Raw genomic sequence first — 72,089 nt, forward strand, 5'->3', positions numbered from 1 at the left:
TAATTGGAATAATCACTGTAAGAATCTCGTGTTGGTGGTGCACTGTAAACTGGAGCACTCCGAGTAATCTGATGTGCGGACTAAGCTAAACGACTGCTCAAGCCTCCGCTATAATGCGTTCTAGCTGAAGAGTAAAACCCACTGAATCCCCCAGACCTTCGAGACCTTTTGGCCTCCTTAGATTCTCTTTCCTCACCTAAAACACCCTCAATCTTCCTTGTAATCTCCACTACTTGTTGAAATGGAGCATCAGTTTGCAACTCTCGAGCCATGCATATTTTAATATCATAATCGAGCCCCTCAATGAATCTGCGGACCCGTTCTTTGATTGTAGGAACTAAGATAGGTGCATGACAGGCTAACTCACTGAACCTGATAGCATATTCTGACACTGTCATAGTGCCCTGACGCAACCGTTCAAACTCTGGGGAACAAACTCTTTCAAGAACATTTTCGAAAATGGAGCCCAAGTTAGTGGTGTGGCATCGGCTGGTCTACCTTTTTCATAGATTTTCCACCACCGATACGCTGCGCTTGACAGTTGAAATGTAGTAAAGGAAACTCTGCTAACTTCTACAATACCCATGGTGCGGAGAATACAGTGACAATTTTCTAGAAATCCTTGGGCATCCTCTGTAGCTGTGCCACTGAAAGTTTGTGGATCATATTTCTTACACCTTTCAAGTTTCTTTTGTTCTTCTTCTGATGCCTCGGGCCTGACCACAGGCCAAACCGGAATAATAGGTTGTACCGGTACTACACCCGAAACCTGTCCAACGTGAACTTGCTGCTCTGGAGTTATGGTAGGAGTCTGAGCTACACCCCCAATCTGCAGAATGTTTGGTGCAACAGAGATCAATCCCGCATGAGTTAATATAGCAAACATACTCAGGAACTATGCTAAAGTCTCCTGAAGTCCTGGGGTAACAACAGGTGCTTCTGGTACCTGTACCCCAACTGGAGCTACTTGTGGCTCCTCAACTGTTGTTATGATAGGTGCTCTAGTCGCAACACGTGCCCTTCCTCGACCTCAATCCTGGCCTCGGCCTCTTGCAGCCCTAGCAGTATGTGCGGATGCCTGCTCAGCTAACCTAGTAGCACATGTCCTCACCATATATGAGCTAATGGAGATACAAAGGTTCAAATTCCAAATTCAACAAATTTCGCACGACATGAATGAAAAAAATGGAAATTTCCTAACAGTTCTTGTAACGACCCGACCGGTCGTTTTGAGAATTTAAGCTCCGTTCGGCGGCATAAGGTCTTAAACAGCTTCATATTATGTGTATTGACTTTCGTACGTGGTTGAATTCAGTTACCAGATGATCCGGAGTGATTTGGGACACTTAATCCCTAAAACGGAAGTTTAAGTCTTAGGATTTTGACCGTAGTCAGAACTGTGTGAAGACGACTCCGGAATAGAGTTCCGTCTGTTTCTTTAGCTCCGTTGGGTGATGTTGGACTTAGGAGCATGTTTGACCATGAATTTGAGGTCTGTAGCTGATTTAGGCTTGAAATGGCAAAAGTTCAATTTTTGGAGATTTTGACCGGAAGTGAAATTTTTGATATCGGGGTCAGAATATAATTCCGAGAGTTGGAATAGCTCCGTTATGTTATTTAGGACTTGCCTGCAAAATTAGACGTCATTTCGGGTTGGTTAGATTGGTTTCGGCATGATTTTTCAAAGTTGGAAGTTTTGAAAGTTCATAAGTTCGATACGAGGTGCGATTTATATTTTCAGCATTGTCTGATGTGATTTGAGACCTCAAGCGAGTCCGTGTTAGATTATGGGACTTTTGGTATGTTTAGACGGGGTCCCGGGGGCCTCGGGTGAGTTTCAGATGGGCTACGGGTCATTTCCCTTATTTTGAACTGTTGTTATCTGTCTTCTGGATTCCTTCATCGCGTTCGCGTCCTAGCCTTCGCGTTCGCGTCCTTGCCTTTGAGTTCGCGTAGTGCGATTTTGGAGGGTGAAATATTTCCTCTTCGCGTTCGCAGTCACCCTCTCGTGTTCGCAAAGTTCTACCACCCCTTCTTCGCGTTCGCATTACCTATCTCGCGTTCGCGAAGTGCAAACCAGGCCCTGGGCACTGGTGATCATTTTCCTCTTCGCGTTTGCGTGTCGCATACGCGTTCGCCTAGCTATTCCATTACAATCTACGCGTTCACGTACTACTTCACGCATTCGCGAAGAGAAGTCGTTGGGCCATCACATTTTTCCTCTCCGCGTTCGTGAACGTGTTGCCGCATTCGTGAAGAACAACTGGGCAACACGTCCCTTTCTCCGCTTACGCGATGCACAAAACACCTGGGCATAATTTAAAGTCCTCTATTCCGAGGGTTTGCCATTTTCACCATTTTTGGAGTTCTAGAGCTCGGTTTTGAGCGATTCTTTGTGGATTTTCAAGCAAATCGATTGGGTAAGTGTTCTTCACCTAGAATTTATTATATTCCGTGATTTTATCTTTGTTTTTATCATTTAATTTGTGTTTTGAGTTGAGGAAAATGTTGGTTTTTGAATAAAATTTTCAAAATAAAAATTCATGATTTGAGGGACGAAATGGTATCGGAATTTGATAACTTTTGTATGATTGGACTCATATCGGAATGGGTGTTCGAGTTTTGTAAAATTTGTCGGGTTTCGAGGTGCGGGCCCATGGGTCGACTTTTGGACTGATTTTTAGATTTTGATAAAGATTGAGACTTTATAATCCGGAATAGTCTCTTATGAGTTTTATTTGTGCTTTGAAGTTATTTTGATTAGAATTGAGCCGCCCAGAGGTCATTTCACTCGAGAAGTTCATTTTTGAGTATCGATCTGTCTTCTTTGAGGTAAGTATCTTGCCTAACCTTGTGTGGAGGATTTCCCCTTAGGATTTGAGCTTCTATGTTGATTGTAGTCCATGTACGTGAGGTGACGAGTACGTGCTCGGACTTATTTGTGGAAAGTTGGCCTTTTAGGATTCTTAGGTCCTTACATTCACCGAGTATGAAGTTGTTCTTGATGTGATTAAGTCCTTATTTACTAGTTTCACCTCTACATACTTTAATTAGAATTAATTGCTTCAGGATTCACTCTTATTGCCTATTTGACTCTTATTTGACTTAACTGAAGATTTTACCTCCTATGTTGTCATGCAATCTTTTCATAACTGCTTATATTTATTTGGAATTAATTTTATTTCATCCTATAATTGTTCAGTCTTAATTGAGGTAATGATTATTTTTTCGCTGCTTATCCTTAATTGAATTGTTGAATATCCTTCGTAATTTTCTCAACCTTAAAAGAAGTTTAGATATCCTAAATCTCAGTCGACTTGTTTTATTTGGAATTATTTGACTCGTGTTAGCTTCCCTGTTGTTGAGGTGTATATTTTGGGATCGTTGCTACACATTAGTTATCCCTTGTTGAGCTGTTCTCTTTACGCCTAGCATTTCAGACTGTGGTTATTCCTTGTGAATTGGTTCCACATTTGCTTGTGATTTAAAAGTTCTTGAGTTGATTTACTTGTCGTACTTTGTATTATTTCCATTGTTGTTGTTGTATTTGTTATGGTGATGCACGAGGTTTCTGCCGTGCGGTTGTTATTATTGTGATGCACGAGGTTTCTGCCGTACGATTGTTGTTATAGGGTTGCACGAGGTTTCTGCCGTGCTATTGTTACTATTAATATTTGCACATGCGGCGTGACAAGGTGGGATATATATATGTGTGGGTTGCGCATGTGGCAAGACAATGTGGGAACATTATTATGCACGTGTGGCGAGACAAGGAGGGCATTTATGTTACTATTGCACATGTGGCGAGACAAGATGGGCTGTGTTAGGGATTGATTTGTGATGATTTGTGGCCTGGGGGCATTCTTGTTGTTGATATTTGTGAAGTGGTATACATACCTGTGTGAGCTTTATCTTGTGAAAGCTGTGAGAAAATATTCTACGTGTTGTCCGTTCTTTTTCCTTATGCTTATTTGCTGATATGGACTATGGTAGGACACTTGCACAAGCATACACGTAGTTAAGCACTCTTATCGGATAAGAGATTTTCTCGATATTGTTAAGCACAAATGTTCACCCTTGTTTACTTGCCTTTTATGTGAGAATGACTCTATTGGCACGTGAGTCGTCAGTGCGGTTATGAGGTGTTATGAGGGCACAAGATGCCAAGTGTTAGGGTTCAGGTATTGAGACCCGTGAGTTGTGAATTGTCCGAGGTTCGGTACCTCGTGAAGTTTTTGGGTAAAACCTAATGTAAAAGCGGTTGTACTTGCTGCGTTATTACTTGTCCTTGCTGTATTTGTGATTTTGTATATAGGTTGGGTTCTATTCATTTTTCTGTGTCATTTTCATGATATTTCGCTAACACTGGTTGTTTCCATCCTTATTGCCATTACTGTACTGTGAGTCATATTGCATAGTCTTTATGTAGACATCATACTTCTGCTGCTCATATACTTGTACCTATTTAGTTTATTAGACCAGTGAGTGTCTTGATTGTTCCTCGTTACTACCCCACAGAGATTAGTCTTGATACTTACGGGACACCGCTGTAGTGTGCTCATGCTACTCTTCTGCACATTTGTTTGTGCAAATTCAGGTAATTGTTCATTAGCTAGCTGTGTGGACTGTTGCTGCGGAGACTCAAGGTAAACCTACTGCTTTTTTCGCAGGCTTCGGAGTCACCTTCAACTTTTTGTTTTGCACTGTTTATTCTTATTTCTGGACAGTTGTATTTAGAAGTTTTCTAGCAAACACTCTGTGGAGCTTATGACTTATACTACCGGTTTTGGGAATTGTAAGAGATTCTATTTAAATAATGTTGTTATTTTAAATTATTATTAGGCTTACCTAGTCCTTAAGACTAGGTGCCATCACGATACCCAAACAGAGGGGGAATTGGGTCGTGATAGAGTCTTGCGGATCGGTACGGAGATGTCTGTACTTATCTTCGAGAGGCTACATAACTATTAGGACAATCTCACTTCTTTCATTCCTATCGTACGAGTTTATTAATCTCGGAGTTTGAACTTTTATCATTCCATTCTCTTACAGATGGTGAGGACACGAGCTACGGCTATAGACGACGTTGCTCCTGGAGCAAGTATCGCTAGAGGCAGGGGCATAGGCCGACGAGGAGTTAGTGTTGCAGCCAGAGCACCTTCCGGAGCAGTAGTTGAGGAGCCGCCAGTAGTTCTAGTTAGGGAGCAGGTACCGGAGGCACCTGTTATTACCCCCGGACTTCAGGAGAACTTAGCACAGTTCCTGAGCATGTTTGGTACATTGGCTCAGGCGGGATTGATTCCGGTTGCACCAGCTACTTCACAGACCGGGGGGGAGGGGAACCCAGACTCCCGCCGCCCACACCCCAGAGCAGTAAGTTCATGTTAGCCAGGTTCCAGGTGTCATGGTGACACAGCCTGTGGTTCCAGTTTAGCTCGTGGTTAGGGCAGTAACATCTAAGGAAGAGCATCTTAGACTTGCAAGGTTCAATAAATATGACCCTCCTACATTCAGTGGTTTAGCTTCAGAGAGAGCACAGGGTTTTCTGGAAGAGTGTCACTGCATTCTCCGTACTATGGGTATTGTGGAGAAGAGCGGGGTTGCTTTTACTACGTTTCAGCTCAGGGGAGCGGCTTACCAGTGGTGGCGGCCATATGAGTTGGGTAGCCCAGCCGAGTTAGCTTCACTTACATGGGTTCAGTTTTCAGAGATATTCCTGAGAGAGTTTGTACCTTAGTCCCTTCGAGATGCATGGCGCGCGGAGTTTGAGCAGTTGCGCTAGGGCACTATGTCAGTGTTTGATTATGCCGTGAGATTTAGTGATTTGGCCAGGCATGCACCTGCTTTGGTCGCCACAGTTAGAGAGCATGTCCGTAGATTTATTGAGGGACTCAGGCATGATATTCGGTTCAGCATGGCTCGGGAGTTAGAGTCAGATATTTTGTTTTAGCAGGTGGTAGGGATCGCTCGCCGAGTAGAGGGCATGTGGGACTAGGAGAGAGAAGACATGGGAGTCCATGAGAGAGAGTACATGTGAGATCAGGAGAGAGGGGACAGGGAGGTGAGGAGGCCTTGTAGACCGGAGAGATCTACTGGTCCTTATTTTGGAGGTAGGGTACGACATGGTAGAGGTTTTGTTGGTCAGCCAGTTCAGTTAGCACTTCAGGCTTTGCACAGTGTTTCAAGTGCTCATGGGTCTCAGAGTACCCATACCGCACAGTTCTCCCAACCACGTCAGCAGAGAGGTTGCTTCGAGTGTGGAGATACCAGCCACATGGTGAGAGATTATCCTAGACTCCAGACAGGTGTGTCACAGCGGAGTATTCAGGAGAGTAGAGGGTGCCCAAGAGGGGAAGGCCCGACCCGTTGATGTGTTTCATATAGTAGGCTTGAGGCCACTGCGCCATATGATGTCATAAAAGTATGCTTTTGATTTGTTACTGAGGGGCACCATTCGTATTTTGATTTAGTTCTACTTATCGGGACGGGTTCCCCTATTTGTTGTCCCACTTATGGGTGAGTTCTTGACTTAGTATTATGTTTAGGTGTTTACCCCTATTGGGAGACTCTATGAGTGGTAGCCCGTGTCTATCATTTGTTTCTATTCATTTTTGAAAGTTACGAGACTAGAAGTGAATTCATGTTGTCCATTATGGTAGGTTTGATGTGATTCCTGAGTAAATTGGTTACGAATTTTAATTTGATACTCTACCGGGGTGAGGGTTTGGTAAGTGTTGTGATTTTATTGGCAGAATTGAATTAGTGGAAGATTTTCATTGGTATGATGTGTATTCGACTTGTGATTCAGAGTTGAGGGTGAGACCCTCGCGATTCCATGTGATTTGATATGTTTGAGCCCGACTGCGTGCCGCGGTAGAAGGTTATACCAGGATGAAATCCGTATGATTTGTTCATGTACTTTGATTTTTCCTTTTGAATTGACTCGTAGTATGATACTGTTAGAGAGTTGTGTCTGTCGGGCTTGTTTGATATTTTCCTTATGTTTTTCTCTTTACATATTCAGTCATTTTCATTCTGTGCTTCTCGAGTTTTAGCTTGCAGGGTGTGTGCCCGATGGTGTTAGTTGTGACTTGTTGATTCGGGTGTATAGTTAAGAGGGCTTCGTATTTCTTGCATCGTTACCAGTATTGTGGAGGTTTGAACAGGTTTCTAACGGATATGAGGCTAATTGCCGGTGATGGTTTTGATTACGGGCAGCTATTGGGATCAGAAATGTTATTATGGGCCTATGTATGGTGTGTCTTGTTGTGTGGTCGTACCTTGTGGATGTAGGCATGAGTTGTTACAGCTGGTTGAGACTAATACCGGTTATGGATTTAGAATCGGGTCTTTTGAAGATAAATGGAAGGTGAGAATTTTGACTCTAAGGCTTATCGGTGTTGGCAGGGATGAATTATAGTTGGGATGGTGTCGTCAGGCTTATGTGGATTGGGGTGACGTGGAGTCTCCCGCGGGTGTGTGTTGGATATGTACTTTCAGTGATTTGAAGACTTCGAGGCGATTCTTAGCACGTTCGAGGACGAACGTTTGTTTAAGAGGGGAAGGATGTAACGACCCGGCCGGTCGTTTTGAGAATTTAAGCTTCGTTCGGCGGCAAAAGGTCTTGAACAACTTCATATTATGTGTATTGACTTGCGTACGTGGTTGAATTCAGTTACCGGATGATCCATAGTGATTTGGGATACTTAGTCCCTAAAACGAAAGTTTAAGTCTTAGGATTTTGACCGTAGTCGGAACTGTGTGAAAACGACTCCGGAATGGAGTTCCGTCGGTTTTGTTAGCTCCGTTGGGTGATTTTGGACTTAGGAGCGTGTTCGGACCGTGAATTTGAGGTCTCTAGCTGATTTAGGCTTAAAATGGCAAAAGTTAATTTTTTAGAGATTTTGACCGGAAGTGGACTTTTTGATATCGGGGCCGGAATGCGATTCCGAGAGTTGGAACAGCTCCGTTATGTTATTTGGGACATGCCTGCAAAATTTGACGTCATTCTGGGTTGGTTAGATTGGTTTCGGCACGAGTTTTCAAAGTTGAAAGTTTTGGAATTTCATAAGTTCGATACGTGGTGCGATTTGTATTTTCGGCATTGTCTGATGTGATTTGAGACCTCGAGCGAGTCCGTGCTAGGTTATGGGACTTGTTGGTATGTTTAGACGGGGTCCCGGGAGCCTCGGGTGAGTTTCGGATGGGCTACGGGTCATTTCCCCTATTTTGAACTGTTGTTATCTGTCTTCTGGTTTCCTTCATCGCGTTCGCGTCCTTGCCTTCGCGTTCGCGTAGTGTTATTTTAGAGGGTGAAATATTTTCTCTTCGCGTTCGCAGTCACCCTCTCGCGTTCGTGAAGTTCTGCCCCCCCTTCTTCGTGTTCGCATTCCCTATCTCGCATTAATGAAGTGCAAACCAGGCCCTGGGCACTGGTGATCATTTTCCTCTTTGCGTTCGCTTAGCTATTCCATTACACTCTTCGCGTTCGCGTACTACTTCACGCGTTCGCGAAGAGCAGTCGTTGGGCCATCATATTTTTCCTCTCCGCATTCGCGAACGTGTTGTCGCATTCGCGAAGAACAACTGGGCAGCTTTTGTTTTTCTTATTCGCGAACGCGTCCCTTTCTCCGCGTTCGCGATGCACAAAACACTTGAGCATAATATAAAGTCCTCTATTCTGAGGGTTTGCCATTTTCACCATTTTTGGAGTTCTAGAGCTTAGTTTTGTGCGATTCTTTGTGGATGTTTCAAGCAAATCGATTGGGTAAGTGTTCTTCACCTAGAATTTATTATATTCCGTGATTTTATCTTTGTTTTTATCATTTAATTTGTGTTTTGAGTTGAGGAAAATGTTGGTTTTTGAATAAAATTTCCAAAATGAAAAATCATGATTTGAGGGACGAAATGGTATCGGAATTTGATAATTTTAATATAATTGGAATCATATCGGAATGAGTGTTCGGGTTTTGTAAAATTTGTCGGGTTCCGAGATGCGGTCCCAAGGGTCGACTTTTGGACTGATTTTTAGATTTTGATAAAGATTGAGACTTTATAATCCAGAATAGTCTCTTATGAGTTTTATTTGTGCTTTGAAGTTATTTTGATTAGAATTGAGCCGACCAGAGGTCATTTCACTCGAGAAGTTTATTTTTGATTATCGATCTGTCTTCTTTGAGGTAAGTATCTTGCCTAACCTTGTGTGGAGGATTTCCCCTTAGGATTTGAGCTTCTATGTTGATTGTAGTCCATGTACGTGAGGTGACGAGTACGTGCTCGGACTTATTTGTGGAAAGTTGGCCTTTTAGGATTCTTAGGTCCTTACATTCACCGAGTATGAAGTTGATCTTGATGTGATTAAGTCCCTATTTGCTAGTTTCACCTCTACATGCTTTAATTAGAATTAATTGCTTCAGGATTCACTCTTATTGCCTATTTGACTCTTATTTGACTTAACTGAAGATTTTACCTCCTATGTTATCATGCTATCTTTTCATAACTGCATATCTTTATTTGGAATTAATATTATTTCATCCTATAATTGTTCAGTGTTATTTGAGGTTATGATTATTTTTCCGCTGCTTATCCTTAATTGAATTGTTGAATATCCTTCGTAATTTTCTCAACCTTAAAAGAAGTTTAGATATCCTAAATCTCAGTCGACTTATTTTATTTGGAATTATTTGACTCGTGTTAGCTTCCCTGTTGTTGATGTGTATATTGTGGGATCGTTGCTACACATTAGTTTTTCCTTGTTGAGTTGTTCTCTTTACGGCTAGCATTTCAGACTGTGGTTATTCCTTGTGAATTGGTTCCATATTTTCTTGTGATTTAAAAGTTCTTGAGTTGATTTACTTGTCGTACTTTGTATTATCGCCATTGTTGTTGTTGTATTTGTTGTGATGATGTACGAGGTTTCTGCCGTGCGATTGTTGTTATTGGGTTGTACGAGGTTTCTGCCGTGCTATTGTTACTATTAATATTTGCACATGCGGCGTGACAAGGTGGGATATATATGTGTGTGGATTGCGCATGTGGCGAAACAAGGTGGGAATATTATTATGCACGTATGGTGAGATAAGACAGGCATTTATGTTACTATTGCACACTTGGCGAGACAAGGTGGGCTGTGTTAGGGATTGATTTGTGATGATTTGTGGCTTGGGGCATTCTTGTTGTTGATATTTGTGAAGTGGTATACATACCTGTGTGAGCTTTATCTTGTGAAAGCTATGAGGAAATATTCTACGTGTTGTCCGTTCTTTTTCCTTATGCTTATTTGCTGATATAGACTATGGTAGGAAACTTGCACAAGCATACACGTAGTTAAGTACTCTTATCGGATAAGAGGTTTTCTCGATATTGTTAAGCACAAATGCTCACCCTTGTTTACTTGTCTTCTATGTGAGAATGGCTCTATTGGCACGTGAGTTGTCAGTGCGGTTATGAGGTATTATGATGGCACAGGATGCCAAGTGTTAGGGTTCAGGTATTGAGACCCGTGAGTTGTGAATTGTCCGAGGTTCGGTACCTCATGAAGTTGTTGGGTAAAACCTGATGTAAAAGCGGTTGTAGTTGCTGCGTTATTACTTGTCCTTGCTGTATTTGTGATTTTGGATATAGGTTGGGTTCTATTCATTTTTCTGTGTCATTTTCATGATATTTCGCTGACACTGGTTATTTCCTTCCTTATTGCCATTACTGTACTGTGAGTCATATTGCATAGTCTTTATGTAGACATCATACTTCTGCTGCTCATATACTTGTACCTATTTAGTTTATTAGACCAGTGAGTGTCTTGACTGTTCCTCGCCACTACCCCTGTGTGGACTGTTGCTGCGGAGACTCAAGGTAAACCTGCCGCTGCGTTTGTAGGCTTCGGAGTCACCTTCAACTTTTCATTTTGCACTGCTTATTCTTATTTCTGGACAGTTGTATTTAGAAGTTTTCTAGCAAACACTCTGTAGAGCTTATGACTTGTACTACCAGTTTTTGAAATTGTAAGAGATTCTATTTAAATAATGTTGTTGTTTTAAATTATTATAAGGCTTACCTAGTCCTTAAGACTAGCTGCCATCACGATACCCAAAAGAAGTGAAATTTCCTAACAGTTCTGTAGCCTCTCGAAGATAAGTACAGACGTCTCCGTACCGATCCGCAAGACTCTACTAGACTTGTTCGTGACTCGTAGAACCTATGAACCTAGAGCTCTAATACTAACTTGTCACGACCCAAAATCCCACCAATGGCGTCGTGATGGCACCTAGTTTCTAAGACTAGGTAAGCCGATTTTAATTACATTTTGAAGCTATTTTTTTTATAAGTAATCAAAACTAACAGCGGAACAAATATAAATATACAACCTTCCCAAGACTGGTAGTACTGAGTCACGAACTCTTACTGAATACATGGAATGATCACGAGGACTGAATATACGATACTGTTTGATTAAAAATTAACAGTATAATGAAATGAAAAGACTCCAAGGGACTGCGATGACCAAGCAGCTCTACCTTAAATCCTTACGATTCCGCTTTAACTCTGCTTAAGCCCGATGTCTCCAATACCTGACTCTGTACAAAAATGTGCAGAAGTATAGTATGAGTACACCACGGTCGGTACCCAGTAAGTATCAAGACTAATCTCAATGGAGTAGAGACGAGGTACAGTCAAGACACTCACTAGTCTAATAACCTGTGCAATATAATATACAAAATAATAGGAAACAAATAGCATCAAGGAAACATAAAACAACCAATGATATGCACAGTAAGACAATAAAATCACCATTTAAATATCTCTCAATAATTAATAAATACAATTACATCCAGTTCAATTAAGTTCTTCAATTAAATATCTTTCAAATATAATTCTTACGAATAGAACTCTTTTTCAAATATAATTTCGTCGAATAAATATCTTTCAAAGACAACTCTTTTATATAATTCTTCTTGAATAAAAATCCTTTTAATTAAATATTTTGAATATAATTCTTTCGATTAAAGAATCACCATGTGACACCTCATTTCAAAATAATAAAAATACGGGTCTCAGCCCATTTTTATATTTTTCGTAAATACGAGTCTCAACCCATTTTTCATATTTTCATGGCACTTCCTGCCCATAATTAAATAATCATATTTCTCCGGCACCTCGTGCCCTCATTTCATATCACAACTGTACGGACAATTCACGTGCCAAATATCATTATCATTTAATCACATCACCTCGTTCCCACAATTCATATCACAACTGCACGGACAATTCACGTGCCAATATCCTCGTTATTTACTCATGGCACCTCGTGCCCACATTTTATTTTATAATCCGCCCGGCAATAGCCACAGACTCTCAATTTTAACATAAATCAGATTGTTATCAATTTACCAACAACAAGAAAAATTGCACAAGGTATAAAAATAAACATAAGAATATCACAACATCACATGAAAATCATCAACCCCACATCATCTCATATCGTCCCTGACAATAGCCACACTTATCGCTCCTATTGCCACCCTTATCATTCCTATAGTCACCCTTATCGCTCCGCCTAGACAATATCAATAGCCACCCATATCGCTCATATTGACAATATTCCAACAAACACAACCACAGTAAAATGCCACCCTTATACCCACATAATATCAACGGTGAAATGCCACACTTATATCTTCAAAATAATAATTAACACAACACAACAATTTACACGGAAAATTATCACGGCAACATAACAAAATCAATTCATATCACAATTTGCCCAATGGCTACAACCAAAATTTCAAAGATACAATCAAGTCAATTAATTTCACAACAAATAGCCGAAGGCTCCACACAATGTGTACAACACCCAAAAACAATCAACAGAGATAGAAATTACTCAACATAAAGCAAAGTATTCATTAACTCTAAATTTTTAATAATTATATAAAAATTTAATTAAGCTCATTTAATTAATTATTTGCAGAGGGGAAAATCCAAAATGAAATTAATTTCCAATAATTATCAAACCAGTAAATTCACGGAATTTCATAAATAATCAAATAACAATCATATCAAATTAACATATAACAACAGAGTCAACAACAAGGATTTAGGCACGACAAATAGATAATTAAATATATGCCAACAATTATCTAATTTACTACACAATATGCTCAAGACTTTAACTCAATAAAATTTGCACATATAAACCAAGTACGTACTCGTCACCTCGCGTACATGGTTTTCAATTACACAAATTGCACATAAGACTCAATGCCTAAGGGAAAATTTCTTCACTCGAGGTTAAGCAAGACACTTACCTTTTTGAAGTTAGGTCGATATTCCAAAATAACTTTCTCATGTGAATTGACCTCCGGACAGCTCCAATCTTTCTTGAGCCTTCCTTACATTACTACGAGATTCCAGAAATCCTAGCAACTTCAATCTATTTAGAAACATAACAAAAGTAAACCATAATTAGGAAGATTTTCATGGTTTCAGCTCATTTGAGCATTTTATCAATCACTAGGTGTACAAATTTGGTTACAAGGTTCTTCTACAACGGACCTATTCAAATTTCCAGAATCGGATTCCAACCTCGTTATAAAAAATTCAACCTTCGATCGAACTTTTCGAAAATCGTCTATTTTCCAACTTTCGCCAAAATGCGTAGAATTGTCCTACGAACTTCCAAATCCAAATCCGAACATGCGCCTAAGTCCAAAATCACCATAAGAAGCTATTGACATCATCAAAATTCTATTCCGAGGTCGTTTGCTCAAAGGTCAACTCTTTGATCAACTCTTTCCATTTAAGATTCAAAATGAGAATTTCTCTTTCAATTAAATTCTAAATCTACTGAAAATCAAACTCGACCACACCCGTGGGTCATAATACATATTATGAAGTTGCCCGGAACCTTAAGTCATTGAACGGAACGTTAATTCTTAAAACGACAAGTCGGGTCGTTACACCTTTCAAGATTACAAACTCTCTAGCCTAGAAAGCTAAACAATCTCTCCAGAACTTGATATCCTATGTTTACACTTCTCAAAAGCAAAATATGTTATAATTAAAGAACAATGACTCAACCTAATAACTAAAAAACTTAACAGCTTCGACTTCTAGAACATATTATTTAGTTGAGCAGCTTGTATTCTTAAAAACACATTTTTGTTGTAAATTGCTATTTGCCACGGGTAATTTGTTGTGATTGTGCAAAATAGCGTTGGAAGTGTTAAACTCAAATAACAGCAACATGATGCTTGATATAAGAGTGAGGTTGGCCGAATCTTTTTCTAAATTTAGCTCCAAAACCTATTAATTTATTACCTCATAAGGAAAATAAATCCTGAAAAGATTCTATTTTTTCCTTAAAATACTTCTTCACACGTTTTTTTTCATGCAAGTATTTTCATAATTAAAATTCTTTTTGGACATGAACTCCTTCAGTCGGTGCAACACTTGTGTCCACAAAATAATTCCTTCAAAAAAATCAACTGATGTTTGGCTATAATTATATATTTTTAGTACATTACTTACCTTACATTTTGGGGCTTTAATGCTAAACTATACTATATTTGTGCTTAATTAAGTTTATTTTATGTGTAGGTACATTGAAGACGAAATTGGGAGCAAAGTAGAGATTTTATGTGTAATTTATACACTGTAAGAATGAAGTTGTGATTATTTAATTAGGGGACAAAAGAAATCAAAGACAAAAGAAGAATTGAAAGAAGAAAGGCAAGAAACAAGGAAGAGAAAAGAAATTGAAAAGTGAGTTGAACAAATTGAAACAAAACAGAATTTTAAACGCAGCAGCATCAGACATCGCGAAGGATTCTGCTCGCGAGAGAGCAGGCGAGGCAAGCCTTGTGGCTCGCTACCGAGCTGGCGAAGCAAGGCCTGAGGCGAGGTGGAGCGTGCTATAGAGGTCGCGAGGCACGGTCTGTAGCAAGGATGTTCCCGATTGTTAAAGCCTATTTTGTCTCATATTTGGTTTGGACTTGGTTATTTCGTCTAGATCTTTTTCCTACACATATAAATAGTCATTAAACACTATTTTTAAAAGGAGACCGACTTTGCTGGGATTGGACCTAAGGAGGCAAGAACACAATAGGAGAAAGACGGGGAATTCTTCTACGAGCTTTTCACTTCCTTCTTCTTATTTCCATTATTGGTTATGAATACTTGCAACGACTGCGTAGTCCTTGCAACGACCTTGTCCTTGTAAATTCGACTCCGAACTTGTAAACCAGATTATATTTGTAACGACCGCTTAGTCCTTTTTATAAGGCATAGTTGGGCATGATCACCAACCATCAGCAGAAATCGATTTTTCCAACTTAATCCCACTTGTACTAAGAAACAACTTTCAACTTTCGATCAATAGATTACAAGGGACCTGGTTCTTTCAATAATGTTTGTTAGTTATCAAAATCAATATAAACTCAGCTCAACAAGCCTCTAGCAAAGTAGTTGTGCTATCATTGGAAAAAGAGAAACCTAATTGCAAATTGAAGTAGCATGGAGTAAGCAGAAGTTGGTCCAAACACCCCAATGTCCGAAGGAAAAAAATAACATCACTAACTCATTTGAAAACCTTTAATTAACACTACGAGCCAGGAAATCGCATAACTTCCATTTGGATCTGGTGCAGGTGAACCTCAAATATGCAAGTGAACCCCCTCAATCAAATCTCTATATTGAATTTTGAGGCACATCCTAGAGGAACCCTCAAAAGAAAAGAGCAAAAGAACATGACCAAATATTGAAAAAGAAGCATTTAAAGGTCAACCTAGCATATGGATTACTTCTTTGAAGAATGGTCCAACTTAATTATTTAAAAATAATACTGTCTATCCAAGCTTGCCGAAAATAGAATTTACTAATTAAGATTTGATTAAGCCATGTAACAGTAGAATTTATTCGGATTTAATTTATGCTAATTTAGAAGATAAAAATGAATATGTTGGAGGGATTTGAGAGGGAGAAGGGGGTAAGTTTTTACCGGTTTGTATAGACTTAGTTTGTAGAAAGAGCTGAGCGCCACTAATTTGGCCATAATAGAGGAATTTATTATTAGATCTTATGCAATCTGCTATTAAAAATTAAAATATGTAATCTATCTGTAGACATTGAGTCATTAGCAATTTTCTCAAGTCCGAACTTCACGTGATCAAGATCACTAAGCACCCAACTTTTGCCAAGTTTTTCGTACACTTTAAACATGATTGGATTAGAAATGAATATAAATATAAAAAGTATATATATTTTTATCAGATAACATATTGGAAATTATAAATGCATCTCTTCACCAAACAAAATGTATGATACTTTGGACATGTTAGCATTGATTAATTGTAATTAAGAAATCTTGAATTTGCTTTGATTTTCTTGAATAAATTTATGAACTTGTGACCATCCCCAATATTAGAAGGTTAAGTTGATTTGACTTAAAATTGTTTTACTACAGAATTGTACATTGAATGACACCTATGTACAGTAAACTGTGACACCTATGACACATTGAATTTGCTTTGCGCGTATACCTATGAGTATATAATTTTAAAAAATTATGTAAATATTATTAAATAATATATTTAAGTTATTGAATAAAAATTAAAAAAATAATGTATTTATTTTTGCATTCGGGATTTATGCCTTTACTATGATATAAAAAATAGAGATATTTTTTTAAATTCCTTCTAACTCGAATACCATCTTTTTCTCTTCGTAGATATTTTCGCATAATATTTAAAAATTACATTTAATTATTAGAAAAATAGTTAATTAAATACATACATCTTAATTTAATAGTAAGAATATATAGTATCCTCCCCTTAGAATTATAAGTTCAAACATATTTCATATAGAAATTGGCGTAAATAAATATAAGCAAAAGACAATGTAATATTGTTATCTCCCAAACAATATTTTGTTAAGACAATGTAATACTATTATTTCTCCCAAACAATATAAGTAAAAGATAATAGATCTGTGTGGTCCGGCCCTTACACGGACCCCGCACATATGGGGAGTTTAGTGCACCGAGCTTCCTTTAATATTTATATTAAAGTCCTAAATATTAGGACTTCCTACATAATTCAACAGAAGAAAGATTTTATAACCAAATTAGTTGATTTCAAAGTACTGTATATTGCGATAATAACTAAATTACGATCTTGCCTAATGTGAAGTTTAATTTTAAATGGTAAAAAAGACGAACGATATTTCATTAAGGGCCTTCGTGCTTTTAATATAGATAGATAGATAGATATGTAAGTTATTCTGTATTATAGAAATTAATCAATTTAGTAGTGTACTTGATTAATCTTTTCATTTTTAGCGTTTTAATTTGAAATCCTACAAATGATATAGAGATTAGACGTGGTAAAAAGCTAGTATTGTTTTCCTTTTGAAACACAAGTCTTTAGTGTATTAAAATCACGTCTTCCAATTGCAAATAAAATTGTAATACAATCTAATAAGGAAAGATTAACAAATAAAATTCTAGTTGATTTAAAGTTCTAACTTTAGAAAAATTAGCATAAATGGTAATTGAATGTTCATTCCTAAATATTAGGAAGGCAACTTAAATTACAATTTTATTTAGTGTAAAGTCGATTTTTAAGGGTAAAAAAGGCGAACGATATTTCGCTAAGAGTTTTCGTACTTTTAATATAGTATAGATTAGGTGAGAAGTTTAAAATATAAAATTTATAATTTAAATAAGTTATAAATACGTTACATAAATTAGGATAAAGAGAAAATAATTTTTTATTTATACAGAATGATTGCGAATGCTGTGCGGAGAACAATGATATTACCTCCTCATTTTTTTAGTTCCACGTAGATAGTACGAACTTTCATGTAATCGTCAGCTTTCTCCATTCCTCTTCTAGCTTGTAACAAAACTACTTAAGTTACAAATCTCTAGTTAAATAGTCAAATACTCAAATCATCCTAACAACATCAACAACTCAATAAAATCTCGAAGGTGAGAGGTCTGAGGAGGGTAGTATGTACGCAGACCTTACCCCTACCCCGATAGAGTAGAAAGGTTATTTCCGATAGACTCTCGGCTCAAGAAAACGAAAAAGACAAAAAGAGATAATATATCAGTACCATCAACAGAAATCATAGAAATAATAACAACATTAAAGAAACCGGTAAATAGTTGAAACACAATAACAATAACCAATAAATAAGGCCCGATGCTATGAAAAATGGAAGAATAGTGTGAACACAAAATTAACCACTAGCAGCCTAAGACAAACCCTATCAGACTAATCTCATGCCTTGAACGAAGTAGAAAAATAATCAACTACCTCCTAACCTACAACCCTAATGCTCGACCTCCACACCTTCCTATCAAGTGCCATGTCCTCGGAAATCTGAAGCCACTCCATGTCCTGCCTAATCACATCTCCCCAATACTTCTTAGGCCGCCCTCTACCTTTTCTCGTACCCGCCAAAGCCAACCGCCCACACCTTCTTACCGGGGCATCATGGCTTCTCCTCCGCACATGTCTGAACCATTTGAGCCTCGCTTCTCGCATCTTGTCATCTATAGGAGCCACATCCACCTTCTCCCGAATATCTTCATTCCTAATCTTATCCATCCTAGTGTACCCGCACATCCAACTCAACATCCTCTTTTCTGCTACTTTCATCTTTTGTATATGTGAGTTCTTAACCGGCCAACACTCTACCCCATACAACATGGCCGGTCTAACCACCGGTCTATAAAACTTACCTTTGAGTATCAATGTCATCTTGTCACATAGGACTCCAGATGCTAACCTCCATTTCATCCAACCCACCTTTATACGGTGAGTGACGTCCTCGTCGATCTCTCCGTCCTCCTGGATAACCGACCCAAGGTACTTGAAACTGCCTCTCTTGGGGATGACCTATGACCCAAGCCTCACGTCCATGTCCACTTCCCTCGACTCGGCGTTGAACTTGCACTCCAGGTATTCTGTCTTAGTCCTGTTCAACTTGAAACCCTTAGACTCAAGGGCTTGTTTCCAAACCTCCAGCCTCTTGTTAACAGCGTCTCACGTCTCATCAATCGGAATTATATCATCAGCAAATAACATACACCATGGCACCTCCCCTTGAATATGTTGTGTCAGTGCGTTCATCACCAGGACAAATAAGAACCGGCTGAGTGCAGATCCTTGATGTAACCCCATAACAACCAAGAAACGCTCCGAGTCGCCTCCCACTATTCTAACCCGAGTCTTAGCTCCGTCATACATATCCTTGATCGCTCTAATGTAAGCTACTGTCACACCTTTTGACTCGAGGCATCTTGAGAGAACCTCCCTAGAGACCTTGTCATATACTTTCTCTGGGTCAATAAACTCCATGTACAGATCCTTCTTGTTATTTCTGTATTGATCTACCAACCTCTTAATAAGGTGGATAGCTTCCGTGGTTGAACGACCCGTCATGAACCCGAACTGGTTGTCGGATATAGACACCGTCCTCCTCACCCTCATTTTCACCCCTCTCCCAAACTTTCATGGTATGACTTAGTAAACTCAAATCATCCCAATCATTATATAACTATTAGAATTTCAGCTCATAAAAATGACCTCTTTTCACTTAAACTATTTTCTCGAAGACAGAAAAACATAACTGAAGTGGGTATTTATGACATATTAGTTTAAAATCGACACCATCTTCAACATATTACCAGGGTGTTTAAATTTGATAAATATAAAAAGTGCTTATATAAGTTAAAATGGGACATAAATTAAAACTTGCTCTAATAATATTTATAGTTTGGTCACCAAAGTTGGTAAATAATCACCAAAAACTCCTAAATTTTCAGTTATAAGCACTTTTAATTTGACATAATTTTTTTATTATAGTATATCCTTCAATGTTTCATTGTAATTCTCGAAATATACTTTGTCCGACAACAAAGGATCTAACTCCTTCTCCATCTCAACATAAGCTTTCTAAATTCCTCCCCAAAATTTCAGCTTCAAATTTAAACGTGGAATCGAGTGGCGATAGTAGAATTCCATAAGCAATCCGCTATATACATAAGCACTGATAAGCAAATAACGGTGTAATAATTGGAATTAAAGCCAAGATCTCCAGAATATTACTCTATACTTTGACTATTCAGTCATCCTAACAGAGACTAGCCCTTATTCTCTCTTACTTACAATATAATCCTGATGATTTATCGGAAATAAGCTCTCTATTTTTGCAAGGTAAGAGTAAGGCTGCGTACACACTACCTTCCTCAAAATCCACTTGTGAGATTACACTGAGTTTATTGTTGTTGACGTACAATATAGTCACACACATTCCGTGATCAATTATAAGTATTTCATATTATAATATTGTGCATATCCGTTTAATAAAGAAGTACAATTTGGGCATAGCTGCTATTTTCATAGAGTTGGAACAAATCTAAGGCTGAATATTTTGTAAACCCAACATCAAACCGTAACGAGACTGATTCGAATTCGACTGCATGAAATGCTATATATTCTATTGAACCAATATGCTGACAAGGGTTTAAAAGGATTCAAGAAAAAAAAAAGTGCCATTTTTAGTTTAAAGTAATGAAATGAATCAAATCTGAAATTAACCTCTCAATTGCTTTATCTTTAGTTTTTTTTTCCAAGTGGCTCAACAGTTCTATCTAAGCGATGACGTAGAATCGGTACCCAATTTTTTATTCAATATCACTTTGCCTCATAAAATATTACTACTAGTTTACACCTGCACGTTTTATTCCGCGGAAGATGGTGTGTTCGATCTTACCCCTATCCTGGGATAGAGAAGTTATTTTCAATAGAAAATCGGTTCCCTCCCTTCAAGAATTTCCCACTTTGTTTTTGGGGTGACTCGAGCTCACAACCTCTCGGTTGAAAGTGGAGGGTGCTCACCACCGGAGCAACCAGGAGCGGATCCAGCCTATTACATGTGGGTTCCCGGGAACCCAGTAGCTTTTGTATATACCCTATATATATATTACAAAATTCACTAAATATCCATAAATATTTAATTGTGAACTCATTTACTTATTTTATATTTATTTAAGGTCGTTATAGGAACCCATAAACTTTAAATCCTGGATCCGCCTCTGAGAGCAGCCCACTCTTGTTCAACACTATGACCACAAGAATTTAATAATAAAAATCCAGAAACTCAAGGTAGTATAAATGAATACTTCGTCATCTTGAAAATCAATGGTCCTTGTTCAATGCTCACAGTACTCAACCTGTTGATGTTATTAAAAAAAAATTGTTCCTTATGTCTCAATTTATTACTTTTAATCAGTTTAAAAAAACTATATGTAAATATTATTCATTTAATTTTTTTTTTATATTTTTATTTTAATTTAGTTGAGAGACTTAAAGCCATAGAAATATTTATAATTTATTTTATACTACATATTTTTTATTTTTAAAAGATTATGTGCCCAATCAATATCACCATATAAATTATAATGGCAACACTTTTTATGGAATTTGGTCCATAGGAAGATGACTTTTCAATAGCAACGCTATATAAATTATTACTAGGCCAAATACATAGAAAACCCATTAAACTTGGCCCAATTTTTTATTTTGTCACTCTAACTCAATCTTGTTCCATTTTGGCCCTCCAACCCCATTTCTTATGTTTCACTTTAACACAAAAGTTGACTAGATTCAGAGTGTGAGTTACCTCTCACCCTGTAGGCGCGTGAGGGAGATTTTTTTGGGCAAATTTCATTCTCCAACGGTAATAACATAAAGGCCAAATACATATACAATCCATTGAACTTGGCTCCATTTTTTAATTTGGCACTCTATCTCAACCTTGTTCTATTTTGGCCCTCCAACTCTATTTGTTATGTTTTATTTTAACATGAAAGCTGACTAGTCACATGGTAGGAGTGTGAGGCAGATTGTTTATGGCAAAATTTCTTTTCCTACAGTAATAAAATAATTGTTGGCCTCATTTTTAATCCCCCAACTTTCTTCCCCTATTATTTTCTTCCCCATTTACTGTTTATATGAAAACTGACCGATTTCAGTCGATTTCTTAAAAAATAAATTTTGCGGGACACTAAAAGAATTTTCTGCATTTTTGCGCCAAAAAATAACCAAAGTTGGTCGGTTTCGTAATTTTTTTTTTAAAAATAAAATATTTTAAAATAAATTTTATATTTTATGAAACGTGTGTGCATGCATATCCTGAAATACCCATAAATTTCATAAACTTTCGAACCGCTAAAGTTTCGAAACCGCGAACTTTCGAACCCGTAAACTTTCAAACACATAAAGCTCCAAACTCATAATTTTGAAACTTTTAAAATTTCGAACCTGTAAATCGAAAGATGAAAAAACTAAAACTAAAAATATATAAAAAATATATATATTTTCCCCGGGGAAGGGGGTGCAGAAAAACGAAAAAAACAAAAATTTGAAATTAAAAAAAAAAGTAAAAAAATATTTGGGGGTGGTGGTGGTGGTGGTGGATGATTAAACCTAGATGACAATGATAAAAAAAACAAGTGTCCAAATCTAATTGGATGGTTGTTACACATTAGAAGCAAGTATGTATACGCGTTGCATTTTTACGTCGGATAAAAGTTTTTGCGTTAAAATGAAACATAAGAAATAGAGTTGGAGGATCAAAATGGAATAAGGTTGAGATATAGTACCAAAATAAAAAATGGAGAAGTTTAATGGGTTGTCTATGTATTTGGTCAAATAAGTATGTATATGCGCTGCATTTTTACGTCGGATAAAATTTTTTGTGTTAAAATGAAACATAAAAAATAAAGTTGAAGGACCAAAATGAAACAAGATTGAGATAAAGTGACAAAATAAAAAATAAAACCCAGTTCAATGAATTGTCTGTATATTTGATTTTATTAATGTAACTTATTTTAAATTACAAATTTAATTTGTTTTTAAATGTGGTGCTCAGTCAAACACTATATAAATTTGTACGGGAAACACTTCTTTTTGTTTTTGAAATTTGGTCCACAGGGAGGTGAGCTGCATTACTATTTGGCCTCACTGCTAACTGAAAGAGAGCTTTGAGGATATGAATGTGCCACGTATATGAGATGTAATTAAAGCTAAAATCAGTGGATTGTAGATAATGAGTGGACCCCTTTGAGTAATATAAAAATCAATTGACATCACTAAATTAATGTCCAGTACAGTAGCACTGTTTTTTTTTTTTCTTCTAATAAAATAAACCCCTTTTTCTTTTTATATTTTTTTATCCTTTTTCCATATATGGAAAGACTTGTTTTCTTTTCATACATCCTGTCAGAAAAGGAAAAGATTTTCACCTAATTTTGTGAGGCTGTAGTACTGGCTCGGTTTAGGTTTACGTGAAACTATTTACTATTTACTTCGTTTTAAAAAAAATATTTTTTTTTTAAATTTAAAAATAATTTTTATTTAAACTTATAATTTTATAAATTTTTATAACCATACAAATACTTTGAGGGTCTTTTTAAATTATTTAAGATCACAAATTTTAATTTTTTTTTTTCCTACAAATTTTGTGCTCAGTCAAACGGATTCGATGAATTATAAGATACACAGTACTTCTTTACAATAAAATAAATCAAAATGTTTGTATTTTCTGAAACTACAGTATCTGCTGTGTGGTTCTTGTTTTTTTGTTTGCTTTTAGCTGATATAGTAGTAGTACAAACTAAGCTTCTTTCTGCTGATATTATTTTTGGCGGTGCTGTTTAGTCTTTGCTCAGATATCTAATGTTTCTTTGTTAAAAAAATAGGTAGGTTTTGTGCTTGTTTAAGGAAAGATAACTGATATCACAGAATTTTGTGGGGTTGATGATTTGAACTATTTGTGTTGTAAAAATGAGTTCTTGATTCAACATGGCTATGTTGGAATCATACAGGAGTTTATGAGCTCGATTTGAAATTTAATATTTGTACATATTTAGTAGATTTTCTGCCCCAGGTCGGAAGTAAAAGGAGTCTTGAGAATTTCACAGTTTCTTGATTTTTGTGCTACATGCAATTATACGTGGATAAAAAATGGAGGGCTCATCTCAGTCTGGTAGGGAGAGGTCTGAAAATTCAAGGGGTTTGAATTCTTCAGGTATTGTGGATAGGAATTCAAGATTTTGTTATGATTCTGGATTTTCTGATGTGAATTGTCTTAAAGATCAACAAGGCAGGAGAACAATAGGTAGTAGTACTAGTAGTAAAGATGTTAGTTTGAGACATTGGTTGGACAATCCAGAGAGAAATGTTGATGCTCTTGAATGTTTGCACATATTTACTCAAATTGTAGAGATTGTAAACTTGGCACATACTCAGGGGATAGTTGTTCATAATGTAAGACCATCATGTTTTGTCATGTCTTCTTTCAACCGTGTTGCTTTTATTGAATCTGCATCCTGCTCTGATTCGGGGTCCGATTCGTGTGAAGATGGGCTAAATAGTTCATCTTCTCCTTTGCCTATTGAATCTGGCATAGTATCTGATAGCAGTTGTTTGCAGTCAAGTTCAGGTCATATGGTGCAGACTTTGGAAGCTAATAAGAACAGACAAATTGAAGAAAAGAAGCATACTTTTCCTATGAAACAGATATTGCACTTGGAAACTAATTGGTATAATAGTCCAGAAGAGGTTGATGAAGCTCCAAGCACTTGTGCTTCGGACATTTATCGACTCGGAGTCCTTCTCTTTGAGGTTAGTACTTAGTAGCTTTTAGCAAAATTTGTGTGTTTAGTTAAATTTTAGTGTCCTCTATGATGATGTTTTTATCTTATTGATGCTTATAATTTGTGAGCAGCTATTTTGTACCTTCAACTCATCAGATGAGAAAATTGCAACTATGTCATGTTTAAGACATCGTGTCCTACCCCCACAATTGTTGTTGAAATGGCCTAAAGAAGCTTCATTTTGCTTATGGTTATTACACCCGGAACCAAGTAGTCGGCCAAAAATGGGGTGAGCATTCTTTTATCACGCCCACTTGGTTTATTCTTCTTGCCTCGGAAAGTTTCCCTTAACGCATTCCATTCTCGATTTGTTGTGCAACCTAATCAGCTTGTAGTCTTCTAATATTTACTTCTGATTTATAACATCATCCTTGAGAACCTTGTTTCTAGTCTTTTTGCTATCAAACTAGAAAAACTATTACATGTCTTGCAACAGCAGTACCCTCCCTTTTTTTTTCATTAAGAAAATTGGTTGATGCAATGGCTTTACGTCTTGGGAGTAAGATCATATACATTGTGAGAAAGTAAACTAATTACACCTACCGAGGGTGCCTATAGTTGAAGATATGACAGCACTAGATTTCACGCATAATTATATATTGTGGACAGCTTGATTCTGCATCTTGCAATCTCTTCTTAAGGCCTTGTCTCAGTGATAATATGCAAAATCATTGCTGATTTCCGGTTCAATGTCTATCTTGAACCTTATTGATTATTGTTAAGGATGTGCGTTGTTTCATCCAAAGTAGAAAGAAGGGTAAGGGAAAAGAATTCTAAAGACTTGTTGATAGTAAAATAAAATAGATAATAATGACACAAAAGAGGTATCTACTAATGAGTACTATCTGAATATTGTGAGTCCCTTTCTAATGATGAAATGCATTTCGGACGTCTCATCACTCTCTTGAATTTTCTACTATCTCTGCTTCTTTCAGCGAATTTTCATTAAAATGGATATTATGCAATTGATCATCTTAATCCGTACTGTTTTTACACCAGTATCCTTGATTCTTTCCCAGTCTCTCCTCATTTGTTCTTTTCAATTGATGACAGCGAGTTGCTAGAAAGTGAATTCCTTAGAACTCCAAGACATGACTTAGAAGAACGTGAAGCAGCAATAGAGCTTAGAGAAAAAATAGATGAGCAGGAAATATTGCTGGAGTTCCTTTTGCTAATCCAACAGCGAAAGCAGGAAGCTGTGGAAAATTTGCAAGAAATTGTTTCTTTTGTATCGTCTGATATAGAAGAGGCGTCTAAGATGCAGACAACCCTTAAGATAAAAGGAGGCTCAAGCTTAGAACGAGCTAAGCGCTTAAATTCGCGGAGGACAGATATTACTGAAGATGATGATTCCGGGAGCTCTGGATCTAGAAAGAGATTTAGGCTTGGCACAGGAGAGGAATCCGATGGTCATCAAGATGAAAGCCAGAAACCCGAAAGGCAAATTGAATATAAAGGCAGCATTTTAGCAAAAAGTTCCCGGTTGATGAAGAACTTCAGAAAATTGGAGACAGCTTATTTCATGACAAGACGCAGGATTGTTAAAACAATGGACAAACCTACGAGTAGACGTTGTCAAACAAGTACGGAATGTAGAAGTTCCGGTACAGCTACTGAAAGGAGTTCTCTGAGTAATTTGTCATCAAAAAGAGGGTGCAAGGAGGATGGAGAGATTGGATTTATCAATTCGTACTTAGAGGGTCTGTGCAAGTATTTTTCTTTTAGCAAGTTAGAAGTGAAGGCAGATTTAAGGCAAGGGGATCTTCTAAACTCATCCAATCTTGTATGTTCTCTCGGTTTTGATCGTGATGGTGAATTTTTTGCAACTGCCGGCGTAAATAAGAAGATCAAAGTTTTTGAATATAACTCAATTCTAAATGCGGATCGTGATATACACTATCCAGTCGTTGAAATGGCTAATAGATCAAAGTTAAGCAGTATATGTTGGAATGGCTATATCAAGAGCCAGCTCGCCTCAAGTAACTTTGAAGGTGTGGTGCAGGTAAGTCAAATTCATGATCATCATATATTGTTATATTTAACAGAATCAAAATAAAGTTGTAAATATGATACAGGTATGGGATGTCACGAGAAGTCAGCTTTTCATGGAGATGAGAGAGCATTTGAAACGCGTCTGGTCTGTTGACTTTTCCGTAGCAGATCCAACCATGTTGGCGAGCGGGAGCGATGATGGTTCTGTTAAGCTTTGGAATATCAATCAGGCAATTCTACTTTTGCACTTGGTGGATGTCAGCTTTAAAACTAAATGTACTACAGTCATCTAATTATTATTGTTGTATAGATAGAATGTGGATGTGTAATAAGTTGGTTTTTCTTACCTGGTTTGCTGCAGGGAGTAAGTGTTGGAACCATAAAAACAAAAGCCAACGTCTGCTGTGTTCAGTTCCCTGTTGATTCTGGTCGGGCCCTTGCTTTTGGTTCAGCAGATCATAAGATATATTACTATGATCTACGAAACTCAAAATTGCCGCTATGCACATTAGTTGGGCACAACAAGACAGTGAGCTATGTCAAGTTCATAGATTCAACAACTCTTGTGTCTGCATCTACGGATAATACGATAAAGCTCTGGGATCTGTCATCGTGCACGTCTCGTGTTCTTGATTCTCCTCTTCAGTCATATACCGGTCATATGAATGTAAAGGTATTGTACTTTGATCCTATCACCTGAATAACGATCTTGTTTCGTGACCTCATTGAACAGTATGTTGTCTTTGAACATTCTCAGGGGTATAGTTAGAGAAATCTTAGTTTCCCATACAATTAAGTTAAATCAAATCTAATTTACATCCTTCACGAGTTCAATTTTCTCATAAAATTTTCCTTCTTTTTTCTCTTTAAAGAAAAAGAAGGTGAGGTACTCCCTTGATATCTATAAAGGTTATATCTTTCAGCAAGTTTCTCTACAATTGTGAATTCTATTCACCTGATATGTGAGCTCAAAGTTTGAGTGTAGATGAATTTGCCAATTTCCCAACCATGCCCCACTCACAAGTTTCTAGTATAGGATCGATAGGATTATTTGGGTTGTTTCTGTTGGGAAAATTAACCCCCACAGAAATAATATTCACGGTATACGACTATAATAAATGCGGATTATTAAAATACTGTAATCAATGGTAATAATAAGAGAAACAAGGACTCCGAGATTTTTACGTGGAAAACCCTTATGAAGAAGGGAAAAACCACGCCCCGAGAGGAAGAGCTGATTTCACTCTTTGTGGTACCGGGTAAAATACTCCAAGGCCACTAAACACTCAAAAGAAATAACCCTCTTTTGATTTTTCCACCTCACTACAATACCGCTCAAACTCTCTATATTTTTCCTCTCAAAGTATTTTGCTTCTTACTCTGTAAATCACTCTCTTTCTCTTTGTTTTGGTGTGTTTACAAATGAAGATAGAGGCACCTATTTATAGTTGAAGAATGCCCATATTGATGTATGCAATGACATCAATATTCACTTCAAAAGCTAATTGCCCAAATTGAACTTCTAAATTGGTTGGCTTGACAAAACCAAAAAAGAAGCTTCATCTTCTTTCACATGGGCCATGGGATGGATCCAATAAATCTCCCCCTCCAGTCCATGCACCTGAAAGAGGTAACACCTGAGTTTCTAGTTTGAGTGCATGCCGACAAGTTCTTTGCATAACTCGAACTTGTCTCTTGGTACCAGCTTGGTCGGCATATTCGAAGGATTCTCACTTGTATGGATCTTCTTGACCTGCATAGATCCATCCTCTATCCTTTCTCGAATCCAGTGATATCTCACGTCGATATACTTCGTCCTTGCATGATACATGATGTTTTTTCTCAGGTCTATTGCAGTTTGACTGTCACAATAGACGACATACTCCTTTTGATGTAATCCAAGCTCTCAAAGGAACCGTTTCAGCCAAACCATCTCCTTTCCAGCTTCGGTAGCGGCAATATACTCTGCTTCAGTTGTAGAGAGTGCAACACACTTATGCAACTTCGACTGCCATGATATAGCTCTCCCTGAAAAAGTGAACATGTATCCTGTAGTAGATTTACGATTATCAAGATCACCTGCCATATCAGCATCTGTGTAGCCCTTCAAGACTGGATCTGATCTCCCAAATCACAAGCATTCATGTGAGGTTCCTTTTAGATACCTAAGTATCTACTTTACAGCTTCCCAATGTTTCTTTCCGGGATTATCAAGAAACCTGCTAACAATACCTACAGCATGAGCAATATCAGGTCTGGTACATACCATTGCATATATCAAGCTCCCGACGGCAGATGAATATGGAACTTTAGCCATACTTTCTTTATCTTCCTTTGTTGTAGGACAAATTGTCTTGCTCAACTTCATATGACCAGCAAGAGGCGTGCTAACGGGTTTAGCACTCATCATGTTGAAGCGTTTAAGTATACGTTCAATATATTTATGTTGTGACAACAACAACTTACTATTTGTCCTATCTCGGACAATCTCCATTCCTAGAATTTGTCGTGCTGGACCCAAGTCTTTCATGTCAAATGACTTGGACAAATCTTCCTTCAACTTGGCAATCAACTTCTTGTCTTGTCCTACAATCAACATGTCATCCACATATAACAACAAGATGATAAAGTTATTGTTAGAGAATTTCTTATAGTATACACATGGATCTGAAAAAGTCTTTGTGTACGTTTGACTTCTCATGAATGAGTCAAACTTCTTGTACCATTGCCTAGGTGCTTGTTTCAGCCCATAGAGACTCTTTTTCAACTTGCACACCATGTGTTTCTTCGCCTTTACTTCAACACCTTATGGTTGCTCCATATAGATCTCCTCTTCCAAATCTCCATGCAGAAACGCAGTTTTCACGTCCAAGTGCTCCACTTCAAGATCTAGGCTAGCTGCCTAGCTCAAGATTGTTCGAATAGAAGTCATTTTGACAACATGTGAGAAAATTTCATCAAAATCAATACCTTTCTTCTGTTCGAAACCTTTTATCACCAATCGAGCTTTGTGTCTGACCAGCTTGCCATTTCCATCTTTCTTGAGCTTTTAGACCCACTTGCACTTGAGCGATCTTTTGCCTTTTGAAAGTTCAACCAGTTCGTACGTATCATTCTTCTATAAAGAATTCATCTCTTCTTACATGGCTTTCATCCACTGGATTTGTTCCGGATGAGATAACACCTCATTGAAATTCTTTGGCTCCCCCTCAGGGGCGAAGCTACGTTCTTCCAAGGGCCGGAAAATTATACTCTGTATAAGGTAAAATATTACTTGTTATTGATTAAAAATAGACTTTGAACACCCTTACATAGCCCACTAGCAAATGTTTGAACACCCTTGTTGAATTTTCTGGCTTTGCCACTGCTCCCCTCATCAGTGACGAGGATATACTCCGAAGAAGGATACCTTGTGGACTCTACCTTCTCTCTTTCAGATCTTCTCAATGGTTGTTTTCCTTCTTGTTGTTTTTGTTGCTCTCCTTCTTCCTCTTGTGGACTAGGGTACTCCCCTGCTCAGCAACCTCTTCATCTACACCTTCCGTGTGCCATTCTTCACCTGTGGTAGGATTACGTACATGTACAGTAGGAGTAGTAACAAAGTTAGTAATTGTACCATTATCATTTTTGGTCTTTGTTGATTGATCACTATCAATCCCGACCACATCTTCTCTGAAGATCACATCTCTGCTTCTGATGATCTTTTTCCTTTATGGGTCCCACAATCTGTAGCCGAACTCTTCATCTCTGTAACCGATGAAGATGCACGGAATACCTTTGTCATCCAACTTCGTTCTCTGCTCCTTCGGCACATGTGCAAAAGCTTTACATCCAAACACTTTCAGATGGGAGTAGGACCTCTTTGTTGGTCCAGACTTTCTCTGGAATGTCAAACTCCAATGGAACTGATGGACTTTTGTTAATCAAGTAACAGGTTGTGCGAGATGTTTCACCCCAAAATGACTTAGGTAGTTTTTCCATTTTGAGCATACTTCTCACTTTTTCGACAATGGTGCGATTCATCCTTTCAGCTACACCATTGTGTTGTGGGGTTCTAGGAACTGTCCTCTCATGTCTGATTCCATGGCTTGAGCAATAGTCTTCAAACTCCTTTAAAATATACTCTCCTCCATTGTCTGTCCTGAGACGCTTTAATTTTTGACCTCTCCCTTTCCACCAGAACATGGAATTTCTGAAATACTTGAAATACCCGGTCTTTGGTTTTCAAGAAATAAACCCACAATTTTCGTGAAGCATCATCAATAAATGTGAGAAAATATATATTATCTCCCATTGATTCTACATCCATTGGACCACAAACATTAAAATATACTAAATCAAGTATATTTGATTTTCTTCCATGAGTTTCTTGAAACGATACCCTGTGTTGTTTTCCAAATAAACAATAATCACAAGAATTCACAATTGTACCTTTTGCAAATAAGATGAGTGACTTTTTGGATAGGATTTGCAGTCCCTTCTCACTCATATAGCCCAATCTCGGGTGCCATAAATCCGCAGGCATATCATCTACAGCCGCATGTAATCCATCTTCACATATCTCAACGGTTGTCTTGTACAATGTGTAGGGAGCAACTCCTTTAGCAATCACTAATGATCCCTTGGTGAGTCTCCACTTTCTATTGGCGAAGTGATTCTCGTACCCGTCTCGATCTAGAGCGATCCCTAAAATCAAATTCATTCGCATATCTGGTACGTGTCACACATCTTTTAAAACTAATGTGCATCCGACATTTGTCTTGATACAAATGTCGCCAATCCCCACAATCTTTGAATGACTGGTATTTCCCATTTTGACCATTCCAAAGTCTCTTGCTTTGTACCTACAGAAGAATTCTCTTACCGGTGTGGCATGGTAGGATGTTGCTATATCAACCATCCATTCTGACTCTTGGCTTGCTAAGTGCATGCATTCCTACTCCTCGTGAACAAAGAGAACCACTGAATTATCGCTGTGCACTGCAGCGGTTGTGTTGTCATCATTCGTCTGGCCATTGCTCTCGCCTCGACCTTTCTTTGGGCAATCTCTTTTGAAGTGACCGGGTTGACCGCAACTGTAGCAATTTCTACCCTTTGACCGGCTCCTGGACTTTCCACGAGCTTTGGATTTATTACGGCTACTGGATACTCTATAAAAACTTCTTCCTCTGTTTTCCATGATAAGAGCATGCCCCTGATTTTCGGGCTTCTTCCTCATCTTATCATTGAGTAGGATGGCTGATGTGACCTCTTTTAAATCGATGGTATCTCTACCATGTAGGATGATTGTTGCCAAATTATCATAGGAATATGGCAACGAGTTTAGAAGCATGATAACCTTATCTACTTCAGTGATTGTTTCTCCAAGGTTTGCCTGCGTGATTAATCCATTGAACATATTTAAATGGGACAAGAAATTTGTACCTTCACTCATATGGATGGCATATAGTTGCTTTCTCAAAAACAACTTGTTTGTTAAGGATTTGGACATGTACAGACTTTCTAGTCTTTTCCAAATACCACGTGCACTATTTTCATCCCCGACATTATTGAGTACTTTATCGGACAAGTGCAGTCTGATTGCACTAGCCGCCTTCTTATCCATGTTTGCCCATTCCTCGTCTTTCATGGTTTCCGGCTTTGCCTCATTTGCACCTAGTGCAATGTCTAACCCTTGTTGGATGAGCAGATCCTTCATCCTTCTTTGTCATATGGAGAAACCGTCATTACCGTTGAATCTTGTTATTTCATACTTTACTCCTGATATTTTTTTTTGTCACAGAGTAAAATTGATTGTAAATAATATTTATGTGAATGAGCAGAACCTCTGCTCTGATACCAGTTGTTGGGAAAATTAACTCCCACAAAAATAATATTCACGGTATATGACTATAATAAATGCGGATTACTAAAATATTGTAACCAACGGTAATAATAAGAGAAACAAGGACACCGAGATTTTTACGTGGAAAACCCTTCTGAATAAGGTAAAAATCACGGCCCAAGAGGAGCAACTGATTTCACTATAGCGAGGATTTTACAATTTGTGGTACCGAGTAAAATACTCCAAAACCACTAAACACTCAAAAGAAATGAAGGTATAGGCACCTATTTATAGTTGAAGAATGCCCATATTGATGTATGCAATGACATCAATATTCACTACAAAAGCTAGTTGCCCAAATTGAACTTCTAAATTGGTTGGCTTGACAAAACCAAAAAAGAAGCTTCATTTTCTTTCACGTCGGCCATGGGATGGACCCAATAGTTTCGTAGTTATTTAACGTATTCTTTATTTGTGCTAAACTTGGATAGGATATTTGTTTGTTAGTAGTACAAGCTCAAAATGCTGTGAATCACAAATTCTTGGTGGAAAAATTACTTTAAAAAGTTTGAAAAAATCATTATCAAATTTTGAACTGTTTGATCCTCTGCATATCATCTACTCTTAGTATACTGCTAGCATATCGCCTAATCCTCCCCATGCTAGAAGTCTAGCACCAAATGAGTCTCAACCAGAGGCGGATCCAGGATTTAAATCCTATGGGTTCAATTTTTAAAGTTATGGGTTCATATCTACTATTTTTGTAATTTTAATGAATTTTTACATACAAATTTTTACTCCGCGTCAAAAGTTATGGGTTCAGTTGAACCCATAATCATTACACTACATCCGCCTCTGGTCTCAACCCTTCCCTCTCCCAAACATAACCACAATCCTCCTTACGACTGCAAATGCAGTTTTGATTCTCCCTTAGATACCACAAGCAAAGTTGAGTTTGACCAACAGCTTGATTTGTTTACAGCCCTTGGTAGAATCTACCTATGGGCCCAATTGCAACGAATCTACCTATGAGGACCTTCCTATTCCAGTTTTATGACAGAAGATGAGTTAGAAACAGAGAGTTGAATAGCTTGTCGTTGTGGGATAAAGAAATGGAGGGAGAGAGGCTGACAAAAGAAAGTGGGGTGGGAGCGGCAACAGGGCCTAAACCAGAAAAGTAGATGAAGAAAAAGAGGAGTACAAAGGAAGGGATAAACTGTGTGTATACGTAGCATAAGCTTAATGAATTTCTTGTTCGAGCTTGTCTAGAATAGCTAGACAATCAGAGTTCGAGCCAAGCCTGTGAGGCTTGTCAAGCATTCTTATGTCATATTGTACTCTCTTTATACACCATGGGTTTATTGCACTTATTCAAATGGTAGAGTACTGGCATGAAACTTGTATTGATTTCCTAATGTAAGCTTATGCATCTACATAAAAAGGCGTGTATGTGCTCAAGGGTAAATGATTTTCTGTATCATCAACACTACCTCCAATTTCTTCTTTTTAAGATGTGATTGTTAGTAACCAAATCATGTCTCTAGTTTCTTCTTACAAGCAGTGGCGGAGCCACCTTATAGGAAGGGGTGTCAGATGACACCCCTTCGCGGAAAATACGCTGTATAGGTAGGTAAAAAAATAAATTATATGTATATATACTATGTATTGACTCCTCTTAATTTTCTGGTATGTTTACTTTTATATATTTTGACACCCCTTAACCAAAATTCTGGCTCCGCCACTGCTTACAAGTTACTTCTGACTTGTACTTTGTATCTTCCCTTCCATGGTAACATAATTGTGCTTGAACGTACTTTGCTACTGATGAAAGCATTTCTTTGTTTCAGAACTTCGTTGGCCTATCTGTAGCTGATGGTTACATAGCAACTGGCTCAGAGACAAATGAGGTATCATTTACTATCGCAAAGTTGAATCTTTACTTGAGTACTTGATTGCATTATAAATGAGTTTTGAGCAATACTTAGATTGTAACAGAAAATGTTTGTTCACATCTCATATATAAGGATAACTTGTTTGACTAAAACTGGATCTTTGAGCATCATATCTAAGGCAGATGCATGAGGCTGTAGTTTGTGTTCAAGTTCAAGTTACTTTTAAACATAGTGGTGAAGTTGCTGAATGCAGTCCATAAATAAATTAAATAAATGACACAGTAGTGATAGTGTATTTCAGCGTAAAACACTTACTTTCTGTACATTTATAACATACCATCTTGATTCGCAATGACCATTTCCCTGTTACATATGCACTAAAGTTAATCAGCCAACTGACTATGCCTCCATCAGAAACAAGTTGGGGTCGGCTATATGAATCATCTATGCATATTCTGCTCAATTCGGATATTTCATTTCAATACTGAATTTTTAGAGGAAAAATAGGGGTTCTACTAGACATCTCTACCCTCAAAAATATACTTGTGCTCATTTTGGCGCGGAAGAATAAACCTTCGTTATAATTGCCGACTATTCAAAAGAGTTCATTTTGTTATGATTGCTGATTTGTTGAAATGAGTCCACTTCATGTACAACTCAACTTCATTGTTATTTCGGTTATGCTTCACACGGAGATTCAATAGGTGAAGAATTTCCAAGTGATTATCTAAATTATTCCATTTAAGTTGTGTCATCTTGTAAAGTGTCGATTGCTTGAAATTAGTCCAAGACCTGGTGATACAGCCCTACTGGATATCAGTGCTGCATATATTCCACATCCGTGATTCTTGGGTGCATCATATTTTTATCTATAATTTCTCTGAAGGAGTTATTTAAAAGGAAAGCCTATCTCTATAGTTAATACATACAAACCTCTCTATAACAGCCTCGTCTTTTCCGAACATTTTTTGGATGCTATAGCGAAGTGCTGTTATAGAGAACATATATGCAACATAACATGAAAAATTGGTTACATAGAAAACTTGGCCGTTATAGTGAAGTGTTGTTATAGATGATGGTTGTTATAGAGAAGTTTGACTGTAAATGCAAAATGCAAAATGTAAGGTCATGCAATTATTTTGTGTTTTAGTAGTTCAGTATGTCTGGTTCTAGATGCTAAGTTAGTACTAAGATAGTTTTACACAGTTTATTATACTGGCCTAACTCTTTGATTGTTCCGAGTCTTAGACTGCTTCTACATGTAGAAATCACTTTTAACAATAAATTCCATGTGGTGAAGCAAAAATAAGAAAGCACAAACTGGTCAAAACTTCCACTTATGCTGCCTATGAAATAAAATTTGGCATCGGCACCCTCAAGGCAGGTTGTAGTCTGCATGTTGTAGATGACATGTTGGGCCTTGTGCATATTCCACCATGTAGCAATTGTCGTTGTGTACTATACTAAACGTGTATAGATATGCCTTTGGATCATATTGAGCATGTACAACATCCTGATTGGCCTAGACTATATATACATTGACATGTGTACCATCAACGGGATAACCACCCCTAATCGGACAATTATATCCTTGCATGTATACCTAGCGATAGCTGTTTATATGCCCCAGAGTGTTCCCCCTTGGTACCTTAAGTTGATCTCTTGCACCATGTGGCAATTTCATGTACACCTTATATCCCTAAGAGAATAGCTTTGGACGTCTCTTCATCTGAAGTGCCAACTTAAGTAACTTGCTGGTCCTCAATGCAAGTGACCCCGCGCATAGCGGGAGCTTAGTGCACCAGGCTGCGTTTTTTGTTGCTCTAAGTTCACATAAATCAGCCAAATATAATCTGATTAGTTGGTCATTGACTTCCCCTAGTCACCTAATTTCATGTCCATCTTATATCCTTAAGAGAAAAGCCATAGCTTTTGGAGGTCGCTTCATCTGAAGCCATGCCAGCTGTAAACAAACCAAGAAGGTGCTAACTTAAGTATGGGAACATTACTGGTCCTCAATGCAAGAGCAGGCTACTTAAGAATTTTTTTTATAGAGATGATTGAAATGGAGGAGTGGTATAGGAGTAATATGCGATACGAAGATACCAAACAATGTGAAAGGCCAGTAACGTAAACGAAAGGGAACCATGGTGGTATATGGGAGTGCATGTTGGTTCTCGGGACTCAACATATGCACAAACAAGATGAATGTCATAGAAATGTGAATGTTAAGATGGATATGTTGCCATACAAGGATTGAATAAAGATTAGAAATGATGACATTTTCCGAGGGGTACATAGACCTATATATTCATCGAACTGGAGGTGTGACAATATGATGATTGAATGTGATAAAATGAGTCTTGTTTCAGACCAGCTAGAAACAACTAACTGCATAAGTGGGAGAGAGATAACTTGGCGAACACGACCAAAAGCACCATGGTACTCGTTAACGCTCCTATCAAGCCTCAAATTCTTCATTTCATCCATAGGATCATCATACTCTTGGCCAAGCCTCTCATTTAGGCCCAATACATACTCGTCCCAGGATAAATAATCCAAATGTTTCCTTCCACGCATAAAAGGCGTGCCATTGGATTACTGCTCCCTCAAAGTGGACTCCTTCCACCTTGACCCTCTCTGCTCCAATGGGTACAACATCAATTGAAAAGAACTGATCCACCTTATACAGCTACGTCCTCAAATCAGACCCATCAAAACTAGGGAAATGTCGACCTTCACAGATGAATGAAGTGAATGGACTGAAACGTTAATCTATTTGCTGGTGCGGCCAAGAAACAGGGTTCTCAAACTCCTAGATGGTTGAAGTATTCCCTTCGAAGTGCTGTAGATTCTTCATTCTCTCTTGTGCTTTCATTTTAGCCATGAGCTTTGCAATTGATTGCATATGCTGTAACACCAATTGATCTTGTCTCCTCTTAAAGGGAAGCTCGGTGCACAATGCATCCTGCGTTGACGCAGGGTCCGGGGAAGGGCCGCATTACAAGGGGTGTGATGTAGACAGCCCACCCTAATGCAAGCATTAGTGACTGCTTCCACGGCTCTAACCCGTGACCTATAGGTTACACAAGGACAACTTTACCGTTGCTCCAAGGCTCCGCCTCATCTTGTCTCCTCTTTAGATCTCCGAATTATTTCTTCAATAACTCCAGCTCCCTCATGTCCATGGTCGATCGTGTTTCTAGGAGAATCTTAAAAGCTTGAGGTGACGATTGAATGGCTCTGATACCAATTGATACAAACAAATGAATAAAGGTGGAAAAAATAACCTTCAGGAGAGAGGAATTTCGGGAAAGGGTTGAATAGCTCAGGTAAGGGGAAGCCTCTGAGTACAAATCAAAAGATTGACAGCTAAAATGTGTGTTATTGTTTCGGATGAGCTCCAAATGAATGATTACAGGTAAATTATACTAGAGAACTAAGTTGGAAATTGTCTAACTAATTCTAACCAAATTTCCTGCCAAAATTGAATTTGAAAACTAACACCCAAATGGTGGCTATTAGTGCTGATTTACTGCTCAATTTTCCATTATTAATGCGGATTTGGTGCTTTGTGTCATGCTGCAGGTTGTCATCTACCACAAAGCTTTTCCTATGCCCGCATTATCATTTAAATTTAATAGCACAGATCCGCTTTCTGGTGATGAAGTGGACGACAGTGCACAGTTCATCTCATCCGTGTGTTGGCGTGGTCAGTCCTCTACCTTAGTTGCTGCAAATTCTATGGGAAATATCAAGCTCTTGGAGATGGTCTAATGTGGTTCAAGTCCCTAAAGTCTTGACCATTACTTTAAGAAGAGGAAAGGAGTGAAGGGGAAGAGTTTTGCACGGGTAAATGAGGGGATTACACCAACATATATTGTTGTAGCTGATATAAACTAGATACAATCCCATGGTAACAAGTTGCCATCAAGAAACAAATATTTTTGCAGTTAGTTCATAGCGGAAGCAACTCTCTGGAAGTATGAGATTTTGTCTCATAGCGGAAAGTGTTGTAAATAAATATTGGTTTTGGAGAGGAGTGAAGAGTTGCAAGTGTTAGTTCTGTTTGTATATTCTATAATTTTGAAGTTGTTAAGAAATTCACCGGAATGTTAGATCTTGGCCTGATGTCGTCTTAGCGCATTCATTTTCCAACATATTCTGTTTAAGATGTTTATGCTGTTCATGACCAGCCAATTGGTTTGACATAAAGCATGCACAAATTATATAACTACTAAGTTATGGAGCACATCTTTCCAATGGGAGGTTGTTGGCTGGTGAGATGTGATAATTCTATTCCATTTCATTTCATTTCTGAATCTGTTTTGATTGTTTTATTTGCTTTTTGTTATTTTTAGCTAGTTGATGGTAACATTTTCAGTGTTATATTTTAATCTGCTGGCCTGCCGCCTGTTAAGATTGATTGAGAAAGGCAAAGGCAAAGGAGAACATAGAAGATATGTTTCTTCAAAAAGTCTATTGGTTTAAGATCCAACCGAATATTTGATGTTTCACCATGTGACACATTACAGTTTATCTTTATATCTTATGATGGTAGGAAAATTGACTTTTTATTTTTTAAGTAGTGTTACGTGAATATTATGTAATGTGAGTTGTGACGCGGCTATAGTTATATAGCAATTTTATACATGTGGCCGCTTACTTGCGTTTTTTTGGGGTAAGATCTAGCATGTATTGTCGTTTATACTTTTTATAATATATATGCCTAGTTGAGTTGTTTTTCCATTATATAATTAGCTTTATTACTTTTGTGCAGTAAATAAAAACCATCCATGGGAACGCTGACACCAAAGTAATGGCAATGATACGACTAACTTTATGCAAGACGTTCAAATGTTGATATGTGTTGTCAATGTAATGTTCCCCTCGGGTTTTTTTGGATCAATTAACAAGCAGGGATAGAACAACGACAACTTCTGTTCTTCAATCCCAAGCACGTTGTTTTCACTATATGTATCCTCATCGTCCATGTTATACCATTTAAGCTCGTCTCACTGTCTCAGTATATAATATTATAAAAAAATAAATAGGGGTAGAATGACAAGGAAAATCTAATTACACTGGTTTTGACTAAATTTAGCTGACAAAACTAGTCTACCAATAAGTCTCCTAAGCCTTTGAGCCCCTGGACCTGGTCTAAGTTTTGTTGGATTTCCAACTTTAGAACAAGGAGGATTTCCAGCACACCAACCACCAGGTGTGAAACTATCATTACTCCTGTTAAGTAATTCCATATCAATCTTGTCTAAAACAGGATCATCGTTCATGAACTTGCGCGCAAACGCCGCGCCACTTGCAACCATTTTTGCAGTGTCATTTAGGGAAAGAGTATGTGGATGTTGTTTTGGAGGGACATCCCAAGAAATATAGTGCAAATCATGGTTAATAACAGTTGAAGAGAATTCTTGTGCATTGCATACAACTGTCTGAAAGTAGCCTTCTGGAGAGGACACAAAATTTGAATAATATAGAAGTAGGTTCCTAGGAAGATTATCCCATCCCCATATGCAGTATTCCACAAATGCACGTGAAAGGATCATCCAAGCTGAACCTATAATCAAGTTTGTAATATGCTTCAGAGTTTAAGTTTTGATGTGCAGAATATAAAAGATTTTAATACAATCATGTCATTTATAAGGTAATTACAAGTAAATTTCTATAAAAATTATTTTATCAGTAACCTGGTAAAAATAGTAACTAGTGTTATCACATAATAAATAGGCAAGGAAACCAGAGTATAGTGATACCGAGTAAGTCAAAATTCATTTGATGGTATATGCAACATTTGCAGACACAATATATTTGCAAATATTGAACGACCGATAAATCAAACAACAAAAGAGAAATATATCAAAAGAGATACAAATATTTAACGTGGTTCGGTCAATTGACCTACGTCAATAGGCGGAGATGAGCAGTCTACTATATAAAAGAAAGTACAAAATATTGAGAGAACAATCTCACAAAGAGGTACACACAAATGACAACATAACACTTGTCCCAAAAATTCAATATTTGCTTTGCTAGCTTGCGCATGACACCTGATTATTGCGATCCTAACATTCTGCGTGTACTTTAAGTGTGTACCAAAAGTCTTTTAGTCTTTTTTAAACTGCGTGTCCAGTCAAACATAGACTATATTGTACAACATATTCAAATCATGGGAAAACCAGAATGTACAATCTAAAATGCAATAGTTTATGGCATCGAATTGAAGTATATTGGCATAGCATTTTCAGTTTTCTATTTGTAGTAGTGATGCATGAACATATGTTAACAACGTTAAAAATGCATATACAATTGGGCAAAATACATTGTCCAAACTAACCAGTAAAGAGTTTAAAGGCAGTGGGAACACTTCTTCTTGGTGTGACCCAAAATATATCAGACTTTGTGGTTTTATACAGCCCAGGGTCTATAATAAGTGGCATTGCCCTTCCTGTCCTGCAAATTAAAGCTCAAATGGTAAAATACAACAACAAGAGGTCAAAGTGAGAAACAGAGAAGAATTAAGAACATACTCTTTCCAACCTAGCTCACTTGTGTGCTCAATGAAATTCAAGTCTCTTTTCAAATCGGAAAATGTGTAGAGAAGATCTACAAAAAAAGGGAAATCAAACATATCTTCTAAAAAAAAAAAAAAAAACAAAAAAAACAGAAGAATAAATAAGCGAGACATTAAAAAAATAAAATAAGTGAGACCGAAAAGTAAACCAAAGAAACTTCTGGTATGAGAAAACTAAATTTGTAGGATATCCTTACTTTCAACAATATGTGTTAGTTATTTTTTCCAATATTCGAAACTCAATGATCTGACTAATTCTAATTCGTGTACTGGCCGTGTAGGCCAATAAGCATGCCCTACTAAAAGATGTCGTGGCAAAATCGGATTCATGCAATTTAGACTCACTATGGGGTAAAATGATTTCTACCAAGAGGTGGCCTGAGTAAATCTAGATTCGAACAATTTATGCCCATTAAGAGAAGTAAACAAACTCCCTATCAAAAGGTGGACTGATTAATAGGATTTGCGCAGTGTAAATCAACTAAGAAAGGTAAAGTATTTCTACTAAGAATTTCTTCATTTTCAAAGCTCGAAAGTATAAGCCTAAGCCTGCTAAGGGAGGTAAATCCTCCGGACCGAAAGATTCTCCGTCTAATTAAATTATAAGAAATAAAAATAAAAAGGAAAAGGAAGGAGAGAGAGCTAAAAGACCATAGAACTGACCATCTTGAGTCACTAGGGGATAATCAGAAGCACTTAGATTAATAAACCAATCCCAATCTTTATGCTTCTCAAGTAGAATAGCACAAGCATGAAGAGTATTAGCAACCATAGTTGGTCCCCTATATGTCACCATATTTGCTTTAGTAATCATATGCACATTTCCAACTTGGGAAAAAATTGGATCTTTTTCCACTCTTAAACCAAGTTCCAATCTCTCTTGTACATGTGATTCCAAGTCCAAATGAATAACATAGTAATTCCATGGATGATACAATGCTCTTAGACTACTCCATAACTTTTCAAGATCACCCTTTGATCCAGAAATTAAGTAAGCGAATCGTGGGATCGAAGGATTAACAGGAGGAGATGGAGCTAATTGCTTGATTTTTGCTTCAACAAAATATGAACTATCTTGATTATTTGTCATATCACAAGATGGGAATATTGATAAGATTGAATTGATCGTGTAAAATGGAAAAATAAGACTCATGTTGAAGGAGATCCCAAGAAGGAAAATACACACAAGTAGGATTATAACTAGAGGATTTGCACATGTCTTCTTCTCTATGTTCAAAGACCCCATTGTTGAACCTATCCTACCTATTGAGAACGAATTAAAACAGATAGTTCTATTTCTCAATCTCTCTGACTTGCTCTTGTGAAATCAAGGTCAAAGAAATTAAAAAATCAATCATTCACAATCACTGACTGATTTTTCAGTGGTTAGAACTAGAACATATACACTTTGTAGTTTATATCCTATGTTTTATGATAGTATTTTACAAGGACATTGTATTTTAAGATATTCATTTGATATTAAAAGTAGGAACCATAACTTTTGCCTCGAGTGATCGTTACTTACCGGTGTTTTAAAAAGCTCTTTTGGGGCGAACACTATCAAAACGCCTTGAGGCTTATGTGTGAGGCTTAATTCTATGAGGTTTACGCCCTGAAGCGACCGAATATGCGCCCTAAACACGCCTAACGCTCAACGTACGGGGCTCGTCCAACAGTTCCTATGCAATCATGTGTCGAATTCACTAATTAACATTTTTTACTCTAAAAATTCTTTTAACATTTGAATAATTAAAGTTCGTTCATCTATATGAATATGAAAATTTTGAATAACTCAAATAATTAAGCATAATATTGCATATTTACTAATTGAGAACATTATGAGGTGTATATCATTTGAATAATTTTTTCTGAAAATAGATAGCAAAAATTTATATCTTTACTTGCTATAGATCTTCATGTCTTAGTTCAATGTCTCTCAAAATTATTATACATCTATTATTTTGTATTTAAAAATAATTTTTTATTTACTCATGAAGAAGTAATAATTTTAAATTATAGTATTGATAAAATTTATAGTGTAGGGAAATATGCAGTTTGATAATATTCTTTTAGAAATTATAATTTGTAATTGTTTGAAATTTAAGATGTTATAGTTAATTTATTAGTAACTTTAACATTATTACATTATTTATATTTGTAAAACTTGCTAGATATTTTGTTTCCTATGAGTTTCTTTAATTCTTTTCAGTTTTCTTTAACTTTGAATGAATCTTTTATATTTTTTGTGTTATAATGCTATATTATTAATTTATAAATTAAAAAATTTAAACATCCGTGAGGCTTACGCCTCGCCCTGTATCAAATAAAACGTCTCGTCTCACGCCCCCTCTTTTAAAAAACCGATCGAGATATGTATTACTTAAGTGATAATAGAAAAGTCAATTTCACTAAGGAAATATCAAAAGAAATTTAAGTATTGAACAGATAAATGAATCTGCAAGTGTTATTTTTTTTTTTTAATTAATTTTTTTTCTTCAAAGTTGTATTGTATTATACTATTATTAAATTAGTGTTAATGTTTTCTATAAAAGAAATTTAATAGTGCCGTTGGAGATATCGAAATCGAGGGAATTTTAGGATCAAGAAAAGCAAATAATTGGCAAACGGCATTTTACCCTGCATCAGCTGATATCTTTGTACTCTTCGATTGAATTCAGTCAGAATTGAATAAAGACACAAAAGAAATATATTTCTTCTCTAGTTTGACCCCAAGACGGCAATTGTCTTGTCAAAATTTTAATAACTTTGAATTACTGCAGAAAAATATGTAAGTACGCACCAAGTCTAAAAAGTTTAATATGTTTGACAGATTAAAACAAAATTTACTTGCTTATATATACTTTAAGAATGATTTAAGTACTTGATTCTAGAATCTTAAATTTTATCTCAAAGAGTATCTGCACTGCACTTGGCAGCAAAGTGTATAAGACAATGAAAGACTTAAAAGACGAATTGGTTCCGCCAAATGGCATCTTCGTAGCACATCTATTAGTAATTAGTTATAAAACAAAAAAGATATACTTAAAAATTAATTATCAAAATTGAAATTGTTAAGAATAATCTATACTTATCTATACTATATTAAAAGCACGAAGGCACTTAGCGAAATGTCATTTGCCTTTTTTAACATCTTAAACTAGAGTTTACACTGGACAAAATAGTCATTTGATTATTTTTCTAATATTTAGTAATAGTAATCTAATTTATTTCCTAATATTTAGGACTTTGATATCAACTAAAAGTTTAATTATTAAATCTTTCCTTATTTGAATTAGATGAAAACTACTAATATGTAGGGATTTTAAAAAGGAGTAAAATTTTAATTAAATAAATATCTTTCTTTATGTATTTATTATATTGACATGAAAGATATTAAACAATGGTAATTATCTAATAAAATGGTAAATCTTAGTACTAAAAATTATTTCGTTCCAATTTTTTGCATCAACAAGCATCCGTATATATTTGGAATGTTCGTTTCATTATGCTTTTATGTTTTTGTATTCTTTTCTTTATCTCTTTGTTTTTTGTGAATTTATTTATTAAAGTTAAAAGTTCTTACTAAATTATCTTCTAGATTTTTTTAAAAATCAAATGTGGATTAATATTTTTAATTGCACAAAGGCCTTAGCAAAATGTAGTTCGCCTTTTTTAACCTGTTAAACTAGAGTTCACACTGGACAAAATAGTCATTTGATTATTTTTCTAATATTTAGTAATAGAATCTAATTAATTTCTTAATATTTACGACTTTGATATCAACTAAAATTTTAATTAATAAATCTTTCCTTATTTGAATTAGGTAAAAACTACTAATATGTAGTTTCCTTTTGATGTTGCGAACAAATAATTAAGCCTTTGAATTAACTGTTTAACAAGAATTAATTTAATTATTTTTCATATTCATCATATAAGTAAAATTATTTTCAAATTGACAAACCCACTATGATACATAAATTTGTTTTGATAAGAATAGTGTTAGCATATGGAAAAATTGGTTATAATAGTATTAAGAGTCAAATTCGTAAAAAAAACAAACTTGAAGCAATCAGGAGGAAATAATAGAATACAAACTATATTCTAAAGGAATTGTCATTTATTATTATTATTATTATTGTTATTATTATTATTATTATTATTATTATTATTATTATTATTATTATTATTATTATTATTATAATGACAACTTCTCTTATGTTCTATATTAAATATTTTGATGTAAAAAAATATAAGTCATTTAGGCGTTACGTTTCCCCTTATCAAATATTTTCTATGAGCATAACACCAACCTCTTCATTCCCAAAATGGCAGAGAAATTATTTTTTTAGTTTATTTTAATTGACAAATCTTTGTTGGTAATAGTATTTACGTATTTTTTTAAATTCTTTTTTTGTATTATATCATAGAAATAGCAATATTCTTTTATAAGATATTTCTATAGAAGTCCTTAGAAACTACAATAAGTCATCTAAGAACTTTTAAGAAAAGAGTTCTTTTTTCATTGAGACAGCTAAATAATACATTTAGTAGTCATCATTTTCAAGAACTTAATACATTTTTGGTTAACTTTTATTTTTAAAGTCAAACACATTGTTTATTAATTTTTTAATAATTTTTTAAAAAAAGTATATTTTACTGATATAGGATACACGCGCAAAGCGCGTACCCTAAGACTAGTACTATATTAAAAGCATGAAGGCCCTTAGTGAAATGTCATTCGCCTTTTTTATCCTTTTTAAAATAGAGTTCAAATTAGACAGATTAGTCATTTGATTATTTATCAAATATTTATAAATAAATATTTAATTAATTCCCTACTATTTAGGAATAGTTATTTAATTACTCTTTTAATATTTATGACACACATACTAGGAAACATTTTCGCTCTCTACACAATAGGAAGTTTTCGTTCAACTCCATATTTAGGAGTATTATTAAAATTTTCTTTCTAATTTAGGGGGATCTTTTTTAGTTAGTACAAATTTGTCTAATTCACACTAAATAGGAAGGTTTCCGTTTTTCTTTAGTTAATAAAATTTTAACTAATTCACATACTAGGAAACTTTTGATACTTTCAACTATATTTAAATTTAAGGGTATTAAATTTCAACTAAGAAAGTTTTGATATAAATTTTTGACATTGAATTTTTTTATAAATTATATTAGATGAAGACGAGCTCTTTGAGAATTTATTAGAGTCTTTTTCTAATAAAACTTTTACACAATTTTATATACGCATGTAATTCTATAAAAGAAGTTACAATTTCACCTTTTCATCATCATAATTTTGCCTTGTTCGAGCAATAACTACAAAATTAAAGGTTTCATGTTCTCTTTGTTTGAGCATTTTTTTTGTATTAGTAGTTGAATTTTGCATTCATGTATATGTATTAGTAGTTGAATTTTGCATGCACGTATTTAACCGATATATCTTATTTTGATGTTCTTGATTGTAAAACTTGGTTGAATAGTATCTTTTTGCATTAGACTATATGCTTTAACCTTTTGTCAAGTTATCTCTTCTACTATTTTTTTGTGCTCTTATTGGATCTTTTTTTTCCATTTTTAGCAACTTTTAATAGTACTTATATTGGACAAAATTATATTAAATTATTTTTCTTAAAATTTTAAGATTTTGCACTTAACTAAAACTTTAGTTATAATTTTTTTATTAGTTCCAATGCATAAAGTTGTTGATATGTATATTGAAGTCAATATCAATAATTTATTTAAGATATTGAAGTCATCAGGACAAATTACCTATTGATTTCACGTTCAGAAGCCTATTTTTTCTCTTTTCCGGTTTAAAACTTTTAATTATCTCTACACATGTATTACTATTACAATATTTTGTTTGTTTGTAAGATTTCATGATTAGTTATTAATTTTTGGATAGGCTTTTGAAAGTTATTTAGTTACCTTTCAGATAGGTTTTTACAGAAAAGTTTGATTTTCTTCTATTATATTTTTGTATTTGATATTTATTTATCTGATGAATATATTTATTTTTTCTTACTGTCTTTTCATCCTTTCTTGAGTCGAAAGTTTATCGAAAATAACCTCTTTACTTTCTAGGTAGGGGTAAGGTCTGCGTACACTATGGCTGTCCAACGGGACGAGACAGGACAAAATTAACGGAACGGGACGACATTTAGCCGGGACGGGACGAAACGGGACGGGACAAACAGGACAAAACGGCAGGCCCATCCCATCCCGCTAACAAATGGGACGAGGCGGGACGGGACGGACGGTAGGCCCATCCCGCCCCGCTAACAAACGGGGTGAGACGGAACGGGACGGGTTCGCGGGCCTTAAGTACCGTTTTAAAAAAAATATTATTTAAGCATTGAGTTTGGCAACGACTATTCTTTTGACAATGACTAAGTTTTTAAAATTTGCAACAGCTAGTTTTTTGACTTATTTAATAAACTTAAAAATTAAACTAAAATTAAAAAACTAAGTAAAGAATTATATAATATTAAAATAAAAGACTTGTAATGAAATATTCTAGTAATTATAAATTTATAATATAGTTATAATTTATGTGTTATAATTTCAAGCCATTAAGTAACTAAGTAAGAGTGTAAGACAATTCATAAAAAAATTCAACGCTTAGAGCCTTTTATTTTATTAATAGAACCTTCAAATCTCACATACAAATATAATTCTTTTGAAGAGCACCTAATCTATGCAGCCACCTTCTAGGAAGGGTTCTGTTTGAACTAGGCCTCTTAGTAGCCAATTAAAAATTATCATACTAATATTTGTAAGCTCCTATATAACTTCGTTATAACCTATCTATAATTTCTCTCGGACATTATTCTGGAATTGACAATGTTGATTGATGTTCCATGAGTTCCATGCCGTCATAGCTCCCAGTGCTAACTGCTAAGTATCTTATTGTATTCTTCTTCTTTCCTAGTTTCACCACCTATTGTTTCCATACATTTATATTTATCAATCATTGATCTAACATAAGAATATATGTTAGCTTGGCAGTCATCGAGAGATGGTTGTTCATTTTTTTGAATTGCTAAATTCTCATAAATTTTACGAACAAGTCCATTTGCACCTCTTAATTTTAAAGATGGGTTAAGTATAGTGAAAATTAAATAAACTTAGGGAATATGGAAAAAATACTTTTTAAATTTTGCAATCATTTCATTAATGGCCGGTGCATAAGTTGGATTAATTTTGCAATTATTTCATTAAGGTAGTTGCTGCAGTTGTGTTAGCACTTAGCAGAAGCATTATCTAAGGTGATAGTTAAAATTTTATCAATGAGTCCATAAAAATCAACAATTTGTAGAACAGTAGTTGCAATATATGCTCTAGTGTATTTTGAATCAACAAATTTATAACCGATAATACGTTTTTGCAAGTTCCAGTGATGATCAACCCAATGACATGTAACAGTTAAATAATCACAACCATTAGGACTACGACCTATATCAGATGTGATAGACACTTTACAATCTAAGTGAAAAAATACACAACGAATATACTGAAGATATTCGGTTTGAAATTTAAAAACATCATTTCTAACCGTGGTCTTGGAAAAATCTTGAATAGCAGGATTATAAGTTTCTTGTATATAATGCACAAAAAAAATTAGGACGCGGGACGGGACGGGACAAACGGGACGAAATGGCCATCCCATATCCCGTTTAACATGGGCCCATCCCGTTTAGAATTAAGTGGGACGGGACGGGACGGGACGGGACGGGAGTACAAAAGAGAGTACAAAATTAGAGTAAACACTCTAATTAATCCCAAATACCTCAAGAGAATAACCTCACAATATCACTCCAAAGAAAAGGTTCACACAAGTGCTTCCCAATACTAACTCTCATACAAAACACTTTTAATAAAGGAAGAAAGGAAGAAACAAGAATTGAAGACAAGTCTTGTTAGTGTGTCTAAAATGAACTAATAGCCTTTCCTTTTATAGGCAAAAAAGTCTTGGCTTCTTAGGTGTAAAAGAAGAGATACAACTTGTGCAAATGATGTCCAACACACAATGCAATATTTTTTGGTCCCAAAAAATATTGCCAACAAAGTCTACACTTTGCAAATATGCTTAGCTTATGTGAGATGGACTCCATTAGCCAAAATATTGGCCATAATTACAAATCTCCACCTTGGCCTAATTTTGGCTGATATAGTAAATTTTCTCCACCTTCTCCGCAAAAGCCCCAATGGGCATATGTCAAAATTTAATACCATCAAAATCAGACAAGTTGTCTGATACCGAAACTGTAGTAAGGCCTATAACAGTGGATCCCAATAAAGTATACAACGAAGCAAATCTGTGTGCTTTCATGATCACAAGAGCACCATGAGAAACTTTCAGAACTCCACCTTTACCTGTGTACTTGCACCCAAGAGATTCTAGAGTGCCCAACGAGATGAGATTTTTCTTCAAATCATGAACATGTCTAACATCAGTGAGAATTCTTACCACACCATCATGCATTTTGATTCGGACTGTACTTTTTCCAAAAACTTTGCAGGCAACGTTGTTGCCCATCAAGACAACTTCACCTCCAATAGATTCATATGTGGTAAATAAATACCGATTGTGACACATATGATAAGAACAACCCGAATCTAAAATTCACTCATTGTTAGATTTGAAACTATTATTAGTTGCTAAAAAAATAGTTCCCTCAGTCTCATCAGCAGCTACACTTGCTTCGGCAGTGTCAGTATTTTTGTGCTCGTTTTTCCTTTCCTTATCCTTTTTTTTTATTTTTCAGCTTATAGCATTCGGAGATATTGTGACCTTTCCTATGACAATAGCGACACTCTAAATTATTGTATCTGGATATGGAGTCGGATTTGCCCCTAACAAACAAGCCAACTTCCGCTTGAGTTCCACTAGCTTCCCCAGTAATATCACTATCTATCTGTTCTTTTGATTTTAAGATAGATTTAATATCCTTATAAGAGATATTATCCTTTGCATAAAGCATAGTATCTCTTATATGCTTAAAAGATGGGGGTAGAGAACAAAGCAGTAACACAGCTTGATCCTCATCTTTAATTTCAGCATCTATATTACTCAAATCCATAAGAATGGAATCAAAGGTGTCAAGATGAGAGAGAATAGAGGTACCTTCACCCATACGAATTGTATAAAGCTTCTGCTTCAGGTAAAGTCTATTTTCTACCGTCCTCTTCATATATAAGGTTTTTAATTTTTTCCACATGCCTTTAGCTGTGGTTTCTACAGAAACTTCACGTAAAATTTCATTTGAGAGATTTAAAATGATACATACTTTTGCCTTTTTGTCTATGATGGCAAACTACTCGTCCGTCATTTTATCCGACTTCTTCTCCTTTGCTAGGAAACTGCACCAAAGTATGATAACTTCTAATTATCTCTAAAGATACAATTTAAAGAGTTTTATGTCAGTTTATAATATTATTAAACCACATATTGAAGGTAATTGCCTGCAATACTAACAGGTAATGATATAGTGGCTCAGGGTTTTCTACAAGGAGATTAAAAACTATGTTACCTCTGGGATTAAAGCAAATTTTTAACATTGTCATTTTACTCGAATTTTTTCTTCATGTAAAGGGCTTATACATAACCTAAAAAAAATTATGTTTTTACTCAGTCTGTGCCGTATAAAAAAAGGAGATTCAAATGAAACAACCTTTAAATTTCTTCAAGCTACTTCCGAGCGGTTTAATTACAAACATAATGTGATGACCTACCAGAGAACATAGTAAAATAATCTAATATACTACATTGATGGTCTAAACATTTTGTAGATTTACACTACATAAAACTTAACCCCATTTTTTAAAAATGTTTGTTAAGTAGTTTAAAACTTGAAAACTATGTACTTCCTCCAAAAAGATTTTCTTAGTTTGACTTAGCACAAACTTTAATAAAGAATGGAAGACTTTTGAGATATGTGGTCTTAAATAAGCCATAACATTTGTGTGGTTGTAAAACTTTTGAAACTTGTGGTGTGAAATTTGTCATAACATTTATGTGGTTATAAATACTTCTTATTAAGGAAATATTGAAATGTCCCAATATTTTTAAAATAGACTAGTAAGGAAATAATGTCAATCTTTTTTAAACCGAGGGAGTAACTTATTTCCATTTTTGTTGCAGTTCATATATATGTACCAAAGAATTTCTTCGATTATTCACCTGTGATATTTCAGGTTCTTGCACAATATACTCCTCCATCAGCAGGGAAAGGAGGTGTTGGTGGTGGTGAAGTGGAAGCTACACATATACCGGATGTTGATGCTGATGTCGTGACCATAGGCGAAGCGCTGGAGTTGGCGGCTCTCTCTGCAAGGGACAAACCAGTGGACGAGAGCGACGCGGCAGCGATACAGGCAGCAGAAGTGAGAGCCACAGGACTAGGCCATGTGGTACCAGGAGGCATAGGAGCAGAAGCTCAACGTGCAGCCGCTGTCAATATTCGAACCACACGAGACGAGCAGAAGACCAAGCTCAGTGATGTTCTTACTGTAAGTCTCCCTTATCAGACATCATTTTTTTTTAATTCAATTTATATACCCTGCTAGTCTTGTAAGCTGTGTGAGTATAGAATATTTTTGAGTTGTCAAATATGTAAAACATGTTGGAGAGTGTGGGTTGTGAACACCTTTCACTTCCAACCAAGAGGTTGTGAATTCGAGTCACCCCAAGAACAAGGTGGAAAATTCTTGGAGGGAGGGAGCCGAGGGTCTATCGGAAACAGTCTCTCTACCCCAGGGTAAGGGTAAGGTCTGCGTACACACTACCCTCCCCAGACCCTACTAATGGGATTATACTGGGTTGTTGTTGTTGTTGTAAATATAGTGTCATAAATTATTCAAATGTTTGACAAAACTAATCTATCAGTTTAAGTTTTGTGTACAAATAACATTTAAATTTTTTACGCATTAAATTAAATAGGCTAGAAACTAACCACACTCAGGTTAATATATTGACGGTTGACCTAAAACATAGAGTAGTAGGAGTAACTTGATATTACATGTACAATATTACTCGGTTCCTTAAGTTAACTATATATATATATATATATATATATATTTTGGTAACTTATAGTATAAGTTAACTATTGATCTCTTCTTTTTCTATACTCCTATGTTTTCCTTATTACTCTTTCTCTCCACGTTCCATAACTCTTTTTGTTTTTTGAGATTCAAACTATGCTTGTCTTTGACAAGCATTTTAAATATTTAAATTTTAACTTTAAAAGAGTTAATCTAACTCAATTTAACTTTAAAGATTTTTCAAATTAAATCTCAAAAAGCGTAAAGGAGGAAGTACATTTTTTTATCATTAGGATGCAACAAGCAAACTTGTGGACGACAAGCCGGTGACGAAGGAAGATACGGTAGGGGTGGTGGGAGCTGAGTTAAGGAATAAGCCTGATTCAGCTTAAGCACCCTGGAGGCGTAGCGGCATCCATGGCCGCAGCTGCCAATCTGAACAAAGTCTAAAAAATCGATCGGCACTTCAACACATCACAAAGGGGCCTTTCTATTTGCAATGTGTCCTAGGCCCTTTAATTTAGGCTAGGTCTTTGTATAAACAGTGTGTTTTCCCAGATCGAGTTCTCTTCCTATGCTGTAGTAAAGATATAACCTTTGTGCAAGTCAGTTTATACTTTATATATACTTAGGAAAATGAATATTTTTAGACTAATATCAGGTTACGCTTGACTTATAAGTCACTAACATCGACACTGAAAAGTGAAAACTTCTCTCATAACAGAATTAATATGGTAATTCATCTGACGAACAGTGTAATACCATAAGTAGCTAACATGTAGTTGGTTAAATTACATAGGTAATATAGAAATCTTTTGCATGTCAACGTGTATAACTGTACTGCTAGTATTATTAATTCTTGAAATGATGCGTTAATATAATTAGATTTAGCTTAAATATATTAGTAGTGCCAAAAAATATAATATTATCAATGCATTTTATTCACCGTTTATACACATCAACAATGTTAAAAAAATTATGCCATCGGTGTACTTTAATTATCTGTCAGAATATAACATGAATCATCCTATATACAGTAATTATTTATTTACATATCATTTGACAATCTAAAACGAAGTTGGCATTTTAAAGTGATTTGGCAATATGAAAAAATTGCACTGGTATATATATTAAACTCTTTAATTAAATTTAGAACTTCATTTTTGATTAAATATTATTAAGGCTCCAATGATTTTTCTTCTCCTTTTTGAATTCATTTTCTTCGATTTCATGATAGTTGATTCGCACTCGTGCTTTCTACATGAAGTATAAAACTGTTTACCCGTAAAATGTTACAGTTAAATTTATACGTGGTTTATAGATAAGTGAATCGATTTGATCCTAAAATGATAAATAAATTAAACAAGAATATAGGATTTAGCATCGAAATTGAGATAAAATAGCAGAAATCCTGGTTCCGGGAGCAGAGCTTCCGGAGGCAATAGTGACGGTATTAATAAGCAAGAAGATAAAGTAGTATTAAGCTTTTAACATAATATAGTATATGTTTGTCAGAAAATTTGTGTCCTCTACGATGATTGTAGAGCTCACTATTTATAGTTGCACCTAGGGAACAAGGTCCTAGGATCAAGCCCCTCTTAAATGACAATTATGAGGGCCATTGAAGAATGTGTAAGAGTAGACAGTGAATGCCATATTCTCTGTAATGGACTGTGCACTTAATGCTATGGAATATTCTCCATTAAATGTTACCGGATGACATGTATTTAATTCGCCTTTATGAATATCATTCCCTTCGGTAACAAAGCGAGATCGTTGCCTTCAGACCTGATTGTCTTCTGTCTTCGGCTCCACGTGTCTCTTTATCATGCGATCATTTAATATGAACATATTTTACCTTATACAGATAGTCCCCATGCTTTCCGGTGGCATAACCTTGTGTCACCGGGAAGTTGGTAGAGATACCGTTCTTGGCGAAAAATTCTTTGACCCCCTCTGAAAAGTTTCTGACGGTTGATTAGACGCACGCCTCTCCTCATTAATGCCCCGAACACGCATCATCCCACGATTCAACACCACTTCTATCGGTTATCGAGGTAATTATGGCCACTATTTTAGCCGCGTATTCCTTTACTTATACGCATCAAACTTCTCCATTTACACTTCATAACTTTCCAAACTCTCTCAAACTCTCTTTACTCAACTCATATTTGTCTTCAATATTTTCTAATCTTCTTCTTCAGGAAAACCCTTTTTCTCCTTTCTGATAACAATGGTCTTCTCTTCCGAAAATCCCGTTATTCAAAGAGCAAAAGTAGTGCAGATGATGCTGCCCCTCCCACGGTGGGCACCATTATTCCAAGAAAACTCATCACCACTAAGGACTTCGCATAGAAGTATCCTTCCGCCAACCCTCGTACATGGGTTGTTGGCGTGTATCCTTCTTCCTCCCGTCCTTCCAGCATTCCTACTGTGAAGGAAGACTACCATTGTCATGATTTAAACATCATCGCTCCTGACCTGACGGAGCGGATAACCTTACCCAAGAAGGGTTTAACATATGTTTAAACATATCCCTTCACTTGGGCCCGTTATCCTTGAGCGGGGAACTTGACTTCGTTATCGTGGAGTTTTGTATCTGTTACTAGGTATGCCTGGCATAGGTAAATCCTTCTGTATGGAGGACAATTGCTTGTCTACGACGTCTATGCCAGGATACGGGAGAAAAACTATCCCAGGCTCGACTAATGGACTTTTATTCCCCCAAGATTTTCTCGCCGAGGAATGATAAATTTCAGCAAATGTGGCCACCATTGCTAAAGTATGGATGATGACAACGACTGTGGGTGGGTAGAACGGTTTGTTACAGTTGCCACCAGGGACATCATTCCGGCCACGACTCCATCCTTTCCGGAATTATGGAACCATACTCGTAAGTCGCCGTTTGTCTTTTCTTCTAGTTAAAGATTGCCCCATGCTTTTACTGATCCTTCTTCTTTCACTTATTTCAGAAACTCGGTGGACACCACCTAGGGTTGAAGGCTTGGACCAGTGGGTCCAGAAGATTTTTGATGTTACTACGCCCGAGACCCGCACGTGAAAATAACTGGCCCTTAATTATGGGTGGAAGGCCAAAAATCATGGTAGGTCGAACTCATCTTGTTTATATATTTCGTATAAGAAAATTGATTAACATTTCTTTCTTGTTGAACTCAGGTCTACCCATGGGTTTCGTTATCATCCTCGAGGAGGATGTTTTGGATGATCCCTCAGATGCGACGAGGTTGTTGCAGGAGGCCTTTGCCCGAACGGGTGAATTTGGTCCTGCTTCTGGTGCAAGTGCTTCTTCTCAGAGTCCCTGGTCGGAGAACAAGAAACTAAAATGACGACGTTCCTCTACGTCCAAGGGCAAAAATAAAAAGGTGAAAGGTGCCATGCCCGAGCCATCCACGGATGTTATGGTGATGAGCGCCTTGTCCATGCCAACCATAGACACTGTAGTGATTGACGATGATGAAGGAGCTAGTGATGAAGAGGCTTATCTACATAGAAGACGACGACCTTCATAAGCTCAACAAAATGCTCAATCTGTTGTGCTAGTTACGCCAACCGAAGACGACAATTCGGCACTCTGGGGGAGTATAATATAGTGGAAGATGCCAGTTCTCGCTTCCGATTCCCACTTGTTGTTCCCACTACCGTGAGGCTGGGTACTGGGTCTCTCCCATCCTCGATTGAGGAGCAACCAAAAACTAGCACTGCGGTTTCCGCAATGGCTTCTCAATCTACAACACCATCAACTTCATCTCCTTCTTCACTAACTCTGCCTTCGCCACCAGCAATTGCTACATCATCTCCACCAGTCGCAGTTGTCCGAGAGGAGGATGTCCTTCTTCCCCAGTCCCCAGTTCATGAGAATTTGGGGCACAATTATTCTGCTCCCTACGAAGATCCTCAAAAGAGGAGGAGAGTCTCCTTCTTGATTTCTACCGGATGCCATCTGCTATCCCGGTCGATGGAACTTGCTAATTATTTGAAGCCTCTAGCTTCAAGAAAATATAGGAATAAAATACAATCTCTCTCGGGAGAGTGTTTGTTGAACAACGCCATGCACAACGAAACAACAGTACAAACTTTGATTCTTCTATTGTTTTTTCTATCTTTGTTACGACAGGGTTTTTTGTTTGTATTTTTGTTTTGCAGGCTAACTTCCTTAATTCTGAGGGCCTTCAAAGGTTGATTCTTGATAAGGAGGAACTCACATCCGAGCGGTATCAACTGTTGATCGAGCGAGATCAAATTATTGCTCGCCTCTTAGAACTGGAAGCATGAGCTGCTGAGGTCGTTGAATCGGAGGCTCGATTGCAACAAAGCGAAGAAGAGGTAGTGACCCTTGGCCAAGAAGCTGCCATGTTAAGGGTACAATTCGAAGAGGCTAGGGACAAGTGGGTTGAAGTCCATAATGCCTTTCCTGATTCATCCGATCGTGAGGTTGCCTCTGCTGAAAGATTGAATAATTTGGAGGCAACCCTAATCTCCAAAGCTGAAGAAGTTACTGCTGCCGAGGAGAAGTATGCCCGGTTGGAAGAGAGGCATAAGAGGGTCATAGAGCACAATAAAGTTTTCAGCTCCACTGTCAGTGACCCCGATGTTAGCCTATGGGCCACTAGATCCGAGCGGGATAACCTTTCAACCGAGGTTAACCGTTTTAAAGAAGAATTTCAGCGTCGAGCGGCTTCCCTCATTGTTGAAAAAATATATATTCTATGTATAGCATGAGGAGAAAAACCTTAGAAGAGGACAAAGAGGGTGTCATTGACTTCGATGCCGAAATCGCTAAGGCCCGTGAGTTGGAGTCAACTTCTCGAAGGGGTCTTCCGGTCCGGCCTGATGCTACTGACTCTTCTGGTTCCGGTTTCGACTTCTCGGGAACTGAAGAAGAACTGGAAGGTGATGATACTGAAGGCCAAGATATTGAGCTGGCGGCGGATCCACCCACTTCTCCTAGGGGTGCAAACACTTCTCTTCCTCCGGGTTCCGGTGATGCAGTAGCTTAGCTTTTGCTTTCTTTTCTATATTTTTGTACTCGTTCTTCCTGGCACGTTTGTTATAAATAGAAGTACTTTTTCGTTCAAGTATTGTGCAAGTTTTTCTTTTTGTATTCTTTTTGTTTAAGTAATCTCGCCAATCTTTCGCCCCGAGATATGCAAGACTTCGGGTGTATTTCCCTGATAGTATTTGGATTTCGGGCAAAAGTTATTCCGAAATCAACCCTTTAACATGAGGGTTTCATAAGAGAGGCCCCTATTTTGTTTACGGTGCTCTTGAAGATGACATCTCATGTTCATTACGGCACTAGCATTTGAAGTACTTATTTAATTTTAAAATGGTAAAATTAATTCATCGATAGGACAAGAAACAAGATAAAAATAAAAGGACTTTACTCTATTCCTTCTATATTCAAAAGTACCTAAGCATTCGTTGTGCTAAAATGAAATTGCCATTACTTGTGGCTAATTTGTACAACTTATTTCTACGGGGTTGGCCGCACAGTCCCCGGTCCTGATGATACAACCTTGTTTCCGGATTTTGTGTTCCCAGTCGATGTGGCAGTCATTATTGTCGTATTCTCATATCATTTCCACCTAGTGTTCAAATGCGAATAATGCGAATTTGAACACTGGAAGTGTTGCATCTTTGAAGATTCCACTAGTGAATGGTTGGATAATCTTCAGTTCGATAGAAAACTTCACTTCCCCTTAGGAACTTTTGCTATCAAGCCAAAGAGTATCTAATAATCCCTCAGTGGCTTGCACTTGTGAACGGTCGGGTAATCTTTGTCCGACAACAAACTTTATTTCTTGGTAGGAATTTTGCTACCGAGCAAAAGACTATTTAACCGTTACACAGTGGCTCGTTGCCTGCATGCCTTGTCATTTAAAGGTCTTATTTCTGCCGACGAAGCTTTTTCCGTAGCTACCTTGTTAAAAACCTAGCCAGAAAAACCCAATTGGGACAAAAACTAGACGAACGAAAAAAGAGTGTAGCACATTCAGTATAGGGGAGGCTCATCAGAAATAGTATCTTTTTAGGTGTGCCACATTCTAGTTGCTCGGCAACTTTACTCCGTCTTGATTTTTCAATTGGGATGACCCTTTCCCGATGACAGCTGAAACTCGGTAGGGGCCTTTCCATGTTGAACCCAACTTTCCTGCGTTGAGCTCCTGGGTGTTCTGAGTTACTTTCCTTAAAACCAAGTCTCCTACTTTGAAATAACAAGGGTTGGCTCTTCGATTGTAATATCTTTCCATTCTCTGCTTTTGAGCTGCCATTCTTATATGCACCAAATCCCTGCGTTCATCGAGCAGCTTCAATTTTACCAACATTGCTTCATTATTTGTTCCTTTATCCGCCCGAAAATATCTGAGGGTAGGTTCTCTTACTTCTACCGGGATCAAGACTTCTGTTCCGTACACAAGAGAGAAAGGAGTCTCCCCTGTGCTTGATTTGGCCGTTGTTCGTTATGCCCACAGTTCTCCTGGTAACGCTTCAGGCCATTTGCCTTTGTCCGCTTCAAATCTCTTTTTGAGATTTTGGATAATCACCTTGTTTGTTGATTCTGCTAGACCATTTGCGCTCGGGGTGATAGGGTGACGATGTGATCCTTTTGAAATTTTATGTCTTCAAGGAATTTTGTGACCTTTGCGCCTATAAATTGTGTCCCGTTGTCGCAGGCTTTCTCTTTTGGTATCCCGAATCTACAAATTATATTCTCCCACAAAAAATCTACCACTTTGCGTTCAACGATATTTTGATAATGACCTGCTTCAACCCACTTAGAAAAATAGTTATTTAAAATATAAGATTAAAATCAAAAGAAATCTTACCTTACCGTGGGCCGGTGGCAGTGGGTCGACTATACCCATCCCCCCTTTTATGAACGACCATGGTGACAAAACTGAGTGTAATGGCTCTGCCGGTTGATGTACCAACTGTGCGTAGTGACATTTATCACATTTTTGAACATAAGCCTCGGCGTCTTGTTCCATCCGGGGTCACTAGTATGCTGCCCTAATTTATTTTAACACTTAGGAATTCACATTCTCTTCCCTTGGGATGTGCGTAATTGACCATTCTTTGAACCGAGCGAGCATATCCTGGACTTTCAGTACATATTGTTGCATGCGTTTCTCTTTGGCTTCGAAGATCCCATAGACCTGATTTACTACCAATGGCAGTCGCATTTAATTTCTATGGCCTCGAAGTCTAGTCCCCGGGCCAGCTCGAGTCCTGCAATCAAAGCTTCATACTCTGCTTCATTGTTAGTTAGAGGAACGGTTCTTATGGCATGCCTTAGGGTTTCTCCCGAGGGCGTGGTCAGCATTATGCTGAGCCCGAACCCCTTTACATTGTAAGCTCCATCCGTGAACAAGGTCTAAACTCCTGATGTCGATTCTAACACCATCACTGCTTCTTTGGTAGCCAAAGGTAATAGTCCCGGACTGAAATCGGCCAAATTGTTTGGCTTAATTGCAGTCCTAGGTTTATATTCTTTGTCAAATTCAATCATTTCGACTGCCCACTTGGCCAGCCTACCTGAAAGTTCAGGTTTGTGAAAAATATTCCGTCGGGGAAAAGTGGTCACCACGACTATCAGATGACATTGGAAATAAGGCCTAAGCTTTTGAGTGGCGACTATGAGAGCTAAGGCCAATTATTCAGATGTGGGTAGCGAGTTTCCGCTCCCATTAAAATTTTACTAACATAATAGATAGTAGATTGCGTACCTTCATCCTCACGGACTAAAACGACACTTACCGCTACCTCCAAGACCTCTAAGTAGATCGGCAGTTATTCGTCTTCCTCCGGTTTTGATAGTTATGAAGGACTTGACAAATACTTTTACAAATATTTCAAAGCCTGTTGGCATTCCGGAGTCCATTCGAAGTTTTTCTTTTTGAGTAGTGAAAAGAAATGATGGTATTTCTCCGAAGACCAGGAAATGAATCTGCTCAAAGCGGTCAGTCTCCCTATCAACCTTTGAACCTCTTTCACACTTGATAGCAGATCCGGGATGTCTTCGATGGCTTTAATTTTGTCGGGGTTAACCTCGATCTGCCTTTGCGACACTAGGAATCCCAGGAACTTACCAGAGCTAACCCCGAATACATACTTCTCGGGGTTGAGCTTCATGTTGTTCTTTCTTAGGATGTCAAAGGTTTCTTGCAAGTGTTTAAGATGATCACCTGCATTCAAAGACTTAACCAACATATCATCTATGTAAACTTTCATGGTTTTCCCTATTTGTTTCTCGAACATTTTGTTTACGAGCCACTGATAAGTGGCCCCAGCATTCTTTAGCCCGAAAGTCATCACATTATAATAATATGTACCGAAATTTGTTATGAATGATGTTTTTACCTGATACTCCGGGTTCATCTTGATTTGGTTGTAACCAGAGTAAGTATCGAGGAAACTCATTAACTCATTCCCGGCCGTCGCATCAATCATTTGATCAATGTTTGGCAATGTAAATGAGTCTTTTGGGCACGCCTTATTTAAATCCTTATAGTCTACGCAAATGCGAAATTTATTATTCTTCTTTGAAACTACTACTATGTTCCTAGCCAGTCGAGATACTTTACCTCCTGGATTGAACCGATACTAAGCAAATGGGTTACCTCCTCCTTGAAAAACTTGTTCCTGACTTCGGCAATAGGATATTTTTTCTATCTTACCGGAGGAATATTAAGATCCAGGCTTAGTTTGTGCACGACCACTTCTGGCGGGATACCTGTCATATCCGTATGCGACCACGAAAAATAGTCAACATTAAATTTAAGAAATTCGATAAAGCCAGACTTGAGCTCGGGGTTCAGTCCTGTCCCCAAGTGGAACTTCCTCTCCAAGAATTTTTCGAACAACGCTACTTGCTCAAGTTCATCCGCCGTGGATTTTGTTGCGTCTATTTCTTCTGGTACCTGGAAATATCGTGGTACCTAGTAGGATTCCGACGACTCCTCCCCCTGGTCGACTTCACTTGGCTCGAGAGCTGGCACCGGTTCCTTTAATTGCTATGTTGCATGCTCCTTCCCTTTGCTACTGGAAACTGAGATTGTGTTCATCTCCCTTGTCGCCGGTTGGTCTCCTCTTATATGTTTAATTCCTTCGGGAGTCGGGAACTTAAACAATTGATGATATGTTGACGGTACAACTTTTATCTCGTGCAATCATGGTCTCCTCTAGGATGATATTGTAGCCCATATCGCAGTCTACTAGCTTGAAAAGGGTCATCTTCATCACCCCCTCGACATTCGTGGGAAGTAGGATCTCCCATCCGGTTGTCACACTTGGCAGATTGAACCCGGCGAGGATTTTTGTGGTCGGGATGATACTGTCGGTCAACTTGGGTTGTTCTAGCACTCTCTACTGGATAATATTGGCCGAACTTCCTAGTTCCACCAAAACACGTTCACTTTTAAAATCTAAGACATTTAAGAGATTATCAAGGCATCATTTGCGTCCTCCTCCATGAAAGTTATGTCGTCCTCAAAGACTTCCCGGAGTCTCTTATTGTGGGTTACTGATACCTTCGTCTTTTTGCTGCTGAAAACGTAACACCGTTAATATCGTTCCCCTTAAAAATCATGTTGATCATCAAACATGGAAGGTCTTCTCCTGCTTTTGAAGGTTCCGCGTTATCGCGATTGCGGCCATAGTTGTTTTTAGCCCGTTCACTTAAACATTCTCTGAGATGGCCATTTTTCAGCAACGTCGCCACCTCCTCGCGCAAATGCCAGCAGTACCAAGTCCAGTGACCATTGGTCCCGTGGTATTCGCATCACAAATTAGGATCCCTCTGATTGGGATCAGATCTCATTGGTTTCGGGAATCGTGCTTTTTTAATGTTCCTCATAGACGACACCAACTCCACCACCCTGACGTTGAAGTTGTATTAGGAAAGCCTAGGGTAGGAGAAATATCGAGAACCTGGTATCTCCTTGTCCTGCAATGACCTATTATTCCGGCCACGATCAGCTCTCCTATTGTTAGCGAATCTATCTGCCGTCCGGAAACCTCTGCCACGTCCTTCGGCCCTTTGATAGGGAAAACACCTCCCACTTGAAGACTATTGATCTGTGTCGAAATCATCCTTTGATTTCTCCTTATTCTTTTCCCGGTTCTGGCCTTTGGTTGATACCGGAAAACCGAGATGATCATCTTTGATTCTTATCTTTGACTTGTACCGGTTGTGAACATCCGCCCATATCGTTGCATGGAACTCAACCAGATTTTCTTTCAGTTTTTGGGAAGCATTGTAACTTCTTGGATTCAGCCTTTTAGTAAATGCTTCTGCTACCCATTCGTCTGGTCCGGTCGGGAGCAACATCCTTTCTTTCTGTAATCTAGTCACGAACTCCCACAACAATTCGGACCTCCTTGTGCAATCCTGAATATATTGGCCTTTCGGGCCTGTACCTTTCTGGCCCCGGCATGTTCCTTGATGAAAGAATCCGTGAGAATCTCGAAGGAATATATGGAGTTCTTGGGCAAGAGTGAATACAATGTCAGGGTTCCCTTTGTGAGCGTCTTCCCGAATTTCTTCAACAAGACTAACTCAATCTCGTTCGGAGCTAGATCATTCCCCTTCACCGCCTTTATGTAGGTGGTGATATGCTCATGAGGATTTGAAGTCCCATCATACTTCGGCACGTTTGGCATTTTGAATCGCTTCGGGATCAACTTTGATGCCGCACTTGGTTTGAACGGCAATTAAGTGCACTTCTTTGAGTCAGGTCCTTTCAATACCGGTGGTGCTCCCGGAATCTGATCCATTTGAGCATTTATTTACCTCATAACCCGCATGAGTTCGGTTTTAAAGGGATCATTCTCATTATTTTGACCGGATCCGCTACCGTTCCCCTCAGCCCTGTCAAAGATGACTTCACCCCTCGGAGTGTTGTTGTCGACTCTCTGCGGTGTTTGATTTGCGGGAGCACCGGGAGGAATAGGACCTTATCCATTTGCGTTGTTGGAAGCACCCGACAATGCCCGTCTTAATTCCGTCATGGCATGATCTTGTCGTGAGAGATGGCCCATAATGGCCTTTTGTTGTTCCCTTAAGATACTTATTATTTCAATGCCGTGTTCGTCTTCTGTATCATCAGGAGTTTCCTATCGAACATGTCGTGGATATCGCCCGGCATGAACTAGCGTGGGCACATCCCCCTCATTGCGGGTATCACTTATTGTATCTTCGTGCTGAAGCTGATTTCCCTGGCCTCAACGTTGTGTGCGATGTTGACATCGTTATCTGTCATTTTCTATGATTTTTGCTAAGAATAAAGAATCAAACATGTTAGTAATAGATGTAAGGATCAACTCAATTACACAACTGATTGAGCCCCACGGTGGGCGCCAAACTGTTTACCCGTAAAATGGTATAGTTGAATTTATACGTGATTTATAGACAAGTGAATCGATTTGATCCTAAAATAATAAATAAATTAAACAAGAATATAGGACTTAGCGTCGAAATCGAGATAAAATAGTAGAAATTCTGGTTCCGGTAGCAGAGCTTCCGGAAGCAATAATGACAGTATTAATAAGCAAGAAGATAAAAATAGTGTTGAGCTTTTAATACAATATAGTATATGTTTGTCAGAAAATTCGTGTCCTCTACAATGGTTGTAGAGCTCATTATTTATTGTTGCACCTAGGGAACAAGGTCCTAGATCAAGCCCCTCTTAAATGACAATTATGAGGGTTATTGAAGAATGTATAACAGTAGACAATGAATGCTATATTCTCTGTAACAGACCGCACACTTAATGCTATGGAATATTTTTCATTAAATATTACCGGGTGGTAGGTATTTAATTTGCCTTTATGAATACGATTCCCTTCGGTAACAAGCGAGATCGTTGCCTTCAGACCTGATTGTCTTTTGTTTTCGGCTCCACTTATCGCTTTATCATGCGATCATTTAATATGAACATATTTTACCCTATTCAAAAACCTATATCTCAACAATTTCAACCACTAAGATTTCGTTATATAGATATAATTGAATACTCTTCCCTCTCCAGCCCTGAAATAAGTTCTCAATGTGCTACCTACCATTATTAAATGCCTTGTTACATCCAGGTAACCATAATTAAATGCCAACATATTCATCTTTATTCTCTAGTCCAGATAGGATGAAGCGCGCCTAAACAATAGGGCTGCTTATCGGGCGGATTGGACGGTTATTTACTCTTAATAATTTGGCTTATCGGTTATCGGTTTTTAAATGTATTAATCTGCTAGCTACTCGATAAGATATCGGGCGGATTGGTATCGGTTTAGCTATTATCGGGCGGTCATCAGTTTAGTTTCAGTTGATTAAAACTTAACATACTTCAACACAGTGTTGGGGAGTACATCCCCGAGACAACAATATAGTCAACATTTCTCATACATATATATCAACTAAATTACACCACGAGACCATATTACTAGAATCAAATACTTCTTTTATCTTCTCATACTACATTCAAGTGGATGGTAAGGGATTGAGAAGTGCACAGCAGAATATATCAACAATATCATTTGAATAGATTTCTTACTGTTTAAGAAGATGACAAACTGTTAAAAAATAAAAACACAACTTGGTTAACCAATTCGATAATCCAGTTGCGAAGTCCGCTACCATGTCCTCTATCAAGATGATATGCTGGCGGGCTTCCATCGAGGCACACTGTTTGATGTCTCATAAACAAATAAATACTTAGTACTCATAGAAGTCTGCATGTGATTCTCTTTACTCTTTGTTGCTTAATGTATTGTGCGTGGTACTGTGAACTATGGTGATATTGATAATCAGTTTTTTTTTAGCCATAATAGTAGTCAACATTGCTAGCAATGCTAATAAGAAGTTGGTTGCCATCCTGCAAAATATTCAAATTATTAAGCAGTTGTTGGTTCGTGCTTATATTTCTTTTTTATTTACTTGTGTATTACTATTATTTATTATGAAACCTCCCACGCTGGTAATAAATAATTGAATCTTTCTTCTAAAGTTTAGAGAGCAGCAGTAAACGAGTTCAATTCTTAACGGGTTAACGGATTATCCATATATATATATATTCTTAACGGGTTAACGGATTATCCGTTAAGAAAATTGAATAATCCGCCCCAAACCGATAAGCCGTTAATAAAAAAATTTCAATCCGTTTTCCGTCCGTTAAACCGTTAGCCCAATACCAATAAGCCATTAAGCTTCAGTTTCGGTTCGGTTTTCGGTTTCGGTTCGATTTTGAACACTCCTACTAAAGAAGAGACGAGAGGTGAAGCCTTAAATTGTGATCTCATTCTGCACCTAATATTTAATTAGGGGTCGTTTGTGCTTCTTATTTCTCCTTCGCGATTCATTTTTCTGAGAAAACAATTATAAAGAGAGTTTATGGAAACAAAGAAGAACCTCACCGTAGACGACTCTAACATTTTGTTACTTCAGGGTGTACGCGGATCGGATTAGTTCGATTTCTATCAAAATCAATATGAATATGATACCTAAATTATATTCTATTTAATTTTAAATTATCAGAGTATCACTTCAAATTCGAAAAAGTTGTACGAATTTAATAGATCTTGACATATGAATATTGAAGAACGAAGAGATTGACGAATTTCAACCCATTATTTAAACCTAATAAAAATGGAGCAGTTCATATTCTATTTAATATTACATCACATAGAGAGTCCTAAATATTTTTAGACTTTTTAAAAGAAAATTCTATATAAAATCTTAAAAGTATATATAAAAATTATATATTTATATGTCGGTTTGGTTCGAATTTTTTTTACTCAATACAAAACCAAATCAAACCAAACCTAATTGGGGTTTTTAATCGGTTTGGTTTGACCTTTTGGTTTGGTGTAATTTTCTGGTTCGTTTGTACACCCCTACCTTAAATTTATTTACATGACCATACTTGGCAACTAAACTAATAGCATGTTTTGCCAAGCTTCTCTAAGGCTAAAAGCCTTCTTCTTTTTTCAAGCAAAAGTATTTTTTTTCAAAGTTGAAGTCTTTGGCCAAACTTTCAGAAGAAAAAAATATTTTGAGTAAAAGCATAAGCAGTTTTGGAGAAGCAGAAAAAAGTAATTTCTTCTCAAAATCACTTTTTTGAAATATACTTTTGAGAAAAAAATACTTAGAACCAGATTTTAAAAGTTTGGTCAAACACTAATTATTGCTCAGAAGTGCTTTTCAAATTAATTAGCCAAACGCAAACTGATTCTCACCAAAAGTATTTTTGAGAAAAAATATTTCTCAAAATAAGGGGTGCCTATCGGACGGATCAGGCAGATATTTATACATAACGGTTTGGCTTATCGATTATCAGTTTATAAATATAGTAATCCGCTAGCCATCCATCAAGACATTAGTCGGATTGGTATCGGTTTAGCTATTATCGGACGGTTATCGGGTGATTTATCGACTAAATTAAATAGACAATAAAAAAGAAGTAGGGAACTAAAAAATTTGTCCGACTACCGACTTTTATCCGTAGTGAATTTCAATAAATTCAGCTGAACATTCATTTTCTTAAAGTCACTCTTGAGGATGCTGCCAAGTGCCAATAATGAAGCTGTTGTTGATCTTTTGCCTTGGTCGTGGACTTCAACCTATAAAACCTGTCTAGCTAAGCAAATATTTAAATATTCTGAGGAAGAAATGTTTTTGAACCTTACATGTTCTATGCCAAATAACTGCTCTTTATAACTTATATAGTAAGAAACTGTAACGATCCGACTTGTCGTTTTAATAATTAACACCTCGTTCAACGACTTAAGGTCTCGGGCAACTTCATAATATGTATTATGACCCGGGGTGTGGTCGAGTTTGATTTTCGAAAGATTTAGAATTTAATTGAAAGAGAAATTCTTATTTTGAAGCTTAAATGGAAAGAGTTGACCAAAGAGTTGACTTTTGAGAAAACGACCTCGGAATAGAATTTTGATGATGTCAATAGTTTCGTATGGTGATTTTGGACTTAAGTGCGCGTTCGGATTTGAATTTGGAAGTCCGTAAGACAATTTGACGCATTTTGGCGAAAGTTGGAAAATAGACAATTTTTGAAAAGTTCGATCGAAGGTTGAATTTTTGATAACGAGGTCAGAATCCGATTCTGAAAATTTGAATGGGTCCGTTATGTCACTTATGACTTGTGTACAAAATTTGAGGTCAATCGGACTTGATTCGATAGGTTTCGGCATCGAATGTTGAAGTTGGAAATTTCATAATAAACTAAACTATCAAGTGAGTTCGCACAAGACCTAACTTCAAACGAGCATACCTCTCTTGATATGAAGAGTTATATGGTTTGTTATCTATCAAAAGAAAGGTCTATGTGTCTAGTTTCCAAATCTTCAAACCGTTCATCATTTGGGCATTCCTACAAGACGTTATGACCAAATTACCAAATGTTAGAAAAATATAATTCTGCGACCAATTATGCGATCACAAAACAGTTATGCGATCGCAAAACTGCTTCTGCGACTGCAAACTGGTCGCAGAATGGACCAGAAGAGCCCAGTTCTGGGCACCGATTTTGCGATCAATCTTGCGGTCCGCATACCCATTCTGCGGTCCATTATGCGACCGCAGACCTGCTTTCGGAGGGTTGATTTTTATATTTTCATAACCCGACCCCATTTTGATAAATAAGCTTTTAGGCTTATTTTTGGGGTGTTTTTCTGAGGATTTTTGAGAGAGGTAAGAGCATTTTAGAGAGAGAATGAGGGAACCTAATATTCTAATCATCCATTCTTCAAGAATCAAGGAAGCTAATCACAAGATCTTAATCAAAGAGGTAAGATTCAACCCCTAGTCTTCAATTTCAAGTTTGGGGTAAAAGATTGGTGATTGAGAGTATGATTCTTGGGTGTAAGAGTATTATGTATATATGCTTGTACCAATAAGGTTTGTGAAAAGATTGTTGAGATCAAATAAGTAAAGATTGGGTTGTGGAATGAAGGAAATCTTATAGAAGAACCTTGTAATCACATTTGCACACCTAGTGTTTGATAAAATATTCAAATGAGCTGAAATCATGAAAATCTTCCTAATTATGATTCACTTTTGTTATGTTTAAAAATAGATTGAAGTTTCTAGGATTTTCGTAACCTCGTAGTAATGTAAGGAAGGCTCAAGAAATATCGGAGCCGTCCGGAGGTCAATTCACGTGAGAAAACTATTTTGGAATATCGACCTAACTTCAAAAAGGTATGTGTCTTGCTTAACCTCGTGTGGGGGAAGTCTTATATGAAATTTGTGTAATTGAAAATCATGTACGCGAGGTGACGGGTACGTACTTGGTTTATATGTGCAAATTTTATTGAGTTAAAGTCTTGAGCATATTGTGTAGTAAATTGGATAATTGTTGGCATATATTTAATCATCTATTTGTCATGCCTAAATTCTTATTGTTGACTTTATTGTTATATGACAAGTTGATGTGATTGTTATTTGATTATTTATGAAATTTTGTGAATTTGCTGGTTTGATAATTATTGAAATTTAATTTTATTTTGAATTTTTCTCTCTACAAATAATTAATTAAATGAGTTTAAGAGGAGGTGTTTATATAATTATCGAAAATTTGGAGTTAATAAAGACTTTGCTTTATGTTGAATAATTTCTATCTCTGTTGATTTTTTTTGGGTGTTGTACACATTGTGTGGAACCTTCGACTATTTGTTGTGAAATTAATTGACTTGGTTGTATCTTTGGAATTTTGTTTGTAGCCATTGGGAAAATTGTGATATGAATTGATTTTGTTATGTTGCCATGATAATTTTACGTAAATTGTTGTGTTGTGTAAATTATTATTTTGAAGATATAATGGTGACATTTCACCGTTGATATTAGGTGGGTATAAAGGTGATATTTCATTGTGGTTGTGTTTGTTGGAATATTATCTGGACGGAGCGATAAGGGTGGCAATATGAGCGATAAGGGTGGCTATTGATATTGTCTGGGCGAAGCGATAAGGGTGGTTATGAGAGTGATAAGGGTGGCAATAGGAGCGATAAGGGTGACTATTGTCAGGGACGATATGTGATGATGTGGGGTTGATAATTTTCATGTGATGTTGTGGTATTCTTGTGTTTATTTTTATACCTTGTGCAATTTTTCTTGTTGTTGGTAAATTGATGACAATCTGATTTATGTTGAAATTGAGAGGTTGTGGCTATTGCCAGGCGGATTATAAGATAAAATATGGGCACGAGGTGCCGTAACTAAATAATGAGGATATTGACACGTGAACATATGAATTGTGGGCACGAGGTGCTGTGATTAAATGATAATGATATTTGGCACGTGAATTGTCCGTGCAGTTGTGATATGAAATGAGGGCACGAGGTGCCGGGGGAAATATAATGATTTAATTATGGGCACGAGGTGCCGTGAAAATATAAAAAATGGGTTGAGACCCGTGTTTACGAAAAATATGAAAATGGGCTGAGACCCGTATTTTTGTGATTATGAAACGAGGTGTCACATGTTGACTTTTTAATTGAAAGGATTATATTCAAAATATTTATTTGCAAGGATTTTTATGTAGAAGGTATTATATGAAAGAATTATATTTTAAAGGTAATTATTTGAGTAAATTATATTTGAAAGAGAGTTATTTAAAAGAATTATATGCGAAAGACATTTATTTGAAGGATTTGATTTATTGTGTGTAATTATATTTATTAATTGTTAAGCGATATTAATGGTATTCTTGTTGTCTGATGTGCATATTACTGGTTGTTTTATATTTCCCTTATTGTTATCTGCTTCTTATTATTTTGTATATTATATTGCATAGGCTATTAGACTAGTGAGTGTCTTGATTGTATCTCGTCTGTACTCCACTGAGGTTAATCTTGATACTTACTGGGTACCGACCGTGGTGTACTCATACTACACTTCTGCACATTTTTGTGCAGAGCCAAGTATTGGAGTTATTGGGCTTGAGAAGAGTTAAAGCGGGATCGTAAGGATTCAAGGTAGAGTTGCTTGGTCATCGCAGTCCCTTGGAGTCTTTTAATTTCATTGTACTGTTAATTTTTAATCAAACAGTATTGTATATTCGGTTCTCGTGATCATTGCATGTATTCAGTTAGAGTTCGTGACTTAGTACTACCAGTCTTGGGAGGTTGTACATTCATATTTGTTCTGCTGTTAGTTTTTGTTACTTATTTAATTAAAAATAAATGGCTCCAAAAATAATTGTATTTGAAATTGGCTTACCTAATCTTAAAGATTAGGTGCCATCATGACGCTTATGATGGAATTTTTGGATCATGACAGAAACATTTAACTCTGACATTTCACCTACCAAAATATGTTAAATGTCGGTAACTGATCCATGGTCGACCGCATTAATCACTATGATGTATTTACAAATATTTATGTTACAAGGACTTTTCATTTGTCTGGATTTACCACGTCGAATAGGTGTAATTTAAGTATGGATATTTTGTGTCGATTATGCAATCTATAACAAGAATTAGCAAAACAGCTGCTACTACTCGTACCAAATATCACGACCCAAAATTTCATCATAGGCGTTGTGATGACACCTAGTCTCTAAGAATAGATAAGCCGACTACTTATAACAATTAAGCCAGTTTAACAATGATAATTTTAAAACAGAGTTTAATATGAATGCCGAAACAAAAGCAAAAAAAGCCTACGCGACCATAATCATCAAAATCTCCCAAGACTAGGTAATACAGAGTCACGAACCCTAGCTGAATACATGGAAAAATCTCAAAGATAGAAATACAATACTATTCAAATAACGAACTGACAGTACAATGAAAGGAAATGACTCCAAGGGACTGCAACGACCAATCAGCTCTACCTTGAATCCTTGCAATCAATAAGCTAACTCCGCCTGAGTCCGATATCTCCATTACCTGGATCTGCACAAAAATGTGCAAAAGTGTAGTATGAGTACACCACGGTCAGTACCTAGTAAGTATCAAAACTAACCTCGGTGGAGTAGTGACGAGGTACAAGTCAAGACATCTACTAGTCAAATTAACCTATCCAGTATAGAAGTATAAAACTAATAATTAAAGAAGGAATCAGTAAATGGCAACAAGGATCAACATATGATATAAACAGTAAAGTAATAAGAACATCGTGAAAGTACCATTGAAACCAAATAAGGGAAAACCAATAACAACCAATTAATCAAGTCGTTCTAACACAAGTTTCGCAACGAAAATTTCTCCGAGATACCTCATCTCATAATCACAAATCATGAGTCTCAACCCACAAATGATATGCTCACGACACCTGGTGCCCACGTTTCTAATCACAACTACACGGACAACTCTCGTGCCAAGATCTCATTGTGCCTGGCATTATCATAGGCTCACAATCTGCCCGACGTGGTCACAGGCTCACTATCACAATATTCCCGGCATGGTCACAGGCTCAATATCACATGAACATAGATAATACAAGAATACACAGGCATGATCAATAAATGTTATGATTCGTACTCCCGAACTAGTATAAGTGGCATGTTACGGTGTATGCTTGTGCTAGTGTATTATTACAGCCCAAGTCAACAAGTAATATCAAAGGCATCGAGTAGCTCATTGAAAGCAACACAACAAGTCACGTAAGGTGTATAACATACACGAGTAGAATAGTACTAACATATGAATATCGTCAACATAATACCCTAGGCCATCACAAATCATCCCTGACATTAACACCCTTATCTCTCCGATAGCCACCCGTATCACTCCGCCCTGACAATATCATTAGCCACCCGTATCACTCCGATAGCTACCTGTATCACTCCGCATAATAGCCACCCATATCGCTCCGCCCGGACAATAACACAATAGCCACCTGTATCACTCCGCACAATCGACAATAGTGGGATGCCACCCTTATGCCCCGCATAAAAACAACTGTGAAATACCACCCTTATGTTCCACATAACAACAACCAATCCACACAACAATTTAGATGTGCTAACATCACGA

At 37.0% G+C, this 72,089-nt stretch overlaps 3 protein-coding genes across 6 annotated transcripts; 2 read left to right on the plus strand and 1 right to left on the minus strand.

Moving 5' to 3' along the window:
- Positions 1-23,166: 23,166 nt before the first annotated feature.
- LOC107827325 (protein SPA1-RELATED 3) lies at positions 23,167-38,554 on the plus strand. 4 transcript variants are annotated; one of them, XM_075242167.1, is made up of 8 exons: positions 23,167-24,096; positions 24,501-24,692; positions 24,796-24,953; positions 25,778-26,726; positions 26,800-26,946; positions 27,078-27,389; positions 34,388-34,447; positions 38,021-38,554. In XM_075242167.1, the coding sequence occupies exons 2-8, from the start codon at positions 24,516-24,518 to the stop codon at positions 38,207-38,209; spliced, it is 1,992 nt and encodes a 663-aa protein (XP_075098268.1). In that variant the 5' UTR covers positions 23,167-24,096; positions 24,501-24,515; the 3' UTR covers positions 38,210-38,554. The 4 variants fall into 4 exon arrangements, 3 of the variants coding, with proteins under 3 accessions (XP_075098268.1, XP_075098266.1, XP_075098267.1); XM_075242166.1 differs by having other exon boundaries at positions 23,270-24,335; XR_012704466.1 differs by having other exon boundaries at positions 23,176-24,692; positions 26,800-26,992.
- Positions 38,555-39,265: 711 nt separating this feature from the next.
- Positions 39,266-42,483, minus strand: LOC107773924 (beta-glucuronosyltransferase GlcAT14A-like). The gene is made up of 4 exons (XM_075242168.1): positions 41,685-42,483; positions 40,978-41,053; positions 40,785-40,900; positions 39,266-40,007 (listed from the first exon to the last, which is right to left on the minus strand). Exons 1-4 carry the CDS (start codon positions 42,265-42,267, stop codon positions 39,508-39,510), a joined length of 1,275 nt encoding a protein of 424 aa, XP_075098269.1. The 5' UTR covers positions 42,268-42,483; the 3' UTR covers positions 39,266-39,507.
- A 7,970-nt stretch (positions 42,484-50,453) lies between these two features.
- On the plus strand, positions 50,454-52,468 carry LOC107769307 (late embryogenesis abundant protein D-34-like). The gene is made up of 3 exons (XM_075241892.1): positions 50,454-50,490; positions 51,178-51,545; positions 52,370-52,468. Exons 1-3 carry the CDS (start codon positions 50,454-50,456, stop codon positions 52,466-52,468), a joined length of 504 nt encoding a protein of 167 aa, XP_075097993.1.
- Positions 52,469-72,089: the final 19,621 nt, after the last annotated feature.

Source organism: Nicotiana tabacum, chromosome 21, assembly GCF_000715075.1.
Source record: "Nicotiana tabacum cultivar K326 chromosome 21, ASM71507v2, whole genome shotgun sequence".
NCBI classification, from domain to species: domain Eukaryota; kingdom Viridiplantae; phylum Streptophyta; class Magnoliopsida; order Solanales; family Solanaceae; genus Nicotiana; species Nicotiana tabacum.

Bases quoted from the DNA above. Each gene is read 5' to 3' on its own strand.
- LOC107827325 (XM_075242165.1), top strand. From the start codon at position 24,033: ATGGAGGGCTCATCTCAGTCTGGTAGGGAGAGGTCTGAAAATTCAAGG. The intron at 26,947-27,077 runs GCAATTCTACTT...GGTTTGCTGCAG, and splicing joins AGCTTTGGAATATCAATCAG to GGAGTAAGTGTTGGAACCAT. The intron at 34,448-38,020 runs GTATCATTTACT...GTCATGCTGCAG, and splicing joins CTGGCTCAGAGACAAATGAG to GTTGTCATCTACCACAAAGC.
- LOC107773924 (XM_075242168.1), bottom strand. From the start codon at position 42,267: ATGGGGTCTTTGAACATAGAGAAGAAGACATGTGCAAATCCTCTAGTT. The intron at 41,054-41,684 runs GTCAGTTCTATG...CTTTTTTTGTAG, and splicing joins TCCCCTAGTGACTCAAGATG to ATCTTCTCTACACATTTTCC. The intron at 40,901-40,977 runs GTATGTTCTTAA...TTTAATTTGCAG, and splicing joins AGTGAGCTAGGTTGGAAAGA to GACAGGAAGGGCAATGCCAC.
- LOC107769307 (XM_075241892.1), top strand. From the start codon at position 50,454: ATGTCAGTTTATAATATTATTAAACCACATATTGAAG. The intron at 50,491-51,177 runs GTAATTGCCTGC...TTTTTGTTGCAG, and splicing joins TATTAAACCACATATTGAAG to TTCATATATATGTACCAAAG. The intron at 51,546-52,369 runs GTAAGTCTCCCT...TTTTATCATTAG, and splicing joins AGCTCAGTGATGTTCTTACT to GATGCAACAAGCAAACTTGT.